This window comes from Lepeophtheirus salmonis, chromosome 1 (genome assembly GCF_016086655.4).
Source record: "Lepeophtheirus salmonis chromosome 1, UVic_Lsal_1.4, whole genome shotgun sequence".
Lineage (NCBI taxonomy): Eukaryota > Metazoa > Arthropoda > Copepoda > Siphonostomatoida > Caligidae > Lepeophtheirus > Lepeophtheirus salmonis.
In genome coordinates, this window is record NC_052131.2 from 10,748,519 (window position 1) to 10,809,466 (window position 60,948).

Consider the following 60,948-nt stretch of genomic DNA (forward strand, 5'->3'; position numbering starts at 1 on the left):
AGTATTTAATAAGGCCAATAATTTGGTTGATTTATGGATTTGAGTTTTCTAATAAAATATGTTGTTGATAAACACTCAAAAAAAAATCTAATAACAACGAACATTACCTATTCCCTTGGCTGTAGGAGCGAGCGCTCTTTGCCTCATGATACTTCCTACCATTCGTTTGGTATGCAATTTCTTTATGGAGGAACCTATTTCCAAAAAGTGTATAAAAATGGGTCCAATTGTCTGTGTATTATCAATTACAGCAGTTTCTCCACGAAAGAAAGGCTGAATTATAAAAACCCAAACGACAACAATATGAAGCTTTTGATACAGGTAATTTCTCAAAAAATATTAGATTAGTTAATGATATTATTCATTGCTGAAGGTTACTTTCTTTGGCTTATTATCTTTTGCGTTAGCAAAAGAGAGTCCAAATGAAAACAAAAGGACAGCCAAGTCCCTTGTCAATGTTTTCCCCTTCAATAATCGAGGATCCCGCGAAAATCAAAATCAAAATCATGCTCAACATCACGATCACCATGATGGACATCACGATGAAGTAGCAAACGCCGCTTCTTCCAGAGATTCCCGTCAAAATTTTCTTCCTCCAGGAAACGATGTTCCCTTGGACATTGGTAGTATAGCCGCTGCTGGAGAGAGATGTATTGACAAAGTTGTGACTGTGGAGGAAACAGAGTATGACGAACATATTGAATGTCATCACAGCTATTCAGAAAGATGTCATACAACCTATACCACGGACTTTGAGGCGCAACAAGAGGAGGAATGCGAGGAAAACTTTAAAAAGAGTTGTTTTATCGAATATAAAAAGGTGAGTCAGGACGTTTTGTAGGATCATGCAATTCTAATTAATTTTTACACTTATGCATATTTAAGACTGCCCATGAGGAAGAGGTCCAATTTTGTCACACACCATTCATTTGTGAAGGTGAGGGGCCAGAGGAATGTAAGACGGTTTTTGAAACTGAATGTTCTACTCGCTATCACGAGCATGACGTTCAAGATGATATCGTAGATTGTGAGACTATCCAAGAAGAAAAATGTGAGGACGTAACTCAAGGATATACCACGGAACAAAAGTGTACCAAGTGGCCCAGACAAGTATTTTTCCTTGATCATGGAAAACATTTTAAGTATTGAATCAACTCTATGTTTGAATAATTATAGGTCTGTCAAAGTAGACGAGAAAATGTGAAAAAGTATAGTCCTGAAACTGAATGCAAGAAGGTGCCTAGACAACTCTGTGGCCCATCTGGATGTGTTGCTCGTCCTGGACAAGAAGAATGTTTCCCTAAGCGTGAAGTTGTCGTTGTTGAGGTAAGAATTTATTTTCCTTGCTTAAATGTCTTATTAAATTATATAAATCTCTATTATATATTCTCAGGAGCCTGTTGAAACTTGTAATCTTGAGCCACAAAAGCTTGTAAACAAGTCACAAAATTAGTTCCCTCATTAAAACCAACAGAGGAATGTGTGGATGTTCCCAAGGAAGTATGTTCTAGATCAAGAAAGAATCCAAGAAAAGTACTGAAGCCTGTAGTCAAGAAATGGTGCTATGTCCCATCCGCTGCCAGTGGTTTGGCCCAATAATCTAAATGAAATTATTCACTGCCTTTAATTGTAATGTGTCTTATTTGTAATTTTTTTCTTCACATTTGTATTATATAGATTGTAAGTGGTTGACCATACATTATTATTGTCTTGTAAGATAAATATATTTGTCTATGTATTAAAAAAAAAAAGCTGGTTTTAATTGCAATTTAGATAAAGTTAAAGTATGTTACTTAAAAGTCCGTGGTATGAGCTCGTATGCTTCTTAAATATTTTTTAAATTTAAATTACATGATGGAAGCATGTTTGAAAAATAAACAATATTGATTTTAGGCTGTAAAATTTAAAAAAAATGTTAATTTCATAATGATTATAATCGATAAGTTATGATAATATTTTCAGCATAAAATTTAAATATAACTTCAAAATATTTCGAACAATTTAATATTTAAATTCATATACCCTCCTTAGGGAAGGACTTTACTCAGAGGAAAATGAAAAACATTTAATCTGATTCTTCATTAACTTGGATGGGCCTTTTTAACCTTAAATTTGATCAAGAAAGGATATAATAATCTATGTTGGTGGATACATTTCAGGATAATTAGTAAATGAGTTTTCCTAATTTACATACTACAGGTGTGTACGTCTAAAACTGAACACTCCTTTAAATTTACGTCATGCACATATTCGTGATTTTATTGATTTGAAGCCGGTTTATACTTCGAGGCAAGGGTCTTGACTAGTTATAAACAAAACTACAGCAAAATCTAAATAGCAATAGTAAAACAACAGCCGATAATATGGAGAGACGTCGAGTCACAACTTTGGAACTTTCTGCGCGGGGAAAAACTCGCACTGAAATTGACAGGTTCTGAACTGCAGCCGCCCCCGTTTACAGCGTGGTAGCCAAAGGAACTCCTGATGCAACCACAAGATCTAATTAAAGGCTTCGAAGGTCGGACGAAATGGTTAATGCTGTGAAAAAGTCTGTCGAGGACAAGAGAGGCAAGGTCACCGTCAGCAGAAGGACCATGGACCAGCTAGCTAAGAAAACCTTAAGGTCTACAGGAGAACCCCTCATCCAAACCCTCAAGCAGTAAAATTTAAAGGAATATTCATTTTTAGACGTGCACACCTGTACAATATCAAAATATTGGCTTATATCTACGATATCTTTATAAATAATCAAACACGTTACTGTTTTCGAGGAAGAGTTATCAGCATAAACGTACGAAGATATTTCATATTCTATTCATATATAGCCTTATAAAGTTATTGGGATTTCCCGGTGGTCCGGCGGGATGCTTTCCCTCACCACAAATGAAAAAGCCTGTCAATGACTCCTGCTAAGTCATTGTCCTCATCCCATTCATTTGAAACCTTACTTTCATCCTTTGACCATAACTCCAAAAACCTTTTAAAACGCAACGTTCATACGGCAACTCCTTTCGTCGTTTCCTTTACTGTTGATCCCATCATTGTCTCTGCATAAGTCTCATATCAATATATTTTATTAGGCAGAACGTCTTGATTGATAATTCCTCACAATATAAATTTGACATTTCAATTTTTTCAAATAGTATAGAATTAAAGCTTAACGAAAAACGAAAATTTATTGCTGAAGGTTATCAAATTATGATATTTGTGAGCTCCTTAATTTGAAGTATTGAATAAAGGTGATTATTTTATTTCAGATTTAGTGTTTCTGAAATCTTTATCTAAAATAATGGACACTGTGACTTGTCAATTTAATTGCTTGTTCGAACTTTGTATAGTTATTAAGAAACTTGTAATGATTTTGCTCAATCAATATTTCAAGAAAATTAGATGCCAATTCAAAATCCAACTACTGAGAAATATAGATACCTATTATAAACGATCAGAACAACGGGATAGAGTCCAATTAAACTAAGCGTATTGTCATTTATATTAGATTTATATAATATGAATTCAACTATAGGCCTACTATTTACATAGTCTGTTCTAATTTTAAACCTCAAAACAAAACCAAATTACGAAATTTGGTTTTAATATAGTGCTTATTATTTTTTATACTTTTCATAATACAATTTTTTTAAACTGAAATATATTGTTAAAATTTTTTGTTGGTTGTGTTGATAGTTATTGTATAATAAAGTTTTTTTAATAATTTAATTTTAATATTATTATACAAAACAATAAATAAATTAATACTTTCAAAGCTTTCCATTTTTGTTAGGAAATCGATGAAAAGAAGCTTCTTATGCTTTTTAAAATCTTTTCGAGCAACTTTTCCAATTTTACAAGATAGAACTATTCATGTACATGGCATCTATTTTTGTAGTAAATATTAATGTTATAAAGGTTTTTAAAATTTCTTTTCAGTTCTCTACGCCGTAGGGAAAGGTCACGAGTAACAACGCTCCACATTTATTTTTTATTTTTTTTCCAAAAAAATTTTCTTCTTTATATCTTAGGTTTTTTATAGTTCATTGGAGGAAATCTCCACTGGAATAAAAAATACGCCAACACAAGGCCATTGTCTCCAAAAATATCACCAGATGTCAATGACGAAAGCAACACGAGTGTTGACCCAAAACAATCAACATCAGGGCCATCGGCACAAGTTCAGACAACACCATCTGGAGGGATGCCCTTCCCAATGTTTCCTTTTGCCCTAAACACAGGGTGGAGCAAAAATAACTTGTTCCATAATTACTCGGGTCTAATGAACACTTTCGCAGTAAACAACGCCGCTCCACCGCCGCCTCTCAAGATGCCTCCAAAGACGGAACCGGAGTCTGATACTGGATCTAGGGCGGGTAAGAAAACTGTTATTTTCTCACCTTCCGATAAAATTATGGAACTTTTCCGAAAAGAGCTCTTCTCGACAGAGACCAGACTAAGCACTTCGGATTTTAAGGAATTCTTAGATGAAAAGCTCGAACTGAGCTTGGAGAACTATGAAAAGCTAGCAATCCCGGAGGTAAATCCGGATTTTATACAATATTTGACGGAAGGTAATCTGACGAGTAGAACCATTCTCCACAAAACTTGGAGGTCCGCTCTAAGACCCTTAATAGCTTTTTATGAGGAAACCACGAGGGCACTTAAGATGTCTTCGGATCTTATTAAAAACCCCATGATCCCTTGGCCTTAGATTTCCCGAAGGCTGAAATTGTTAGAGAATTCCCACCCTGAACTCGCCACCAGATTAGGCAAGGGGATAACCTCAATCTCTGACCTCGACAAAGGGGTGACAAACTCTAAAAAGAGGGGATGGGAACTTATTGGAGGATTGAGTCCCTAATAAGAAGCTGCAGTTCTATCTCAAAGAGATTCGTTCGATAAGACAGGGGAAATACTCAACTCTGCCCCGACAGTTAAGGGGGTAAAGGAGTTCACCAAGAGGAAAGTGACTCCTAAGAACAAAGGAACAAGGTTTAAACACTACCCTCCCCGACAGCCGACACCATCAACCTTTATGGGACAAGGTACCTACCTACCTATCTATTTAAAACAAATCCCTACGTCATGATTTAGAAGTAAATAAAAGACTATACATAACAAGAAACAGCCAGCATTGGTGAATAGGAGATGAATCGCGTTTCATTAAGACAGCACCAAACCAGACACCTCTGTAATGACACGCATGAAGCTCCGGGAGCTCGTATGGGAAGTTCTTATACATCAGCCCTTTAGTTTAGACCTGGTAACAAGTGACTACCACCTGTTCCGGTATATGACCCACGTGCTTGGGGTACAAATTTGGTCTCAATAGAGGGTTTTGAAAAGTGCTTGGTTGAGTCTTTTGCCAATAGGGACACAGGCTTCCACAAGAAGGGCATTATGAAGCTGAATTCTTGTTGGCAACAAGTTATCAAACCGAACAGGGGATATTTTGCTTAAATTGGATGATTGTGACAGTTCTTTTAAAGCATTGAAATAGAGTGAAAAATACAAAGTTACTTTTCCCCATCTTATTATAAATAATTAGGGAAGGATGAAAGGGAAAATAGACATTAAAAAAATCAAATCAAATAAAGCACCTCACTAGAAAAATATATACATCTGTCGATTTTTCTTATTCTTTTTCCTTAATTAGTGTTCTGAAAATTGATTTCTTGAATTTGAATTAGTTCTTGTTAAGTTGTAAATCATATCATAATTATTAATAACTTCTTATTTGAGAAGAATTGACTAAATACCAACTGATTTTTGGTCTTTTTTCGGTTTGTTTTTGGAGGGATGGTTTCAAGAGAATATAAATAATGGCTTGCAAAGACGTGGAAAGATCCAAAAATGATTTTTTATAAATAAAAGGAAGAACAACCTAAATATTTTTTCAAAAAATTTATTATACTTTATTTTTATCCGTTCATAATATTAACCCCCTCCCTACAATTGATTGCGACACACGATCTCCTTTTTGAAAAACAAAATAATATGGATCCTACATTATTAAATAGAAATATTGATCACACTTTTTCCTATCTCCAATTAATTCAGTCCCTAGTATTACGTTTTTTTAGTTTTACTGAATATATTAGTATGTTTACTATACTTAGTAATTAAGAGTATAATCTGAAATAATTTAATTAATATTAATGAAAATATGATTAATGGTGATAATTATATTCATGTTGATTCATAAAAATATTGCTGAGAGAAAGTATAAGAGAAAAAATAATTAACTTTTTCAAATTTAAAACAACAAAATATGACATCGTGTATATGATTTAATTGATTTCAAAAATCCTTCTATAAATGCACTTATCTACATACTGATAAAAAACCTCTGAATGGGCGTACAGGAGGTTCCCAATTATCAAGGTTTTTGGTAACAAGAAAAAATCCGCGTTGTATAGTGACGTTTTAGAAATAAAACAAGTTAAATGGGAGAAATTATTTTTCAAAGTGCACTTTTTACTATTTTTTTAGTAGAGTAATGGCAATAAAAACATTTTATTCGTCCTAAATTATTTAAAATAAATTATGCCAGACTTTCAATATTGTAAAATTTAAATCATCGTAACTTAACCAATACTTAGTCAGGAACCTTTTTAATTGAAAGTTTTTATGTTAAGTAATAACCAAAAAAATTTATACTAGGTAATTTTCGCCCCCTACATTTTACCGCATACATTTTGGCCGTGAGGGGAATCTCTTTTCTTGGATTCACCTCACTTGGCCTTAGTCTTATCCCATTGTGTAATATTATATTTGATGAATATTAGTTATTACGATATTATTATTGATTCTTTCATTCTTTGTAGATTCTGGCTCGACTTCACCCTCAACCTGGAAATAACCAAAGAATCTTATCTGGACAAACTACTTTAGACTTATATCCCAGATGGTCGATAAAATCATCATGCTGGACTATCTTTTAATCAGTTATCCGTTTTCTCCTTTTATATTTCCTTCATTTACTCTATCAATCTTCAGAAGCCTATTTTCCCCTCTTGGAAATCTGTATCTCTCAATCATGCTTAATCAAGAGGGTTATATTGGGAAATTTGTTGGGATCATTGTTTATTAGACATAAGCCCTGGAGGATACCATGACTACGATACAAAACGATATGAGTTTTTCCATTTCTTTGAGAGTCAGTCCTTGGTCACTTAAGAGGCATATTCCGAGGGTTGAGCTTCTTTAGGAAGATAATATAATAACTACTCTTTTAAAAATATATTACTAATCAATACCATAACACAGTATCGAATACAATACTGTGTGGATTTTAATAATGTGTAATTTATTTTAAAAATAGTGAATAAATAATATGACAATGATAGTCTGGGAATATATAAGAGATAAATGGCAGTCGGTGTAATCAGACCCCTTTAAGTAGAGCTATGTCACAGCTATCCGCTTTGACGATAGCTGACTTTGTTGACGTTTGAGTCACGACCAAAAACATTCAAAATTTAATACTATATTTTAGGTGAATAACTACAAAGACGATATATTTTGTTAAAATACTCCAAGTATGCCCTCTTGTTGTGAACTGCGGAATGCAAGGGTCGTTCTTGAGCTGAGGGGATGACACTTTTTTCATTTCCAAGGGACAAATTCTTTGGAAGGCAATGGGTCTTAAAAGTGAAATGAAATCTTTGGAAACCATATTATAATTATCGATTGTGCTCTAAACATTTTGAAGAAATAAGGAATTTCAACTCTCAAGCTATTCCAACATTGTTTAAATATCTAAAATCTAAAGTTCCAAGGCTCAATAAAAACTCCAACAACCCCATTTTCATTCGCGAGGAGAATGCTGAAATTTAATAATTAAGGAAATCTCAAGCAACTTTTTTATTTCGAATTTCAGGTAAAAAAAGATCTCCACAATTTCAGAATCATACATACTTTACCCCTTATTTGAAACCTTCTACTTCCGAAAGAAAATAGAGAAGTAGATGTAGTGGACATGAATCTAATTTCATCAACAATAGAAGATGAAACTTCTTATAATGATGTATATATATATTTTTTTTTTATTGCTATTGCTTACTTTATCCTTAGACAATAATAATTGTATGTATTACTGATATTTCTCCTGAGGTAAAACATCTAAAGGAAATAAATACCAACATACAAATCCAACTTGGAGACTAAGAAGCAGAAATTAAAGAAGAAGTTGAAGTAGAGAGATGTCAAAATTTGGGACGCAGAATCAATGTTTAAGTCTTTAAAATTGTTTATTTTCTGTAGAAAGGTTGCGTGATACAATTAAACGTGTTAAGGCTCCAGTTTAAATAAAAATATACATATCATTTTTTTAAATACTCCCACAAAAAAAATAGTACAATAAAAATAATATTACACCCTGAATACGGAAATGAAATACACATTTACTTGCATTGATATTATAAAATACTATTATAATATTAAATACAATAATTTTTGGACAATGAATTCAAGATACATTTGACAGTTAATTAATTCTTATATTTCCTCCCGGATCACTATTTAACGTATTTCCTATTTTCCCGCACATTGAAACTATGAAATTATACGTTTTCTATGCTATTAATTGAATCAATTTAAAAATCTACATATGATTTTAATACACACATAGCACTTAAAAACAAGTCCATTTTATATATTAGTCTTTTTCTATCTTTATTTATTGATGGCGAAGAGAGAAAAATTAGCAAATTTTAACTTATTAGAATAGGAAACATTAAAAGAGGTCAATTTCTCAATATTCGTAATCATCTCCTTTAATTACACATTATAGTCTTTCTATCCTTTTAAATAAGCTTTGAACTAATGATTGGCATCAACAAAATTAACTTTATTTTACCTCACAATATACACAAACTTTGACGATGAAACCTTCTTATGATTCTGATAAGGATAAAAACTAAGCTCTTGCTCTAAAAACAACCTTAATTTGAACTCTGACATATTGTTGAGTTGATAGGAGGAGTGAAACGCGTTTTTATCATATCCCAGACGCGCGTCCTGAGTTTGATGACGCCTCAGGGGCGAGGCGCCGTGACGCCCCTTCTTGCGTTGTAAACCGGTCTTTATGAAGAAGAAAAAAACAGAAATTACTTTGTATAAAATTTCAAAAAAATGAATCCGACTAAGATGAGGCATAGAAACGAGCTAAAGTACTCCTTGATTCATAAAATTATATGATTTTTTTTTCTCAATCAGTTATTATTATTTTTTTTTCTTGAGGAAAGAATGTCCAAGTATTGAGTGAGTTGCTACGTACGATTGTGTTCATAAAAAACAGAAGGTAACACTTAGGATTTGGTTGGGGGGGGATATCTTCGATATTATTGAAGCAAAACTTGTATCTTCGTCAACACTTAATAACTCCAGGCAATGCCGGGTCCAACTGGAAGTAAAATATACATTTGTGTTTTGACATTTATATAAATCTAATAAAACCCTTTTGTAGTTCGAACAATTCCAAAAAGGCCTGTTAGAGGCCCAAATATCATAAAATGAACCATTGACCAATTTTCAAACAACTTTTGGTACTGCTAACATTTTATTTGGGATATTTTATATTCTTAAAATGGACCACAAAGTTTAATTAATTAATGAAACCTTTAGAAAACCCCAACAAGTTTGGGAACTTCTTTATAGTTACCTATATATCAATCAGACTGTCCAGAGAGCTATCAAAAATTTGGCGGAAAGAGCCTTGTGAGGGCTGAGAGTTCACTTTTGACACCAACAATGAAATAAACCCATCCCTTCCGTTGGAAATCTCTTTTGAACTCTTTTTGGACACTTTGTGCCCCTGGTAGCCCTTATGGCAACTCCCATGACTTTTTCTTTTGGGGGCATGTCGAAAGAAGGACTGCAATGCCCGTTATCCAAATACCAGGGCGCTTAAAGCTACTTTTAGCCAGCACTGGTACCCCATAATAAAGGACTACATCTGCAGCAGGTGGCAGGCCTCTCACTGCCGCCTGGAAGCCATCATTACTCTAAGGGCGGCTACTTAATGATTAACACAGCTCAGCACCACTTATATTTATAGTAGTACTTTTGTTGAAATGCTATTATTAATTAACAAATTAACTCTTGCTGAAGTGTTAAATTCAAAATGTTTAGATTTTAATGGAACACTAGGTATTACTTAAAAGTCCACTTCATGAACCTGCATACTTTTAAAATATAGAGCTGTAGGATATTTGAAAAAATGAAAATACATTTTTAAAGTGAAAATTGAAAAGTATGATATTTATCAAAGTATGTATTGTGTATTGTTAAACAAAGATCATATTATGATTTTCAACAAAACATGTATAAAAAAATAACAATATTGAACTTAAAGATGTAAAACTTTAAAAAATATTTTAATTTGTGATTATCACCGATAAATGATGAGTATATTTTAATCATAAAATCAGAACATATCGACATTTGCTAGCTATTCCTTACAAAAAAAAGATTGGCACTGGGGCTTTGTCTCTGTGCATCTTAACTGATAAGGGTGGATTATACAATATGAGGAAATAATTACAAATATTGCAAATATACATTTGTTTTAGCTTTCAGGGATCACAATGCTTAACATCAGAATCACTAACGACCACTTGAATATAGAACATCAAGTTTTCTTTTCTATAAATATATCTCCATGGACAGATGGTATTGCATTCAAAAGTTCCACTCCTCTTACACCCTTGTTTCAAACACTTTCAGGAACTGTCAGGTTCACATACTTAAGTTCAATTCTATTTTCCATCTTGCTTAGAATATTCAATATCTTTAAAGTTTTTGCTGGCTATGTAAAAGAGAGTATTATTTTTCAACACAATACTTTCAACAACATTCTTATTATACAGAGGATATATAATATATAGAATATTTTCACTCAAGTTTTTTTTTTTTTTGTCATTGAGTCAGAATACATTTGATTAAGTTGATCTAAAATTTTGTTAATTGTAAGATATTTCCTACGCAAACAATATCTACTTATAACTCAGTATACTTACCTTACTGGTGAGAGGTTAAATTTTTAACCCGCGAATTTTGAAAGTATATAAAAATCTAAAAAATAAATGCAACATCAAGAATTCGAAACGGGTCATTCCAAGTGAAATCAATAATAATAATAAAAAACTTTTTTCACAGCACCATCTTTTAGTTTTTTCAAATTTGGTACATATTGTAATATTAGTTAAGAACTCAAAAAATCAAAAATTCAGGCTTAGGATTTAGGGTCTCCTAAAGTTTTGGACTTGACGCCGCTACACTATATATAAATCGCGGTATTTTCAATATATTGATCTATTTAAAAAAACACCAACACCAACATTAAATAGATATTTGTTTAATCCTTTATTGTATCAGCCCACAAAAAGAGTTTTGATCCATAAGGTCACGAGGTCAATATTTTGACCAAAAAATGAAGCTTGTCCTTTTTCATTTTCACTCAAATTTTTATATGTTAATTTTTAATATATCATAAACTTATACGATACGTTTTTAGAGATGCATTCGATTCCACTTAATTACAACATGCTAAATATCAAGCATATATATATTGCCAAAACTCGAATATAATAAATAATATATGTATATATTCAGAAAATAGCTCTAACTACGCACATATTTTCATCTGGAGTATTTAAGTGGAACCGAATCTGAGTTTTTGAATTATATTAAAATATGTGTCAAATTTGAAAACAAAAAATCAAGTATGGTGCTTTTTTGAGTGAATGATTTGCTTGTAATGCCCTAAACACATTTCCTATTAAAATTTAATACGTATGTAGACTTAATATTTTACGAAATGTTTGTCTTTTCCTGAAACCTATAATTTTGAATTGAAGAACACTTTCTCTTCGAATGATACTCTTGGGTAATGCTCAAATCAGCAAGTTATTTATACTTATAGATTTCTTTTTTTATTAATATTAAGTAAAGTACTCCAGACGGCAAATAAACACAAATTAATAAATAAATATTTTATGTTGATTGATAAATTTACACATATATTAATTAAAATTAATTAAACTATCGCCTTTAATGGGTTAAAACAGGATCTTTTCCTAATATGTCAAAAATAATATCTAATTCAAGTAATAACTACAATATACTTTTTCAACATCCCATTATTCAAATAAACTTATGAGAGAACACCATTTCATCGATTATTGAAATTTATTCGCATTATTATATATAATATCTTAATCCGATACGAATTTTTACGACAAAAAGGTCGTGAAAAGTAAGCTGTTTTTTACTTTATTTATTATAGGGAAAATATTGTATCCTTACGCATAAATTACCAAACATGAAAGGATAGAAGGACGTAGCTCAATGAATAACGCGCATGGTAGAAACTATTCTCTTGCATTCAATGTGCAAAGTTTCGCCCTCAGTCATTTCTATAGAACAAATTATACATTATGTATATGAACCTCTAAGAAGATTGCTACGTCAGATTTGTAATTTTTAACCTCTGTTCTCTATAACTAGTATTGTGTAAGTCATTTTGTATTCAGTCAAGTATGGGATAGTCTTTTTTTTGCACTCTTCAATCCTTAATAAGGAATGACACACACTACCTATCACGTCATTTATCTTAGCAAGTAGTTCAAATTTACGTGGTTTTAAGTTAATCTCTCTCTCTCAAGGAAGATAGATGCGGGTTTATCCTGGGCACTCTCTCCCTAAGTGACCACGTGGTTTATGAATGCCCCCTAAATTAATTTAAGTTTTAACTCGATGTATGACTTTCATAATCTGTCAAAAGTCAATGAAACATGAGTATTTTGGTATTTCACTCCAGTCAACTCTGTATTCTTACTATATAAAATGATTTGGTAAATCTTACCCTGTCGAAATACAACAACTAATTGAAAAGTTATAAAAATAAAAGTTCATAATTCATGCATAATCAAACAAAAAATGATGTTTTCTTATCATTTTTTGGCAATGATATAGTTTGTGAAACCGTCTATTTTACATATTAGACATGATAATCACGAACATGTCACATGTCACATCTTCTTTTTTTTTGTTTTTGAGAAATTTACATTTACTAATATGTATATTATATATATTCTGTTTTTAGGTTTGAGCCAACATTGAATAAAGAAAATAAATCACATTTCCACCTGAAATATACTTTTTCCTTCGCAAAGTTTAATGTTAATTTCAGAAATGTGTCTATATATTTATTGTGAAACGATTCAACCAAAGAAAATGAATACATAGATAAAAACATTATCTATTTTTTTTCTTTGGTGATATACAATATACTTATCTTCTCCAAAATATGTTGCTGATTTCAAATACTATATGCATGATCAATGAATACATAGACAAATAAAAATTTAAGTTCATATTTCCATTTTTGTAATGGTTTGAAGGTGCTTTTTCGGTTTCCTTTATTCTTACATACTGGCAGGTCATATTGTATACAATTATACATATAATAGATTTTCCATAACAACTAGGAGCAATTTTGTGAAATTAACAAGTAAATGGAATAGATAATATAGGTATAGTAAATTAGTGATTTATCAGTCTCAAAACTTTGTTGTTCTGTCCTCTGTTTTAAAGATGCGTTCGAATTGGACGCATAGGCTGTCCCATATGCAAATATTTTCTAAATAGCGTCATCATAGAGTTCAACCAGTTGCGTAATTATCAATCTATCTTCACCATGATTATAAGAAAAATAAATATTTTAATTAATACTAAATCAATAATATCTTAACAACTAAGAAAAGGAATGCTCTGGCAACCTCTCATCCCTAAACGACTCAAAAAGATTCAAAATACAAATATATATATCCTCTAATTATAAACTTGAACCTGAGGATACTAAAAAATTGTCGTAAAGATCCTAACATATTCCAAAAAATATTGAAAAAAGTGGCAATTCCATCCCAGTTTCGAAATCTTCCACTTTATTACTCTAAATCAATTCCAACACTTAGATTTCAAACTTATCTTTCTTCATCTTGTGTCATTAAATAGTAAATTTTGATATAATGAAAATTTTAATGAAATGAATATGCTACAATCTTACACTTATGAGTGTAACTGTAGTATTTAGTATCAAAGTCGATTTTAAATTTTCGATTCAAATTTGGTAAAAGATTTAACAATTTAGAGTACTTTTCAGCTTATCATTTAAGATTTTTTTTAAATTTTAGATACAAAAATAATGAACCACCTATTTGCATATTACTATCAGCAATTGTATTAAAAAATACGACGTAATACTGAATAGACAAGCTTACTTAAATTCTTTATTGTGTTTTTAAATTTTATATTGAATGATACAAATTTATTTGAAGATATTGATCATATAAAAATATCTTTAAATATCAAGGGAACAAATTTAAAGTAAATTTGTTTACATATAAAAGTGATGAAGAAGGGCAGATTCTTTTCATTAAAATTGATTGGGGTGGTCTTAACCGTCCGTTTGACATGATATTTTTAATTTGCACTTATGCATTTGAAATATTTTGGGGAAATTTAAAAAAATAAGTCAATTTTTAAAAACCTCAGTTCTTCAAAATATTTAAAAAAATATTAATAATTTTTTTATGAAAATATTAGCAGATGTCCCTTATACTTTTGATATTATGGAATCAGAATTTGATGATGATCATCACTTTCACTTATACATGCCTATTATTATAATTATAATATTTAGTTGCATGGGCAAAATTTTTGTTTCAGAGGTGAATAAAATAAGAAGAATGCAACAGCAAAATTAAATCGAAGGAATCAAATAGAAATAAAAAAATTAAATGGGGAATAAATAGGAAATAAAAAATTAAGTTCAAAGGGCAGAATATCTTGAATTTTCTTAAATGTTAATTTATTTGTCTAGAAATACTACGAAAATAGTAAGATATATTAATAAATAAATAAAATATTATAGTAAACATTTACAATTTAGTAATCTAGACTCAATAAGTTTTGAAATTTGAATGACATTCATATTGTCCAATGGCATAAATGACTCACAAGTATTAAGGAACTCGAGAGTAAGGCTTGAAGAGTCTAGGATGTAAAGTAAATAATAGTCCGTACGGAGTGTACAACACGAATTCATTAACATAAATGAAATTAAAATCAGATGAGTGTGATGGAGATGATAAATTTGTTTGTCAAGGACACTAAAGAACTCAAACCAATAAAATATTCCTTATGTTAGAAGACGAAGTGGAATTGACTGTAGGAGGAATCACTCTGATATTTAATTAAGGAACTGGGGATGGAGAATGGACTCCGAAGGATGTTATTGATAACATCTATTGAGCACTGAGATTTTCCACGAAGTTAGAAGTCATTGTCACAGACCTTGATGCAAAAAGTAATCTCTACATGAATGTACTTTCCATAACTGGAGGTGAAATCCGCCGAGTAAGGTATGATATCCTCTTCATAAAAGGACAATATCCAAATGAAAACTCATGCATTCAAAGGAAAAATTGGTAGAAGCAAGTTCATATACCAAGAGATTCATCTAATTAATCAATAAATTAGAGGAACAAATCGCCAAGATATTAATTTACACTTAACACAATGCCCATCTGCAAATGCAATATACATGCTTCTATCTTTTCTTCTCCTTTTTTTATTTATTCCTTTTACTTGTATCTCTTTATGGAGTTACCCACGCCAGCCTTCCCTTCCTTATTGTTTTAGTATTCATTGACTAAATCAAGAATTATGGCAAAATATTATCTAGATTTTACCAAAATAATTTAATTGGTAAAAACAATGCTTTGAAGAGAGTAATTTAAAATTCAAAACTTTTTCAACGACCGATACGACGGGATTCAATTTTTTTTAAATAATAATAAAATTAATTTAACTATATACAACCTTATATTAAATATCTAAATAATTTTTGTTATAAAAAAAGAGATTTTGTGATATCGTTATGATTGTGTTATAGTTGTATTTGGGTCTAATTATAGAATTTGTTTCGAGACGTATCTAATCACACTAATTAGATACGTACTTATATACGTATATATTTTTGTCCATAACGCCTGGGAAGGTAGTAAATTCAGTTTTTATACAACTTTATGCTATTTTCTTGACATTTCTTAAGAATTTGTTTTGAAAGAAAACAAACTTTGTCAATAAATGTACTGTCACTTGGTGTGTAAAAATCAATGCACCATAGACTGAACAAACTATATTTCGTGAATTAAAATTAAATCCTTTGTGTTATTCAGCTTTGTTGCGACTCATTGCTCAAAAAAGCGACATAATTTTTTTCAACTATTTGTTTAAGGATATATACCTCAGTCTTAAGGCTACACTTTGCAAAGTTCAGACAACAGCCGAACTATATACGACCAAGTTTTTTTTTAGAAAGATATTTGTTACAAAAATGATAAAAATATATTATAAAGACGAGAATAAACTGAATTTACTGAAGCTCCAATGTCACAGTGGTGCTCAGATTACAACAAATTTACCCAATATTTAAAGCAGTATTCAAAGAGGGTCATATATTAATAAACATTCCTATCTATAATTTAATTTGTGATTTCTTAATAAGTTGTAACTTGTATAAGCATATTGTACAAATTACAATTTCTATATCTCATAACCCCTTATTTAATTACAAAATCGGTCATTTTAATTACCAACTATTAATTAATGACATAAATTCATTTTTATCTATTAAAATTACTTATTTAATATGTATTTACATGTAGAAATATAACTTTGGGCATTTGAACTTCATAATGTGGCACGGAATACTTAAAAATAAGATACAAATTTAAACAATTTGTTTATTGATCATTCATAGAGTGATCAATTATTTCATTATCCTTATCATTTGTATTTATAACTTATTCATCCTTTTTGTTGGTTGCAACTAGTACGATTAGCTTTTACAAACCACAACTGGAACAAAATTACAGCTTTTAACTTCATAGAAAACAGATGAGTAGAAGTCTTTTTTTTTAATTTTTGAATTTTGTATTAACTTTGATTAAATTTTACCAATCTATGTTAAGATTTCCATATGGTACTAATTTCTCTGCTTCATAAAAAGGAAAAATATCAAATCAATTATTAATTTGCCATATTACATAATTCATTACTTTTCTTCTAGTGTTGAGAAATCCAATAATGAGGATGACATAATACTTTTTTCCGACAATAACAAGATTTTGGACCCAAATTTAATTTGTTTGTGAACTGGTTTCATAAATCAAGTTTTATAAACAAGTAAGTGTTTGTGTGGGCTTCTATAAATTATGAAATAGGATAGTTCAAACATAGCCTTTATAAATTATTTATCCTTGGGAATACAACTATCTCTCTTGTGGATGATAACATAATCGGTTTATTGGTTATTTTACAACAATACGATGTTAAATTAAACATTGTATAACCAGATATTCAAGAACAAAATCTAAAGCTTATAAAGTTAGATCAAAATACTTTCCACAATTAGAAATGGATGGCAAAGTGATGGAATATGCCAGACATATGAAGTACCTAGGTGTGACTTTGGATCAAGGACTGACCTGGATAGAGCATTTGAAAAAAAAGAAGCCTCCAAGTGTTCTCGGATATGGAACATCATATGAAAAAAATGGGGACTGACCTCAGGCAAGGTTCTCTGGTTTTTTAGTTTACTCATGCCCATTTGAATTACATAGTTTTTTAAAACTTTTATTATAATAGTTATACTAGAAACTATTTCATTAAACCTTTAAGTAAATATAGACTGTGATGACGTCATTGTCGGATATCTAAGATTACACTATTTAACGAAGATTGTTAAATAATATTACTTATGGTTGATCTTACTAAATATTGACAATCTTTGTGAATAAATACAATTTATTAAAATTTGTACAATGTGTGAAGCGTATGGCTAATTTAATTGCAATTCACTTACACCTTTCGTGTTATAATAAAATATATACTAAGAACCAAATAATTTGCAATATTAAATAAAGGGATACTTTTATTTTCGATAATATGACATATTCATTTCAAAACATTACGCAAAGGTTAAACAAGGTCATGGAATTTTTCCCAAGTGGAAGTACGCACAACATATTATAATTATGTACTGTAATTTCATAAGTTATATAAAGAGGTATTTCTAAGTCAATTAATGGTTGAATAATAATACGATAATTGGTATTAAAACAAATAAAATTCCTTTCATAAGATATCTCATGTACAGTGGAACCTCTTCATTTGATCGACCCAACATAATTCACCGGTCTAGGGTTTGCTCAGAGTTTTATCGGTTCCGAATGGGTACAAAACTTCATTTGCCAAATTATAATTTTTTTAAATTTACCAAGTTTTGATTACCCTTTTTTAATAAAAAATACATCAAAAACATCAAATTAATTTAACCAAACCCATAAGTATTGATATTCAGTCTTGGATTGAGTGTTCAAGTTCTAACAGTTTAAGAACCTGTACTGGCAGACCTAAAATTCAAAATTTTACAAATAACTTTTTCTTTATTATATAAAAAAATAAAACCTTTTTGAGTTGAAACTAATTGTTCTCCCAGAACTTTAAAAAACAAAAAAGAATAATAGAATTTTGAACAAATTCTTAATTTCTAAAATGTCACAAGAAGGAATTGACAAGAAAATGTTAGGCTCTGTAGTCACAGGGCTGACCGTGTGAGGATACAATTTCACGATTTCCTTATTTAAATTATTATACCCCAGTTGTAACTTGTAGAAGCAAATTTTACAATTGCATCCTCGTACGCTTAAAAATGCGGGTATCTTGACTTCTATGTTAATAACACTTTAAATTGATAATTTATTATTTGATGTGTTATACCATCAATAGAATGATTATATAATTATTAAAACTCGTGTGGTTGGCCATTTTATTTTTATTGCCTTAAACCTTATATCAAATTAAATTGAGGTTGGGTCAAAGATTGGTATTTCCATAAAAAATATACGTAACAATAATAATTATTATTTACTCACAAAATATTGTAATGATATCTAAAAACCAACATAGTTTTCATTAATTTATATAACTATAATAAACTCATGTATATACTATAATTGATAGTATTAAGACGATTAATCCGAATCGGGAATGTGGTGTTTTTTTTAAATCGGGATCAGGAAAATAATTTTTAATTTATGATTCCGATTCTTATTTATTACTTTTCTAAGTTATAAAAACAATAGAATTTAATGAATTTGCTTTTTACTAGAAAATGGATATTTCAGATTTCAAAAAAAATTATATTTCAAATTACAAAAAATATATATATTTCAAATTTAATTTAATTTTTGAAATTTTTCTCCTAAAAATTTAGAAATTCTAATTTTTTTTTTCAAAAATATTTTATTATTAATTCAATTTTAGAAATTTTTTTAAAGAATCGGAATCGATACGGGAATTTTTATTGGAATCGTATCGGAATTGGCATCGGTATTTTTTCAGGAATTGTCCCATCACTAATAATTGATGTTGTATATTTTATTAATCCTTTCTTTTGTGAAACTACTTAAAGGTCATATAAGATTTTTTTCTTGCCAAATGTGCTACTCCAATGATAGACAAAGCAGCTCTCTTAACCTGCAATTAATAACTTGTTGCCTAGGAACATTTGTCTTCTTATGAAAATGTTCAATCTTTGACAAATTTTTCTTATTGATTTAAATTCAGAAAAGGCAGTTTCAATAATGGTATAGTTTAATTGTTCTACTTAAAGGTAAAACAATTTACCTTTGCAATATTGTTATTGTTTTACATTACAACAATAGTTAATGATCGATTTTGATCAAACTTCTCACGATGATTCTATAGGATTACAGTGGCCATTAAATTTTGAGAAGTGAAGGTCAAGGTAACACAAAACGTAAAAAATGCATAATCAACCATAACTTTTGAACAAATTGAGATACATAACTCAATTTGATTTTAGTGGGAGATTTTTGCTCTATCGAGCGCCCATTCTAGTTAAAATTTGGGACTATCCTTTATTTCGGTGGCATCCTCAAAGTTTGATAGGTTGCATTCAAATTTCATTTATGAAAAATATTCTGATTGGTAAAATCTATCAATAGATTCAAACAGTAGTAGACATATATTGGTATGTTATGTCAAATTTCGGCTGGTCTGAATCAAACAAGCTTTGAGTAATTGAGTCTATAGAAAAAAGTGTTGCAACTGTCCTTGGTCTCCTCATCTCATTTCTGTACTTTTAAGCAATAAAAGAGGGCCACATGGGTTACATCCCACATACATTATATTAAGGGCATTGACTAATTATTAGATGTTTAATGAGTACTTTCTCCACATTTCGGCCTTTTCCTCACTCTCATCTGAGAATAAACGATATCCGATTACTGCCAAACGTACATTTATTCTTTGATTCTATTCTTTTATCCGCTATTTTCAACTTTTAAATTGTTCCAAGACTCCAAACCTGATTTAACAGGTCCTTGGCACAAAGCGGTCACTTTTTCAGTTACTATAATTGACTTTTTGATTATAATATGGGAAATTTATGTGTAAGAAATGTGCATATTATAATCTTCAAACCTCAACTAATTAAAAATGAGGCAGGAGATAAAAATGTAACAAATATTTAATTCATTGGATCTTTTTTACTCTTACAAACAGGAAACGCTTTAAATCATAAAACTTCTTCACTTTGAAAACAAAAATCAATTGTTGGGGTGTGAGAATTATCATATGAAGAGTTATCATTTGTAAACTCCAAAATTATGTACGTCCGATGGATGTGGAACTCACCTAAGATCATGTCATCAATATATATATATTCAAGAGGTGTCAATTTCATTTATACAATTAGAGCTGTTTAAAAACTGAGATTCCTGGAGTGTAATGAAATTAATCTCTTGATGATTTAAACAGTAAAATACTAACCATGAGAAAAAAACATGGATGCTGTTGACGTTTGAATCTAAAATACTGGAGTTAGTAGTTGATGTGTTTTTATTAATGAATCACGGTATTGTATTAACTTATGACTATCTGAATAAATATGATTTTGTTACAGGGTACAAACTAACCAGATTTTGGAGTGATCGATCTCGCAGTGAGTCCCTTTTTTTTCTTTTGACAACTCTACAATAATATATTCTAGTTCTGTCGAGTTTTTGTGAGATATTTTTGTTGATATACGAGAGCTCTTGGATGGGGAAATTGCTTCGTTCTAAACCTATAGATTTCCTTATTAAATCCAGTTTATGGAAATACGAGAGCAGGGATTATCATATTCCATGAATGTTTTAAGTATACTAAACATAAATCATCTAATAACTTATAAAAATGGACTTCCCGTAACTTCTCGCGTTGCTTCCTTGCTTGTCTTTTCCGTTAAAATGGTGTTAAAATTTCTCTCCAAAAGAAGAATTATTGTATTTATTGGGTGTATGTATTAAAAAAATGCATAATTTAATAAAAGTATATTTAAATTTTAACTAAAATATTTTAATGCACTAATGTAATTTTAAATACAGAATACTCTTTGTAGCAATAATTAATAAGGTCCATCTAAATTCATGTTACAGAATATAACAGACTTCTCACAATCAATTTATGAACATAAACAGAGCAGTAGCTGTCCCTTTCCACTCTTAGTAAAAACATTAAATAATTTTTTAAAACATGATGATACTTCTTTGTTGTATTTCACTTGTTTTATTGACTGATCTATTTTATATTATATATCTTATACACATGCGCTAGCTTTGTTGGGCTTTATCTAACCCTGTTTGTCGATATCCATTATCCTAAACGATATTTTTATCTCATATTTTTTATACAAAATAGTATCAAAAAATACTAATATATCGATATCTATATTGGTACTGAAACCAGTACAAAAATATTGGAATCGTAATAATACTATTTTATCCTATATATCTACTGTTTTTCCCCCAAAAATACCAACAAAAAGGTAGAAACAAGCTTTAAATCTGTGGATTGTAAACCAATTTCTTCCCCTCAATTGCTATATTCTTCAATTAATAATATAAGTCTGAGTTTAACCAATCAACATTCTGAATACAAATAAGAGGCAAGAGTAGTAGAAAAGTTGAAAAATGACAAAAAAGTACAGAGCTCATTTTTATGTGGAATAACTTTGGGGTTTACATTCTTAATAATATATTTACAGATACATGTATTTACTCGTAAAATAAATATAAGCCACACAAAAATTAGTTTTTTTAAAGAAATTGCCATGGAGTTGTGTAACAATAAATGAAAATATTTAATGTCTCAAATAATTAAGTCAGGTAGATACAAAAGATGCAAGAAGAAAATGAGTAGAATAATGACGCATTAAGTAATTAAATATGTTTCATGTGACGTCGGCATTATTTATCTCGCCCATCTTTGGACTCTAAATAATCAAATTTTATGAGAATAAAAACCCTACTTTAATTAATACTAATGAAAATGTTTAGTTTAACAAATAAAAATACTTAAACCTTAGCGTCTATTTAAAATATATACCTCCATTGCCTAGTTTATTATATATTAATCAAATCTTAAATTCGATTAAATATATGGAGAGCTGACTTCCATTGTTTCTCGAACTTGAAAAATACACAATATAAGTAAGACTTTTTTTTTTTTGTAAATTACTCAAACTAGTTCAAAATACTTTTTGAAATGCTCAACATAGTTTGAGCTTGAACCACAGAAACTCGAAATATTTATATATGTAAGTCTCAAGCAGTCAAGTATCAAGTTATATATTTTCAAAATCAAGAAATATTTAATTATTCCTGCGAAATATAAATCTATAAGTAACTATTCAAAATAGAGGATATTGCTGGCGCCAAATTTACAAATGAAAAAAAAATCATGAAATTATTCACAGCAAGAGATGGAAATGTTTCCATTACTTACAAATTATACAAGTTATAACTAGTATTATGGCCTGCCATACTCTTACAGTTTATAAATGACAGTTTTAACTGCATAGACCAAGGGCAATTGAATATTTTAATGTTATAAACGTTATATTTTATTTAAGAATCAATATTTATAATTGTCCTGTATTAATTGATCAAATGATCCTATAAATTGGTGGAACCTTGAAGCAATATTAGTATTTTATACCTTATTTAAGTAAGTCATTAAGTATTTATCAATAGTTGCAACTTCAGTTCTTAGTGAGGTTGCTTTCTCATCTGCTGGGAAATAATTTCTAAGAAGAGAAAAAGGATTAATTACGATGTATTAGATATGCTAATTACCTTTCGTGGTAACCTCAATTAATATAGTTGTTAAGTGTAGAAAATTCAATAATTATCAGAACTGATGCATAAACTTTTTCAAATAACTTCCTTTGTAATTTTTGTTATTTCTTGATAGCAAATTTGAGCCCAATTTTATAAACTCAAAGTAAAATATGAGTACCTTACCTGAACTCGAATCGACTTCAATAATCAAAATCTTAAACTCAACTCAACTCGAGAATTTTAACTCGAATCCAACTTTATATATATAGTTCTTACTTCAAAATAAATTCTTATTTACGTAGTTTAGACGATAAATTAACTAAACTGCATTGATCACATATTTTTTCCATATTATCCTATTTAAAAAAATCTAATTGATCCAAAACTAAATTAATTGTAAAAATCTAATCATTTTATTGGGGGTTTAAGTTGTTATTACTCTGATTCAATTTAAATATCACTGTTTATCATTGGCATCATGTAGTATAAAATTCAAATGTTCGACTTCTTCTTTATAGCCATTTGATGGAGTTTAATCAAGATTAATTGAAAATTTGTACCTTTTATGAAGTAAAAAGGTCTAGTATGAGCCCTGTTGCCGTTAGTTATGATTATGAAATTTGTGATGTCAGTGAAAAATCTCTATATTTTTCCTTAAAAACCATTAACTGTCATATAAATTAACAAATCTATATTACAATTAAATTCATTCTAAATAGAGACATCTTAAATTTTTTACAAATAATTGTCAAAGGTTTTATACATATATATAATATATTACTAATTAATCCAATTACACATTGTATCATCTTTGTTATAATTACTGAAAAATATATCTATATATCATAAATTTAATAATTAGAATGTTGGATCTCATTTTATGGTTGTAATATTTACAATCTGCTTGTGCAAGTTATAACTTCTACAAAATTGCAACTTGTAAAAAATATGTATATATACATAGCTTAGGGGTCAACTATTACATGACGTCCAGAGAAGGAGGGGAGGGGGAGGGGTCTATAAATTGACAAAATCTAAGATGTTTCAAGATGGAAGGGTTAAAATGAGAGAAGGTAGATCAAGAAAAGGTACTAGGTGCACCCCATTTGCTACTGGATCCAAATTAGTAAATATGCATATTATTGGAGGAATCAGCAGTTTGGGTGGATATACAATAAAATAAGGATACGCTCACTTAAGAAAGAAGATGATCTTCAATGGATGGTAACATCGCCATTCAAAAACATGGTGAACCTGTTGCACTTGTAATCAGTAATTTTCCTTGCCATTTGAAATTGAAAGATATTTTCACAGGGGAATTCACTTCATATAAAATAATTATAAATTGGGTCCCTTTAGTCCTATGCTCAATCCAATTGAAAATATCTGGTGAATTATAAAGAGTCCCGTGAAAAAACAGCTTGCCAAGAACCTATCAAATATTTTAAACTCCAAACCCAAAAATCTAACCATTCAAGATCATAGACTAAGAGAATTAGAGCTGCTTGTCCCAAAAGCAAGACAACAAATTACTCCAGAAACCTGTGCAAGATGTATTGCTAGTATACAGAGTAAAAATTTTGAGGATATCACTTTTTAAAAGAATGTATATAACCATTTATTGTTATTATGTGTATATTTAAAAATATATTATAATCATTTTTTATATTCAATACTAATAAATTAAATTCAAAAATAAATATACATTTAAAGTCCTTACTATTTGGCCATGACTTTGATTTTAAACTCTGGAATATGTATGTGTAGTTTATAAAAAGTTCTTGAAATTCTAAAAAGTAAAAGGAGAAAACTTCATTTATTATTGTCTAACTATTTTTGCTTAATAAGAAATTTCTATCATAATTTTAATGGATAAAAAAATACACGTAAGCCTGAAATTTATTTCATTCTGGTTAAATAATAATATTATAAAAATTGTTAAGTTTTTAAAATTTTCTATGAATTTTATTAATATAAAGCTGCACAATTTGTTGTTTAAGTCATCATCATATTAAATATTTGATAAAAAGTTGAATTCGGTCACTCAATTTGTGTGGATCTTATTTCTTCCTTTATTTTGTGATAAGTCATTAAGAGTAGATCTTTACACATGACCTCCTCCTCTTTCTCTATGGTCTACTCTTACTTTCAATTTGATTTAATTTCCTCTTTCTATCCCAACTTCTTGTATAAAAAATCAGAAGTGACTGAAGGAAAATGGCTGAATAATTTATTATTAATGTTCAAAAATAATCCTATATAACGGGCTCCCAATTAATTATTATAAAAATATAACTAAATATAATTTAAAGAATTTAAGTTTGAATATTCTCATTTTGAATTTGACCAGTCTCATTTTGAATTAGACCATTCCCATTTTGAATTGGATTCTTCTTTTTTGAATTGGACTATTCCTATTTTGAATTTGACTATTATTATTTTGAATTTGACTATTCCTATTTTGAATTTGACTATTCCGTTTGTAATTAGACTGTTAATTTGCTGCGCAAGTATTTTGAATAGAACTATTCTCATTTTGAAATGGTATAGTTTAAACCTCCGACCTAAGCAGGAACGGAAACTGTGCAGCAGGCTTATTATTGAGAACATCCGAAAAAAAGCTTCATTTTCCTTAAAATTCTCCGAAAGATTAAGTTCTTTTACGACCAACTTATAGAGGCCTGTGGGAATTATGGACTTATTTGAAGGGGGGAGGGGAGTAGGGAATTCCAAGACTTCTTCTAAGACTAGTTCGATTCCGTTGAAGTTTTTTATATGGTGTCATCACCAGCCAATCATACTTGGATATCTATTTTGAAACAAAGCCTCCAAGATCCCCACAGTCATGTTTACTACGTGGTTTAATTTCAGACATTTGTAAAAAAAACATGAGTATTCCTCCTCCAAGCCGTAGAAGGAGGAACTTTTCATCTTTTTCTCTTTCATAGATTTATAGGCGAATAAGGAAATGGTCGCCATCCTGTAGCGAAGATAAGGAACATTTCTCCATTTTCGTTGACAAAAGCAATTAAATAATTTGCCATTTTACTAGAAAAAAATATATCAAAAATAAAAAATACGAAATATTCAGTACAAATTCGATTTTTGAGAGCCCCGAATCCATCAACATACAGCCCTGTTACTACTAACCCAAGTGGAGTACATTCCTTCTCCAATCCTCCGATGAAAACGTGGTTGTCAATGCAGTAATATTTCATGTAAAAAACTTCAATTGTAAAATTACTATTGATAAAAATATCCATATCCATCTTCCATAATTTTCTGATTAAGTGAAATTAGATTTAATAAATATGATAGTAATAGATCAATAAAATAGGCTTTAGTTGGTCAATAAAAAAAACGGAAGGATAAATGTAAAGAGTATTTCTTCCTTACACAATATTCAATTTTGAAGGATTTTGATGTAAGATATATTAAAATAAACCCTGCTCTTCAAGTAGTGATTCTAAAATAAATATTTGTTTAAGATCTTAGAATATACTGTATAATTAATTTTGGAAGAGTAAATATATGTATAGTACCTAACATTAATTCATTTTCTTACTTCTAAAACAAATCACTGTGAATGATGTATCTCTACGTTTAGGTATTTTTCATAATCAGGCATGTATTTATAGGTTGGAAAACAATGAAGTACTACTATAAAAGAGCTTGAAATTATCATATCTACGTAAAGTCACATGAATTAGTTTTTAACACTTTGTAAAGATGTAAATAATATATATTATATTGTAAGTGAACAAAAACAATTGTGAACAAAAGTCAAGAAAAAGGAGAGAAGTCCAATATATTTTTTTTTCATCATATACATGAAGGAAGTTAACACCTTTAGTATTTAGATTAGACTGATATATATATATTATAAAGTTCTTACAGAGATAAAACATTTGAACATAAATGGGTTGTACAAATCCCACATACATACCATCCAAAATTTCACAAACATATTATGCTCAATTATAGGCATTGTATTCAAATTTTTGGAATAAGTTGAGATATCCTTCATTTGATTTAGGATACTTAACTTGGCCCAAAATATAACTTTGCGATTTAGAAATATGACAAAATCTAATTATTTCAATGTGGCAATGAGTTTTTGCTAATTTAAGTACAATTTTTGTCGCCTCCAAAGAGTTAATAAGAATATATTTTTGTTAGAACTGGATGATTGTTTGTCGAAGTATACAAATATAATCCTGGAGGCTTAATTTTGAGAAAAAATGATTAAGCTTACTTTTGTGCTGACGGGCCACATATCTTAATACATTAGCGATTTATAGATTTTACTCATAAAAGACACACATTTCATGAGAAGCTTCAAAGAAATATAAAGTAAAGAAATTGGATACAAAGTTAAAGGTCAATTTTGTTACATAATATAATTGTTAATATTTGACATGCATGTACTAAGACAATACCTCCAATTTTAAGGGAAATGATTAGTAAGTTCCTTGGACACCGAGTAGATAACTTTTTGGATAATGAGGGATTTATTGAATTATTGTGAGTTAGTTGTGTTCAAATAATATCAATATATCTTACTCCAGAAGATAGTATTTCAAGAACAGATAGGTTATTAAGACTAGACTAGCCTTGCTCCTTCAAACTTTATTCGTTCTTTTCAGACATATTTTTGTTCAAGCGCTCATTCGTTAATTTATTTCTGGTCATTCCTTCATTTCTTTTAGAACAAAATTTTTTTCGTCGCTACTATTTGTGAGGTACTACAAAAGATAATTTTTCCTTCCCTTCCCAAAATGTTCTATTAATTTATGGAGGTGGCATTGTTAGGTATAGAGTACTTCATTATGTCCTTCACACTCTCTTGTAGAATTTTTTTTTCTTGTAGCCAACTAAATTTTGCCAAAATTGGTCATGTGGTAAACGTATTGCCATTTGGTTTACAATCATTTTATGTTACATGATTGATGCTTAAAATATATTTCCATATTTTTGTTACTGTTGAATAAGGGTAATTTCATATCAATTGACCAAAAAAAAATCGGTGTTAATTCGTTCCGGAATTGTTAAAAAACGATACAGTCGATTTTTGAATTAATTTTCACCCTAAAAAGAATTGAAAACGAAATAACCCGTTTTCACCCTTTGTATTTTTTCCTTAACGGTGTCTTTATTTGCAATAAAATTCAGAGAAATATACTCATAGTTATATTATATAATTTAAACAAAAAACACTTCTTCTGCTCTTTGACTATGCCTTCCTTCAGGGGCCTGCTTTAATGGTGTTATATTATGAAAAGGTATTATTATCAAAGTCAATTTTACCCCTAATTTTCTAAAACAACGAAACAACAGAATATGAATAAGTTTCTTAAACTATTCAACCCCCCTCTACTCCGGAAATGGCTGTTTCTTATAAATGATAGCATAATCAAATTTAACAGTAATTGTCTTAATTTTTTTCCAACATATACATTTATACTGTTAATGATAAATTCAAGTAGTAATCTGTACTTCTTTACAATTTATATTGTAAAGACTATCCTCACGGAAATGACAACACATTACAAAACAATTGACTTACCTATTGTATCACCGATATTTTAGTCCTGATTTCAACAATAAATCAGGGAACTAATTAATATGTAATTGAACAAAATTTGGTGTTGGGTTTTACTGTTGCACCGTGGTTATGTACCTTTATTTTTGTATTGTATCATTTCACTCACAATATGAGCATGATAAAAAAGGACTATGCTTCTTTTGTAAGGTCATTAAAGAAAGTCGATTTTTTCTAAATTTATTTAGCAGTAGAGTAAATTGTTAGACGTCTATTAAATATAATATTCCCTACTATTAGTGACATACTCAAATTTTTGAAAAGATAAATTAATAATTAAAATGAATGACACAATGAATTCTGTAATTGACATTAATTTGATCTGATCAACAGATTGTTCATATCTGACCAAAAGAAGTTTATAAATATATTTATTGATTCCTTAAACACAACAATTGGAGAGTCACTAAATACAATTTCATAATTTATTGAGGGTGATAACATACAAAGAGGAAGATATCATGAAATGACAACTCTTGTGTGATACTATCTATCTCCTGGATATTGAGAGTTCAATATAGATCAACTGAAAATAATAAATCATTCTGAAATATTCCCCAAGCTTTATGTTCTATCAAATTATTAATATTCCGTGATTTACTTCGAATAATGGTTTATTTTAAATGAGAAGTAATGCCAAAATACGTCAGAATTCTAGATATTTAAGTATAAGAAAAAATTGGGCTAAAATTAATTTTTTTATTTTTCCTTGATTATAAGTTAATTACTTCGTAGTTAGTTATTTTTTCGCTAGTTACTTCCTAATCTTTGTTTATATTTTGCAAAAACATTAGAAAAATTATATTATTCAAAATACTATTTGTATTACATGTTTTATTTATCTGATCTGTTTAGGTATAACTAATTTTCTGTGTGTTGATTATAAATTTATTAACATAAAACTAGTTATGTATTCCATTGTGATTTTAGTACACTTTTCAGGGTATGTATTTCTCTTCCACGAAAGAAGCGGATGCCTCTGGAAACAAAGAAAAAGTACAAAACCTTTAAAAAAATTAACCGAAATATGAAGGACGATCTGATCTTTGCTGGGATTGCTGCAGATTATTAAGAAAGGATACCGTTGACTTTTCCAACACAAGAAAATCAAACGATCCAGAATCGCAAAACTTATATAATTGCAATTGAATAATATAATGCAGATTATCGTGCCAAAAATCAAGACTTTTTCTTCAAGATATTGATAAAAACAGTTTTTGAGGAATAAAAGTAACTTTTTGAGCAGGATTATTTTATAAAATGCAGTCAATTTTTTCATTGTTTTAGCTGTTAGTTTAATCTTTGAATTATAGATTATTTTAATATTTATCAAAAATATTATTCGTTTAAAATTCGGAACACAGGTCGCTTTTAATTACAATTGTTGGTAGACAAACTATGGACTAGTTTACACTTTATAAACAATAGAAGATATATTTTGGGTATGTTGTTGTAAATTTGGTTGTTTAAGTGAACTTATCTCTAGGTAATTGAGTCACAAAAAAAGTTTTACAATTGTCCCTGGCTACTCCTAATATTATATTACTAGATTTAATATACTTCAAAAATACATCTTAAATTTTCTTGGTCGTTTTCGACACAAATTTTCCTTTCAGGTAGTAAAAATGTAAAATATAGTAAATTTCTTCCTTTGAGACCTTTATTCTCGACGCACGATTATTCACGGCCGAAGAATCCAAGCGCATTACTATCCAACAAGCGTTTGTAGTATACAACAAGTATAAACAAGATATACTTAGTTAAAAAAAGGACGAGAAATATGATATTAACTTTCCCCATTCTATTATATAGCAATTGAAAAAAAAATAATTACCAATCATGATCCTTTTTTTTTACTTTTTTTTTGTATGTTTAAAAACATTTTGTAAGAACTGTGTTCAATCTAACTTATGAACAATTTATCTTTTGAAAGATGGAATGTTGTTATTTTCTTTCATTTTCATCTATATAGTTATTTCACATTAAAATTTGCCTCTGAATTGTAACTATACACTAAAACCGTGATAAAAAATGGCCCTAAAAACTAAAACTATTGCAGCTAAAGTTTTTAATGGTCATTTTATGTGTTCTATGGCATAAATAACAATAATAAACATGGGGCTTAGCTGGTGGGCCTCCCAACCTGGTCAACCCTAGAAAATGTCGACAGGAAAATATTACATTTCAAAATATGAAAAAAGTTTCTTGATTTAACTCCAGATATTTTCCGCCCAAGATATTTATCCCACCACCCTATATAAACTGACAGTAAGGAACCCTCATTTAACTCCATCTACAGGGATCAGAAATAAAACGTGGACTGAATGACTGATTTTAGACAAATGTCAATAATTTAATTTTTTGATATTTAATTTCGAAATTTTTTTTACAAAACTTTAAGACACGATCTCTGTGAACATGTTCACTCAATATAGCCACCCTCAGTAGCAATCACAGCCTCCACCCAGTGGCAGAAAAGCCTTGCTGGAGTTGATGATGAATTTCTCGGACAAGTTGTTCCACTCCTTCACAATGGCGGCCTTCAGGGAGGCCACGTTCGAGGGAGATGCCCGGCTAGTCTCCCTCTCCAAAGTGTCCCATACAGCAAAGTCCAACGGGTTCAAATCTGCAAAGATGATGGCCACATGTCCTTGGGCCAAAAATCAGCCATGTAGTCGGCGCAGAACTTCTGGTATTTGGTCGATGTGTGTGACAGTACACCATCTTGGTGCCACACATAGTTGTCCTCCCTAATTTTTAGTCTGATTTTGTTCAAATCAAAACAATGCGCAAGAAAAACAACACATGTGTTTGAAAATTGCTCGAAATGTAGCTTAAACATTAATTAGCGCAAAATAATAATAATTATTATGACGCAGAAAATTTCCCTGTTGCACTCTGTACCTAAACTACAGTAATGACCATTAAACCCCCTCATAAAGAAGGAATAAATCCCCATACCCATAAGTTACCTTCAAAAGCAACTCCCAACACCTCAACTTATATTCAGGAAGTTGAGGCTCCTTTCAGGTATTGCCTTTTCCTAAAACGAGATGAAATCGGAAACTGCTTCCACTGTTGGTAATCCAAAACAGTCATTCTGTATGTTTGCAAGAAAAGTCTGAAGAAAGAAAATGTATGTTTTTTTAAGTTATTCATGATACATTAAGTAAACCATGGTTTGTATTTAAATTATCATGAATTGCAAATTACCAACAGACAAGATTTTTGAGCGTATAGTGATAATTGGGAATCTCTCTTATTTTTCAGCTCTATAAACTATTTTAAGGGTTCTTGTAGATGGGATAAGTTTTTGGACAATTTTTGATCCCCTCCCCCATGCTTAACTTTTTGGAAATATTTAAAACTACCATTTACCAAACATCAAATGCCGATATATCCCTTAAGATGAAGTATGTATAAGATTCTTTATGTACAAACTTCAAACCCCCTACTGCTAATTAAGACTAATCCCCCACCTCCTCAAACGAAGAACCCAATGGTAGAAAAGAGAATTGTTCTAAAGTGATCTCAAAAAATACTCATAAGACATGAGAAAAATAAATAAAAAAATACTTATTTTCCGCAATGTTGTGTGACTTGTATTTAAAAAAATGGTTCATGCTCCGTAGAATTTTGATAGCGCCACGTATGAGAGACACATAAGTACCTACATGTTATTTTATAATAAATAATATAAACATCCAGAGAATTGTATTATATTGCCACATGATGACACCACTCTCTTTCGCTTTGCTTACAAACGAATATAAGTAAACAACGCGCATGCCTCATCGCATGTGTTCTAAAATACTTGTAGGAATTTAATTGTTGAAATCACTATAGTTAAAAGGATAATTAATTTGATGACCTTAATTATTGTTACAAACAACTTTTTTTTAACTAAACTATACAATTATTCAAATGTGTACGTAAGGAAACATTTACAGAGTGACATTCACATGACTGACAAACTCTTCCAAGATGGCCGGAAGATGCCAATGACGAGCCTCTCTCTGGACGCCAAAGCAAGTCAACAAAAAACGAAACGTTGAAAACGTTAAGGCAGTGAAAATAATTACTGCCAGAGAAGTTGCTGAAGATATTGACATATCGGTTGGCTCTTGCTATAATTTTTTTTTCGAACGTTTCGTTTTTCGACGAGTGACAGCGGATTTTCCCCCAAAACTGCTTAATTTTGACCAAAAGAATCGTCGCATGAGCATAGCTCATGAGCGGTTGACAGACTTCAGTGATGATCCTGATTTTCTCAAACAATAACATTATTTACCATCTTAGTATCTAATCAATCATTTATTTAAGAATAAAAACCCTTTTTCCATTAAGAATAAAGAAAATGGTGAACTAAACTTTCTGTATTAGGATGTCAAAATGGAGTTTGCAAATAAAAAGACTTAAACCTTTAGTGTCTATCAAAAACCTATTTTTCTAAATTACAATATATCAATAATATTGCGACTGTAATATGTATTCAAAATATGTTATTACATCATTATATATAGTGTAGATAATAAATTAATTATTAAATTTTGAGGGATATCATACTTTTCTCCAATTATTTTACTTTTCTCTACCATATTTGATTCAAAATAAATATAGGTACAAATCAAGCCGTTTCATAGAAATTTTCAATAACTTATAATTTGAAAATCACTGTTTTTCTTTGGTATCACTAGTATTCAATAGAAGTGTTCAGTTTTTTAATAGTTATTTGATGATGTTTCATCAAGATTAATTAAGAATTTGTTCGTTTTACTTATTTATAAATTTCAACTATGTGCTCTCAAGATGAGCATCACTTGCCCGTTTTTTGAAGTTTGCAAACCTAAAAAGTAAATTTTATTTTCATAAGCTGCTATCATTATTATTAAATTCCTGAGGAGTGAACTTCCTTATCTGCTACATGATACACCATAATAGATGTATACAACCCCGGATTAAACATTATGTGTGTACATAAAAGACGGAGAGTAACCCTGAAGATTTTTTTAAGGAGTCTTAATTGTAAGTTCTTCTTTGACTCAGAGTAGAATTGAGGATCGACAAGGGAGAAATTCTTGCCTTATGTCCTTGTTTTTCCCCTCCCCTTGTCACAGCCGATGAGGGAGTAACGTCCCCTCACTAAATGAAACATCGTGATAGCTAAACTGCTCTCCTCGAAAATATTGTTTAAATTTCAGGTTTCCAATGTTGACTTTGGTTTAGTTTTTTAAAATAACGAAAATGCTACCGATTAGAATGACTGGATATTAGGGGTATCACAAAATTGAGCTATCACGCATTTTGACCCCCCAAACGTTGTGAATGGTAAATAAAAATTCGTTTTACAAAAACAAAATCCCAAAGAAAAAAACTTAAATGTTTCTCTATGAAGTAAAAAAAAAAAGTTATAAAATACACTTTTTTTTCTTATTTATGAAAAAAACTTTTTGTGCTTACAAAAATGATATTGCACGATTTGTAATTTTTTGCTAAAGTTAGATCCCTAACTTCTACAGCGAGATAAACTTTGCAGCCCCTGGATTTAGTGCAAAAATAGACGAAAAAGATAAAAAATATTTATGAAAATCAGAAAATTCTGCCAATATCTTATATTTTTTATTCTATATAAGTTAGTATATAATAATGTAAATAATTATCCTTAATCTTAGCTGAATGGTATTTTTAAAGATATCAAACTGGGTATTGAAACTTAGTTTTAAATTACCTTTGTTTATCTTTTGATTTATAAGTTGACAAAATGTATCCGTGTCTTTGGTTATAACCGTAAACCTTACAGGATGCCTCTGAAACTAGTTTTACTGCCCTTTCTATAGATTGGGAATGCCTGAATATTTCTGTAATTTCAAAGGCTCATTCTTTGCTTCATAAGTTATTTATCTGATTGGAGGAAATGAAGTTACTATCTTAGACAAAATAATTTTATTCATGAAATGATTTGATTCATAGTTTATTTTATTAGGAATTACGAATTGCCTATGGGGTTTATATGAAATTTTTGCATTTAAGATTTTGTTGAATACAAATTTACGAACTTCTGCATCTTCTTCTACCAATGCTTCTAACAATATATTTTTATAATGTGGGATATCAATTTTTGTACAATAGGGCCCATATCTTGATCAATAGCTCCAGATAGTGAAATTACAAGCTGAAAATGCTTCGGACTATCATAGCAATTCGGTTGACATTTAATTGCAAACCATATTGGAGCGTAATAGTTTAAAATAAATGCTACCAATTTTAAGAGTTTTTGCTAGGCTTTTTATTCGATATATAATATCACAAAATGCCCTTAGGTTTGGTAATCCATCTAACCTCGTGCAAGGTTCCTGGTGATTTAAGAGGTTAGTGGGAACCAGGAAGAATTTTTCAGACTGAATTGCCAAGACAATGTCGTAAAGGTAGCGTTGGTCATTACTTAAATCCGGCATAATATCTTAATTACTTCTTTTAACTTTTCCTACAGTATCCCTGAAATTGACGGCTGGCATTTTTTGTAAATCTTCATTTATTGGTTTTCCAATTGAGCCCCTATACTTGGTCCTTGCTGACCACCATCAATTTGTTTGAATGCCTCCTTCAGTGTAAATTCATTCATGTGAAGTTGACACACCAGCCATTGAAGAGGTCTTAGGAGGGAAATTTCGAGCCTCCTTACAATACCAGACCAAATTCCTACATTTGGGTTGCAACCATCAGCAAAATTTGACATTCTCTCCTGCTGGTAGTATCCAAATTATTTCTTGTAGTAACACAATCAATAGTTCCTAACATCCCCACCCTATTTTCTGATCAATATATCCCTGCCACTCTTGAAGGGGGATCTTTCTTTGACATTTGCATTTATCTTTTGGAATTTTATTATCATAGCATTGGTATAAAGCGATATCAAACATTTCCTCACATGCATTACCGAACTTTTTGACCAAAGAATTATCAATTTTCAACCCATTTTTAGAAATCCTGTCAACTTTTTCATCTATTTTTTGAATTTTATCAGCAACAAAGTATTTGTTCATTGCAAGAATGCTGAATTACTGCCATATTGACAAACCTAAATCAGCAGTTGTTAAATAAGCCTCTCTTTTAAACCATTTACCTGGATGAGTTTGATTTAAGTCTTGATTTACAATTAAAAGGAATTGATAGAATCCTTTATAGATGGGAGAATTGCTGGATTTAGATCACTGGGCTGACCCAAAAGGAAATGCAGAGTCAAACTTCTTGTAGCCATTGCTGTTTCTGTTTGAATACTACTTTGTATTGCATTTATAATTAAGTACTCTTGAACAATGGTTTGAATTGAAGTTGTTGTATTAAAGAAACATGTTAATAAGTCTATTTTTCAAAATAAAAAAAATTTTGATTGTACAATGTAAATTTACTTTATAAACATTTAGCATTTATGGTATCCACATTATTATATACTAACTTATATAGAATTAAAAAAAATAAGATATTGACATTTATCCTTTTCATAATCAATTTTTATCTTTATCGTGGATTTTGCACTAAATCCAGGGGCACTCAACGTTTATCTCGCTGTAGAAGTAAGGGATATAACTTTAGCAAAAAACTACATATCGTGCAATATAATTTTTTAAGGACATAAAGCTTTTTTATAAATACTAGAAAAAAAAAAGATTATTTCATATATTTTTTTAGTTTACTTCATAGAGAAACCTTTCTGGACAAAAAGGGGGGGGATAATTTTTTTGGGGGATTTTTTTAGTCAAACTAGTTTTTATTTACAATTTACAACTTGTAAAGGGTCAGAATGTGTGATAGCTCAATTTTATGCTCCCATGACTGGATTTGAACTAATGAGTTTTTCTTTTCTTAATAAGTTTTTAATCCATAACTACTATTATTATTCCTTTATACCAACTTTAATAACTTGACATATATTTGATTATTTCTTGATGCTCTTGGATTTCGAGTAAAAAGAATTATTTACTTTTATTTGGGATTATTGTGCTAAGTATGATTAAAAGAACAACAATTTTTAATTCTTAAAAAGACCCACACACACTTGTTCGTGATTATGTAATGTAGGATTTATTTTTCTACTTGGTCATAACATATAATTTATGAACAGTCGATTACTTAACATCAGATAACAATACTTCAAGATTTCTCCATTTTTTGAAATTTTTAATGGAGACGTTGTAAAGACTTCATCATACTCCAATCCATTTTGATTTTTTACGCATCATTTAATGTTTGACAAAACTGGGAGAAGCTTAGGATATATAATACTTTTGGCCCAAGGAAATGGTCAGTACATACCTATTTCTCTAAGTTACTTAATAATGGGATCTCCAAAGATAGGTATTAAAATAATTTTATGATTTGTGAACTACCATAAATACACGTATATATAAAAAAACATTTTTGTATAAACAATGATAATAAACCTTATTTAATTGCTTATGTATATGTTTGTTGAGGCTGAATATTGTAAATGTTTCATGACTGATGTGGGAATTTCTTTCTTTTCATGTCTTTAGAACTCAAGTACAGAACATGCTTCTTAATTTTTACTCTCTCAAAATATCATTTTAAATAATTCCTCAAATAATTTGTCTGTCAATATAACAAAGTTGTTTACATTTTTTTAATGCTTTATTCGATTGTTATATAACGATATGAGAAGAAACTAAAAATTTACACACTATACAATCCAAAGTTATGATAATCTCAGTGACCGATTTAAATAAATCGGTGCAACATAGTATCTAAAAAATATCAGTTGTTAGCAAACATTTATTAGCTTTTAATTAAACTAAGAATGGCATGGTGGGTGCAAAAAACATCGACCGTCAAAACGTCGACCGTAGAATATAAAATAAGGGGCTCCTCCATATGGTGTTGTGAAATACCCTATTCAGACATTTCTGCCCTGAAACTTAACCCACAACCACGACCACTCCTATATAAACTACCAGTAGGTGTCCCTCTCAAGCCCCTTATACAACCCGAATATTTGGGCTGTTTTCGAGTACCGCCGAATCCCAAAACGGAATGAAACCTACCGTCACTATTTAAGCAACCCCTAAGATCCCCTTACAATCCATATTAACTCCCGCCCCAAATGTTTGGCTTTTCTCAGGTAAGGTCTGGCCCCAAAATGGGAACAACCCAACGCCACTATTTAAACAAACACTAAAAGCATCTCACAATCTTTTATTTATGCCCAAAATGTTTCCCCACTAACATGAAAATTAATATTAATGTATTTGTAATTTGTCGATCGTTCTACTACCTCTTAATAGTGTATTGAACGTAACTTGGTTGAACTTAAATCATTTTTTGCTAAGCTTTGAACAATTTTCTACAATTAAATAAGAAATAGCCCAACAGTGGTGAGGAATGGGGAAATTATCCAATTATCCAATTCTATAATCTATGCCCACAATACATTGCCCACTATTTAAGATTCAAACTTTATCTGCCAATATACTTATTGTCAGGGTTGGCAATTTTTTGACACATCAGTATTTTCATTTGAGAATTCTTCAAAAATTAAACAAAAGAGAGATATAATACGGAATTGAAAAAACTTTATAAATAATAAATTAAAATCCATTATCACCAACTCTGGTTGAACTTATGACATCACTGCTTTTAATCTAAATTTAGTTGGACTAAAATTTAAATTCTAATCCACCTAGCAAGGGGTCGCTTTTGATATACCACAGATGATGTGACTGTATCATTTTCTTCATTTGTTGTTCTCTTCACAAAATTCACCTTTGCTAATTGAATTAAATGGGTGAATTCAAAGTAGTTTGTTATGTGTAGAGTAAAGTATTCAAGTATACTTTACACCTCTACAAGACAAAAAAATAAAAGAGTCGCGTATCCACTATTTTAAACAAATATATATTTATAGATTTATACGCGCGTACAATCACATATATTTTACTTAATTTTTTTCATAATCCAAGAACCCATCTATCATATTCTTAACTGTTAAAAGTTAACTATCTGACAAGGGTATTTTGGTACACCTAAATATATATAAAATACTCTGTAATTTAATAATGATAAAATTAATTATTTCCCTTTCTGGGTCAGTATAAATATACAAGAAACACATAACTTAAGAAATTTTTTATGTTTCCCATATATCACCTGGGCTAAATAGTCCCACATTTTGCCTATCTCGCTGCATTCAAATAAAAAACTTTTTTCCATTCCTGGAGGTACTGCAATACCAGGTGGACTTGTAGTGGAAACGACACAAGCGTCATAATTCCATCCCTAATCAGAAATAAGTTTAATATCGAAGAGGACACATATTTCTTGTATCAGATATTTAGGTGGTAAGAACAGATACTACACTTTGATCTTAGCAAAAAGCCCAAGAAGCCATACCACAGGTATTCCACAGATGACGTGGCTTTTTCCTTCTTCATTTTCTTTCCTTCTCTTCACATAATTCCCCTCGTTAATTAGATTAAAAAGGTGAATTCATATAGGTTGCTTAGTTAGTTATTTGTAGAGTAATATTCCAGTATATCTAACACCCCTAGCAGACAAAAAAAAAAGACCATTTAATAAAAACTAATTGGCAATGACCTTGTACAAGTTACACAAAGAGCCAAATACCAACATGTACACAATATAATATGTATAATATAATTCTGTTAATTCATTCATTAAAAAATGACGACCACGTGATTAGATTTTGTCCAAATGAAGTAGGCTACAGAAAAACAGTATACAGGTTGTCCATGATAAATTGGAACTACTTTAAACTTAATCCAGATCCATAATGTGGATATTCAGGGTAAAATCATACTAATATAAAAGGTTGCGTGAAAAATACACTATAACTTCTACCACAATTGTTTTGACAACCTCCGGAAGTCCATCAAGGCTTCGCCGGGGGCTTCCTTGTCCAGTTTGGCCAAAAACCGTGGAGTGAGCAAGCAGCTGGTCTCCAAGGCTGTGAATGAGAACCTCGGGTACAGGTCATACCGAATGGCCAAACAACACATCCTCACGGCATCCATGAAGGCCACCAGGCTCACCAACGGTAAGCGTCTCCTCAATGATCTGAAGAGCCATGGATGAAGAATCATCTTTTTCTCCGACGAGAAGAACTGGACAGTTGACAGAAGCTACAAAGTCCAGAATGACAGGTGGCTTGCCAAGGAGAGAGAAGAGGTCCCTGCAGTCTTCACCACAAAGTTCCCGGCCTCTGTGATGACCCTGGGTGTCTTCTGCAGCACCAGTGAGGCGATGCCTCCTTTCTTCTTCAATCCCAAGGAAAGAGTTAACGCGATAAGGAACTGCGAAGTCATGGAGGAGTTTGTCATCCCCTGGATGAAGGATACGGCCGCTGGGAGGGAGTTCATATTCCAACAAGACTCAGCGCCCGCACACATCGCCATGAGGACCACTAACCTCTTCAACTCCCACGACATCACTTTCTGGGATCGCAACACCTGGCCCTCCAACTCACCCGATCTCAATCTGTGTGATTACTACTGGTAGGGGAAGTTGGAGAGGGAGGTGTGCAAGGTCAGCCACAAGAGCATCGCAGCCCTGAAGGGATCCATTACGAGGGATTGGAATGCCGTCGATTCCGCGGAAGTCATCAGGGCATGCAAATCCTTTAGGGGCAGGATGGAGAAGATGGTGGCTGCTAAGGGAGGACATGTTGAATAAATTAATTGTTTAATATCATGTTTAACTTTTTTATATTTACAAATAGACTCCAAATTCAATTTTTATCAAGCAGGTTGAATTTTAAGATAGTTCCAATTTATCGTGGTCACCCTTTACTTTAAGATACCACAGATTACGTCATTTGGCGTCTGCAAATTTTTCTTCACTTTGCAGAATTGACCTTGTGAAAGAGTTAACTCATGGAGGTTGCGTTATTAGTTATAAAGAAAATGTATTAACACCTCAGTGCCCCTAGCAGATTATTGTCTTACCCAACTAAAATATATAATGTGGTCTTCATTTCGCCACTTGGTTTTAAGTTCAGATCTTATGTAAAATTTGTCTCTAACAACAATATACAAGGAATTAATGAATGAACACGGTTCAAAGATATTTTCTGTTAATCGTTCAATTTTTTCCTGTTCAAGCACTCCGTCGTTCAAAAATGAAGAGTGAAATTTTTTGTTCTATACAGAAACTCGATTTAATTTAGGAGCATTTAGCTTCAACGAGTATCGTGAGGCATCACAGGTGTGATTAATTTAGATGGTGGCACTTGAAAGACTCCAAGTTTAGATAGACTGTACCTTGCACATTTTCTTAAAAAACGTTCCGGACAGAATATTCCCGATGATTAATATCAGGGCTTCTCAAAGGCAAACCTTCCTAACCCTGGACTATTGGTCTCTTTATTTATTCAGGCAGGTCCTTTTTTAATAGATTTTGTGTAATTTTATTGGTGTTTCACATTTACATATAATCAGTATGTTAATAAATATAAATAAATACACTTTCATTAACAATCATTTGTCCATATATTATGTGTAATATGTTTTCGTTCCAAATTTTGTAGTTTATCTTTTGGCAAAGACTTTTCATATTTGCAACTTCGAAAACTCAAAGTTAAGTTGTTTTAATGTTTTTATAAGAGTCAATATTTTGAAATGTTAGCCTCTCATCACTCATATAATCTTGTCTTCTTTGACCTAAGTAATAATGATATTAGGGATGGTTCTCAACCAAAACGTGTGCTCTTTTTTTCATGCTTTGGTCTGTCGACTTTTATTTTTTTTGTAGTTGTTGCACATCATATGGGTTTCATATAAATACTCTGCTAAAATTGTAGAAATTTATAGTACTTTCATGCAGTTTCTCAAATAAGGAAGGCATTAAGTATTAAAAAAATTACTCTTACCAAAATGAAGGTTTTTACAAAGGTATAACATTTTTTAAATATTTAATATACAAATTCCTTCACAAAATATATTTTCTATTCCACTTCAAGATTTCCATACTCTTTTGTATTTTAAACTCAATCACTGCCGATGACAAAGTCTCCTCGAAGGATCGAGATCCTAAATCCCTCCTCTCTGTATTCCCATTCAATCAAGGAGGAGCGCAAGGTCGATCTACTGGACAGAATCATCACCATCATGAAGAACATCACGATGAAGGAGCAAATACTGCTACGTTCCGAGATTCCAGACAAAATGTTCTTCCTCCAGGAAATGATGTACCCTTGGACATTGGTAGTATAGCTGCTGCCGGAGAGAGATGTATTGACAAAGTTGTGACTGTGGAGGAGACAGAGTATGACGAACATATCGAATGTCATCACAGCTATTCAGAAAGATGCCATACAACTTATATCACGGACTTTGAGGCTCAACAAGAGGAGGAATGCGAGGAAAACTTTAAAAAGAGTTGTTTTATCGAATATAAAAAGGTAAGTCAGGACGTTTTGTAGGATCATGCAATTCTAATTAATTTTTACACTTATGCATATTCAAGACTGCCCATGAGGAAGAGGTCCAATTTTGTCACACACCATTCATTTGTGAAGGTGAGGGGCCAGAGGAATGTAAGACGGTTTTTGAAACTGAATGTTCCACTCGCTACCACGAACATGACGTTCAAGATGATATCGTAGATTGTGAGACTATCCAAGAAGAAAAATGTGAGGACGTAACTCAAGGATATACCACGGAACAAAAGTGTACCAAGTGGCCCCGACAAGTATTTTTCCTTGATCATGGAATACATTTTAAGTATTGAATCAACTCAATGTTTGAATAATTATAGGTCTGTCAAAGTAGACGAGAAAATGTGAAAAAGTATAGTCCTGAAACTGAATGCAAGAAGGTACCTAGACAACTCTGTGGCCCATCTGGATGTGTTGCTCGTCCTGGACAAGAAGAATGTTTCCCTAAGCGTGAAGTTGTCGTTGTTGAGGTAAGAATGTATTTGCCTTGCTTAAATGTCTTATTAAATTATATAAACCCTTATTATATTTACCTAGGAGCCTGTTGAGTCTTGTAATCTCGAGCCCCAAAAGGCTTGCAAACATGTCACAAAACTAGTTCCCTCATTGAAACCAACAGAGGAATGTGTGGATGTTCCCAAGGAAGTATGTTCCAGATCAAGAAAGAATCCAAGAAAAGTACAAAAGCCTGTAGTGAAGAAGTGGTGCTACGTCCCATCCGCTGCCAGTGGGTTGGCTCAATAACTTCAAAGAAGAAATTCCTTAACCCTATGCAATTCTATAAATACTGCCTTAAATTTTTTTTATTGTAGTCTATATTTTTTTACACTAAAATTTAACTAGATACTTTTATAGAAAAATATTTTCTGAATTAAACATTTGTATAATTTTAATTATATATATAAAAAAACACATTTTTTTTAATCAATGATGATCACAGATAAATGGCTTCTTTCAAGGTACATCAAAATGTTAGAAAGAGTTTGAGTTTGTTGTTTTAAATTATTTAAACAATAAAAAAAAGCTAAATAAGACATTTGTGGTGCGTCAAAATAAAACCAACCTTGAACAAATAACAAATAGGAGAAAATGCCAATTCCTTTTTTTACTTTATACCTACATACTTACAGTCTAATATTTTATTAGATTATAGGATTTATATTCAAATTTGTGGAATGATTTAAGATACTTAATAATTTTAGTGATTGTTTGAATTCTCTATTTCATTTAAAATACTTATTTTGGCCCCGATTTAACTTTTCAAATAAATCTATCAATTTCTCATTCTGTTATTTTACGATAAATTTCGACTACTTTAAGTACAATTTGCGCCTCTCCAGAGGGTTCATAAGAATACAACATGAAAGGCGATTGTTGAACCATGGCCAGAAGTTGTTGCATATTTCTATAATACGAATTGAAAATTTAAATTTACAGAATTTGAATGTCACAATAATGATTTACCTAATTAACTCCATTTCTGAAGAAAAATGTCTTTTTAAGAAGATTAGTTATCTAATAATTAACATCGAGGATCTTTTTCTTATATCAGTATATTTTCTAATATTTAGTAAACGTATATTTTAATTAATCACAAAACATATATTAATATTTGAGATAATGGGAGATTTAAAACTTAAGTTTACTAACTCTCAATATAGTATGTTGTATTTTAGCTATTTAATATAGATGAAATCGATTTACATAAGTATTACTAGGGGTGTGAAAATTGTTTAAATCCTCTGAGCATACATTTCAAAAAAGTATATGCTAGTAACGTGCAAGATATTATTGCTCTAACTTATTAGTGCTTGAAAATTCAAACGTATTAGTAAGTAAGGAGCACTTCAGTTTTTAAAGTGATCTCCAGTAATGAAAATATTTGTATTTTGGGCATGTTAAAAAAAGAAACCGAGAATCAACATAAAAACCTGACAATTGAAGAATTTTTGTAAGAAGTGCAGCTCAGCCTTTATGATGTTTCATTAGGTCAGCTAAAATCTGTTATGACGGGCGAGGGGAACGGGGAAAGAATGACTCCAAGTCGATTCTCAATTCTACTCTGAGTTCAACAAGAACTTACAAATATAACTCGGCAACAAATCCTCATGGTTACTCTCCACCTTTTACCAAAACACAAGGATGTTCAATCAGGTTTTAAATAAGAATGAATGTAGTAGAAAAGGAAGTTTGACAACTCCTCTGTAAAAAAATCCTTCAAATCCATCGTTGGTAATTTTTCCTATGTGTTTCTACAAGATAAAGCACCTATCCACTTTGCAAAGAAACCCCAAGGGTGGCTCCATGCCTATATACACTTCTGGGCCAATGACTTCTGGCCGCCACAGAGCCCAGATTTCCATATACAGAAAGGATATTTCTTTATCTAGTAATTACCTTGGTGCGAATTTACATCGAACTCAAGAAAATAACTTCTCCCGAACACGTTGTCGTGAGCTACGGCAATTCCATTTTCTACCCCCTAGACTATTCCATGTATGTGCATGTGGAGTCCAAGGCATGCATGAGACACTATAACAGCACCTGTGCTCTTGAAGAGCTCCATCAACCAGGTCTGGGCCTCCATAAGCGCCGAGTATATCCAGAGAGTCTGCAGAAGCTTCCACAAGAGCCTAGAGCTCACCATCAATTCTGAGGGTGGATACATTGACTAAAACATGTTCGTTGGAATTCAATTTATTGTTAATAAACTTGTTTGTTCCATGGATTTGAATACTTTGTGTGTTAAAATGGGTAAATAATAAAGGTTGATATGGTATTTATTCAAACAATTATTATCAACAGCCTCGTTGATTGACCTTAACATCCTTGAGAATAAAGTTTTCCTTCCACACTTTGAAAACCATTTTCTTGCACTCTCCGTATAAGGTAGCTACAGCCCTCTTTGTAATTAATATCATTTCCTGGGTCCAAATTTTTTTAGTGACGCCTCTTGTTTTAAGTACCTGTTACCAAACTGAACCTTATAAAAAAGAACCGAAATTAAGACCAATAAAGCTGAACCGTGACTGAGCTGAAACCGTTGATAAGAAAGAACTGAGACTGGGACCGATAGAGCCATTGAATCTGATCAGTGCATAACCTTGGGTAAAGGCTATTTTTGTTCAGAGCTACAAAGAAATTATATGTTTACAGTGCAGCCCTAGCACCAAGACATCAAGAATTTGATAAAATCAATGAAGACTATTGGGTAAAATACCTGGGTTCTTAAGAGAATATCAATTTGTTGACGAGGTTATTTATACAAATGACGCAGTACACTATTCAAGTGAGTCTCTTAATCTATAACAAGTCTCTACTCAGTGTACTGAAATTTATTCACATAAGTTGCCGTTAAAACTTGATATTTTTATAATTTTGTTATAAAATATAGATGCTACCAAACTTCGAATTATTAAAAAATTAATTGTGATTAAGATGATGTCTTATGATTTAAAAACAAAAGCAACAAAAGTTAAATTACGAGCAACTTTGCTGGAGAAAAATATTTTCATTGTAAAGGATAGTTGTGTGGTCATCAGATAAAACATTTAACTTTAAGAGACTTGAGTTTCCTGTTAGTTAAGTTTTTTATGAGTACTAATAATTAATGTATATACTTATGATTCCTTCTGATCCTGACTGGGTCGACTGTCCAAATATTTTTATTAGAGACGATATATATTTCACAGTCTTAAGGTCAATTAAAAAGCAGTGTGGGAAACCAATATGAGGTTGGATAGGCCCGAATCATAAAATATATCCATATCTGACATTGACAAGGACTACTTAATAGCCTAGAGGCATCATCAGGCTAAAACATAGCTTACGTAGAGTAAGTATTTCAACCTGGATGTGCTAAAAAATATTATTTTTAACATTTTCTACATGTCAATCACAAAAATATTAAAGAAAATATAGTTAACATCCAACATTTTATCTGTTAAAGTTAGGAATCATATTTTAGGCAAAGGACGTACCGTATATATAAAGTAAATTTTTAACACGTCGTTACCTTTATTGAACCTTTTCTCTAAAAAAAAATCATAAAAAAGGCCCGAAATCATCTGGTAGTTTGCCAAATAAGTCAAGCACACCAATTTTTATTTATTACTCCCACAATATTGTATTATTCTTAACAATTTCTAAATTAAAGTAAATATATATTTCATAATAATAAAATCCTACATACAATTTTATTCGATACTGTACATATTATACCTATTATTGTTTATTAATTGTTTTATTAAAAGTGTAGCTATAGATTATTTGTATTTCTATTTGAAATAATAAGATGTTCCATCGGCCATATATATACAGTATGTTCAAAAATTGATGGCGGTATAAAAAATATCCGTTTTATAGTAAAAAAAATATTTTTGGTCGGAATAAAATGAAATTTGGCTGATATAATCATTAGGCAATATTGAATTTTTCATCATTGAATCATCGAAAATTATTGCATCATTCATCAGTATGAAAGGGCTCAGAAAACACCACAGGATGTTAGTTGAAATTCAATATCCGAAATGGTGAGAGATCACTCTTTGGAGACCAGGGCCAAGGCTGTTGGCATGATAGAGGGTAGATCAAGCCAGAAAGACGTTGCTCAAAGGTTACAGACTCCTCTCAGGAGCATTGAGAATTGATGTAAGAAAAGGAAGGTTGGACAAACCCTTGCAAATCTGAAGGGTCGAGGAAGGAAGAAAAAAATTAGCAAAGTTCCCAAACCGGTGATTTAAAAATCCTTGACCAAAAAGAGGCAATTCACATGGAAACTTGCAGCAAGATTGACTTCAAAGGGCTATTCAATATCAATTAATCTGTCCACAACTGCCTGAAGCACTCTTTGAATGCATTGCCATACAAAACTCGTCTGCACCCCAAACTTTCAGAAAACCAAACGAAGGCCCGGCTTCAATTCTGTCGTGAGCGGAAAACTGGACTGCAGATGACTGGAAATGTATCCTCTTTAGTGATGAAAGCCCATTTCAGCTATTTGATGCCCCAAATTCCAAACAGATCGGGTTTTGGGCAAGAGATATGAGAAATGTGGAACCCTCTCCAACTGTGAAATTTCCTCTGAAAATTCGGGGTTGGGCCATTATCAGCCACCAGGCAGTGTCAGATCTTCAACTGATTCCACGAAACTAAACTGTGACTGTCGAGTACTACGTAACGGAGATCCTCAGCAAGTCTCTGATGTCAGCTTTGTCTCGTACTGAAGAAACTGAACCTTTTTTAAGAGAAAAATGTTGTCTGACACATCAAGAGTCATTTTCCAGCAGGATGGTGCCCCAGTTCACCCCTCCAAAAACGCACAAAAGTGGTGTTCAGACAATTTGGATTCTTGCGAACAGTCCTGATTTGTCTCCCATTGAAAATTTGTGAGCCTTGGTCCAGGAGAGCTCAATGAAAATGCGCCAGCAACTTCAGAGGAAGAATTAAAAAACTGACAAAAGCTTGGGAAAAAATTTCTCTAAATACTTTGAATAATCTGTATGAAGGGATGTCAAAACGCATAAAAAATGTATTAAGCTTAAAGGTCTTCATATGGGGAAGCAAATAAAGTTTTTCGCCAAAAAAACCCACACTTGTTTAGGTTATTTCATGATTTAAAAAAAAACACCATCAATTTTTGGACATACTGTATATATATATATACATATACAACAAGGGATCAACAAAAAATGGTATTCCTGTCATTTTGGAAATGGAGTATCATAGCTTATTACTTCGTTTATTTATCAAAAATAATAAATTATGCAATAGCCATGACGTAGGAAGTCAGAGGAGGAAATCGACAGCTGACATTGGGGTATTTTTGTGTTAGCAAAGTAATGCTGCGCGAAGGCATGAATTGATTTTTAATTGATTAACAATACCCATTAAAACCAAACATCCTTATTCAAAACGTGCAATATTTTGCATGTTTTTTATTGATTTTTTTGGATATTGTTTCATATTGAAATAATAAAATATTAAAGTTTGTTTAAGTTCTTTAAAAAATATTAATAAATTTTTTTTATTATTTCATCATTTTATAGAAAAATTATCGGATCAAAATGGAGAAGCTTTAACAACTTGGACTGGTTTTATAATTTCCTATTTTGTAATAGTAAATATATATTGAACCATCCTTCATTTTTTTAAAACATAGTTTTAAAGTAACATTGTGTACTTAGTAAAATAAGTAAAAATGATTTTTTTTCATAAAGCCTCGAAAGATACATGTCCTCATATGAGGACATCCGTCAGATACGTTCCTAAAAAATAATTTTCCTTTTTGAAAGATATAATGCATCAATTATTCCGTTGACATTAATTTCTTTGTGTTGGAGCTTCCAGTGAATAAAAATTTCAAAAACTTTGTCAGTGTCTTTTAGGTCAGTGAAACAGTTTGTTGATTTTCAATTGTTGGTATGTGTTATCCTGTTTGAAAACACGAGTTCACATCATAAAGGACTGACTCACCGTGAAATTGAAGCATTGTTAGAACAAGAACAATTATTGATTCAAGATGAAGAAAATACTTTGGACATTCCTATCATTCCCCCAAATGTGGACGAACTGACGAATGACGACAATCTACTAGACCCAAGTAACAGACGTTGCTGCAACTCTTTCTACAGACTCGCAAGACGATTATATAAATATTTCGATAAGTATAAATCCATATTGTTTCGGGGTAAAAAGACCCCTGTTTACACAAAGCTCCATCAAAAGCAAGGCAATGAAAAATTGAAACTCGATCATCTTACAGAAAAAATATTGGGTTTAACACCAAAGGAGATGTTTGAAAATATTTTTACTGGTAAAATTTTGAATCATATCATCACTGAAAGCAATCGTTATGCGATTCAGGATAAGAACCCATCTTCATTTTTCTTACATACTAAGGAATTGATTTTTTTTAGTCATCACAGTTATCAGATTAGGTCATCTTCGGAAGATTAAGGTCGAGATCTGATCAAAAAAACCATACCCAGGGATCAATACCTAAAAATTAAACAAACTCTTCATTTTCGTAACAATGAAGACGCTACCGATAGCAAATATGATAGTGGATTCAAAATTCGACCTCTAATATCTATGCTTCAGAAGAAATTTGCAAAATTTGGAATTTTCGAGACACATATAGCTATAGATGAGATCTTTACTGAATCAGAAATTAACTGAAACAATTTATACGACAGAAACCAATAAGGTTCGGATATAAATTATGGGCACTTCACAGACCATCTCGCTTTCTTTACAATTTTGAACACCACTGTGGAAACGAGGTACACATTGTATTAAATGTTTTAAGGTGTATGCCATGAAATAATGTATGTATATATTGTGACCCCACTTTAACCAGACGTCCCCATATGAGGATAGGCCATATCATCAGAATTAATAAGAATAAATCCACTTTTAAACTTTTTTTTGCTTCAATTCAACCTTTTGAAATCCCTGTATAAATTTCATGAAATGAACTGGAACATATAGGCGGCGTAAACAGGTAATAGGAAAATATTTGTTTTCTAAACTTTTTAATCAAACTGTCACTAAACCTTTCAAACAAGATTGTCAGGGAAAAAAGGTTGATTGTTAAGTTGTTCCGATATATTTTTTACTATTTTTAGAAATGTAATTGGTATATAAAACAAAACCATTGGTTGTTAAAATTGATATGGCGCAAGATTTTGAGGCTAAATAAATCAATGAATAAGAAATACTCAAATACTTTATGAATACTATTGTCAAGATGTTTCCCAGTGGGTTCTGTATTTCTTTGTCAGTGAACTAGATAATATGAATATATTATAATAAAGAAACAACTTTGATAAAAGTTGGATTATCAATTTTCATCCAAAACACTAATAAATAATTAGATAAACGAGTTTAACAATTTATATTAATCAATTTAATACTATTTTTCTATCAAATCCCAGCAAAAATACCTCACTTATATTAGTTAATGATTTCTAAATAATTAGTAGATACATTAATAACTTTTTCAATGTTGGTAAAGTTATTCCATAAAGAAATTCAAATTTTAAACATACTTTAGTAATTATAGAAGAAAATAATAATAAAATCCTGTACGATACGAAACCTTACAAGATAGAGTTATGTTAAGTTAAAGGCATCAATATTAACAAAAATTATACAGATTTTGTAAGAAAAAAAAATGCCAACTTCATTGGATGGGTACACATAGGCATATTCTCTACCCAGGTCCTACGATGCTGATGGAGAGACTTCATAAAATACCCAAATTTCCATAAACGAAGGAACAAAGGTTTCTTTTCGTTCGTACGAACAGTTAAACTTTTGAGTCACCAGGTTCTCAAATGTTTTCAATGCCAAAGGAACACTTTTACCATTACAATGTGTTAAATATTTCCCTTCAGCTGGTTTGAGAAGTCTTATACTTTTAGAAAGAGCTGAGCATATTAAATCCCATTTAAATTTGTCATCTATTCCAATCTCATTCATATTAGAAGAGGATGGAACTGGAGTATCAGTTAAATCCCCGAAAATGAAATCATATGTCTTCCTTTCCTTCTGTAAAGAGATATTATCGTGACTATTTTTTTTTAACTAAGTAGAAGAGATCTCTCATACAATGCGTTCTTCCATGTACTGAAAAGCATCGCCAATGATGACTTCATAATTTGAGCCCTGCATATCATTAAAATATTCCCCACATACAGAAGGCATATGTTCTTTGACCGCTTTGATGACCAATTCATCAATATCAATCATTGTAACAAAGGCAGGTTTATAGTTGTCCAATATTTCTTTGAGGAGCCCCCCATCCCCTCCACCCAAAATTAATATATCTTTACCATCAAAATCATTCCCAAACATCAAAGATTGAGTGTAAAAGCTTGTATCATTCTCTGCAAGATTGACAAGATCATCCAACAATAACATTCGACCATGATCAATTGTATCTACAATCATGATATCCTGATATATTGAGCTTTGTGAAAAAAGAACCCTTTCATAATTGTATTGTACGATGCGATTATCTAAAAATAAATCAAAATTCACAAGTTAATAAATACATAACTTAGAAACACTTACCAGACGTGGTTAAGTAGTCTGAAAATTCAAGTCCCCGTTCAATTACAGGGAAGGATTTTGCTTTGTCGCAAAATCCCTGAGGAAAACATTCTGTTAGACGTTTCTCCAATTCAATAACATCGCATGTTAAAAGCTCTGTGAATCTCTTTCTAAAGAATGAAATGAAAAATGTAATACATACATATTTGTAAATTAAAAGTACTCAATATTCTTACGATGAATATTCGATGTTCATAGTTAATATCGAAGAAATTTCTTTTTCTTGTGTGTTGTCCCATGATTTTATACTGATAATAAAAGGAGAATTGGAATCCTTGTCAGAATATATCCAAATCTGTGAAAACTAAATTGACAAAACATAAAAATTAAAAAAAATACTGTATGTGTACTTTAACGATTAGTTATTGAACTTACATTATTTAAGATGTTATGGGAGACACGAAATAGCGATATTTTGAAATACTCCTCAAATGTAGAAATGATTTTATTATCCAAAACATCTTGATCTAAATTTTTCTTCAAACGAAAGTCTAATAAAATGGTCTTCACAGTCATAGTTCCTCTCTCCTATTAAAAGCTGACGTCATGTAAAAGTAATTTTTGTATGAGCTCGATATCTTGCTTTTCCAACAATTTATTTTTATATATAAAGAAAAGGAGAAACGGAAGTTATGAGATACTAAGTGTCACTTAACCTCTTTTATAATTGTAAGTTAAATACAAGTAAAGAAACATGTTTTTAATATATATATTGCCCGGGTCGTGAAAGTTCAAAAAAGTTACAACATATTAGGTATGTTATAAAAAATTTCAAATTCAATATTTTCCATTTAAACCTGTTTTATTCTAATAGAGAATGGTAAAATAGTTTTTTTCGTACTGTTTATGTTATAACCTGCACCAAAATCTGCGATTTAATAAAATATGATAGTTTAATAAAACAACACACCTTTCTTAAACATCAAGAGAATTGAATGACATTTTAGGAATTACAGAGTATAGTATTGTGCAACTGATTATACTTTTAAATACCTGCAATTGAATTGTATAATATGAAATTTGAGTATATGAATATCTTCCTACGCTCTCCATACAATATATGATAATTATTGGAAAAAAAAGGAGAGGTTAAAAACTAAGACAAAATACTTTTTAGTATCGGATTAGAATTGATGTACCCATTTAAGTAATGAAATTCCTGCATTTCTATAAGAATCACCAAAACTTGGGAAGGGATAGGTTTACCCGTGTATTTTCTCCATATACTTTTCGAACGTAGATGATTAGCAATGGATAAGGTTATATTACATGTAATAAGCATCTTTGTGAGATCAAAGTTAAAGTCTGACTTGATGTATTCATCGTTAACTTGATTTTATAGATGAATCTTGTTATGAATGAGGATATTGAGTGGCGTGTAATTCTAGACAGGGGACTAAGGCACATTTATATTCCGACAAACCATGTAATAAGTATTTTCTTCCCTGCCTCCATTTTCAAATGAGTTATTTTTGCATTTTATTCAGTTCAATAGTCTAATATTATTATATTAATATTCTAAACTTCCGCGCACGCCTTCCGCAAGTTTTTTCTCTCCGTAAATTGGCATTTTTATAACATACCTATAATCTATTTATATATATGAGCTCTGTTTATAAAATAGTTGCTATGTAAGCCCTCACAAGGATTTCAATATTTTTTATCACATATCATGTGATACAAATATTTTATACTTCTTTCATCCGACCAGTTACCACTTTTCATGTTTTCAAGAAGTTTTAAAGATACTTTATTGAGATGTTAACATGTTTCCTTAACCATTGTCAAGGTTAATAGAAATACAAGGTTAGACCATGAATCATGGTCTAACCTTGTATTTCTATGGATCTATGGTCCATGATGTAATCGAGCTGGCTAGAATTTTCAATTTGATGTATCATACCGACTGCTGGAAGAGAAACAGATTTTTAGAAAACACACAACCACTAACACACTATCTTAAACAATATTACAAAGCGTGGTGGAAGTCAAACATCAGTCGAACACGCGTTAGTGTATAACCTTGAACCATTGTCAATAAAATTTTACATACATTCATTACTGTAATAATATCTTAAAATCATAATTTTTTATTGTATAATTTACATAATAAAAAATTATGGCTTATAAAGTTGAATTGACCCATTATTATGTAAAGTTTATAATTTTTCTTTCTTCTTTTGTTTTTTATATTCTTCGGTTTTCTATTGACCAGTATTGTCTATATAGTTAGTCGAGCACCTTCTATGTTATCAAATGTTCTAACATTCAAAAAGACAATTGTACCCATCATCTTATTATAATCTGATGCAATTTTTTATGAAAGTATATTTTACATCGTAAAGTAAAGTCAATTTTTTTTATTTTACTTTCAGATAATTGGTTCGTGAGATATATGTAGAATAATGTTTGTTTGTAATTTTTGTGAGACATGGCAAATTTTAAACTTTATCCACAAAATCTGCATTTTCACCTGAACAAATCAAAAGCCTTTAGGAAGAAGATGTATATATTGTTTTTGTTTTTTTCTCAATTTAGTCCACTTCTTCATTGAGAATCCTTTTGAAGTTATTAATAGAGATATTATTTTTGTAGAGTGTGAGGAAAAGGCCAGAAAAAGACTTATAATATTACTGTATTAAAACACTTGTTAATATCAGCTACATGTTATATGATTTTGTTTGCCATAGAGATAAAATACATAGAATGATGATGTTGGAAGAAGAAGTACATTTCGTAAAAAAATAGTTGGCCAAAACATTCGAATCGTAATAGTTAAGTATTTTAAAAACAAATAGGACGGCTCAAATATTATTATTTTTCAAATGTTTATTTTATTAAATATAATCATTAACATGATTACATGAATTTAGAGATGTACATAGATTAATAAAGCACACATGAATGTTCAATCAGGGTTTGAATATAATTCATATTATTTAGGGAAGGATGTTCACTACTCAAGATTTAAAAATTAATGACAACTGCGAACAAAAAGAAAACTCATTTTTTAGATTACCAATTCCAAAAAAACGGACCTGATAAAAAATCACAGATTTTACGCAAAGAATGTATATTATATTCTGCATATAGCATATAATCATAGCCTATGATTCATAGGCTTATAGAATGTTTTTATCTGACGTCATTGTTAATGCCGGTCATTAATTATGGTGCAATTTGTGACGTCAGTAAAAAGACACTTTATACTTGCATGCAGACGTTTGAAATTGAGTGTGTGCCACGGATTTTATATAAAATACATAAAGACATAAACTATATTTCCAAAATTCTTCATCCGAATACCAAAAATAACTAACAGTTTCTTATAAAATACAAATCTTTATATCTGTTCTCAAGATCCTATCTAACTAACTTTAACCTAATTGAAATTAATTATAGTTGATATTGATTTTATTTTTTAATTCCAACTTTTAAAATGAATCCTAACTCAGTATGATAATTAATAAGTGATCTATGTAAAAAAAAGATATAAAGATTTTAAGATACTAATAAATGTTATCAAACTCATTCAGATATACTATTTAAAAACAATTTTCTTATTAAGAAGGATAATGAAATCATTATAAGGGAACGTGTCTGTTTAAAGAGAATTCTCAGATTAACCTTCGTAATATTTGAAAGGTTTTGATGTTTTTCGATTATGTTCCGTTTATTTTTGTACCTTCAGTTTTTTCTTCCTTTGTTACATTTGCCTTTAATTAAAGTTTTTGAAAAAACAGTTTATTTTGTAAGTTGGTATTCTATTCCCTATTATGAAAATGGCATATCTAGTTGACAACAACAAAAAAAAGAGTTTATTGTAGCAAAATATTTTTAATAACGCCTTTTTCATTGTTTGATTTTTTTTAAATTTTGATTATGCGATCATTTCAATAGGGTACAAGTTATCTAAAAAATATAGGTATTATCTACATTGTGGTGTGACTAACTGTAGCTTTTGCTAAAATAAGTATTGATTCTTTGAGGGCGCTAATGTCGTATAAGATTATGTCAAAGAGAAAAATGTCTTTCTCTATGGATTACGTCTACAGTTGTGTGCGCCGCTATATGCTTGAGTTATGATCACCAGACATGAAGATTATATGTCCTTTAAAGCGAGAGCACCTTTTTGCATTTGGCAATCCTTATTACAAAAAACTAGAAGTAGAAGCTGTCATCATTATTAATTCATTTTTGAGGAGGCAATATCTTAATTCATAATCATATTATTATAAGTAACCAGTGACTACAAACCACGTATTTTTATTTCAATAATTTTAAGAAACGTGTAAAGTTGTATCGTGATGAAGTTTAAGGTACAATGCACAGGGGAACAATTAGAGGGGCAAAATTACCACCAATGAAATTAAGCTAAGAATACAATTTATCTTTTACCGCAAAATCCAAAATTGATCTCAGTTTTTCTCTGGGTTGTCAGGTTTCAGAAATATTTGAGATTATAGTATTTCGAGGCTATTATTGTTCAGAGATATTTTTCATCATCAAGACAATCGCCAAATTGAAGTTAGATGAATAAAAATGATGTAAGAAGGTCTTTTATTATTAAAAATTATAAAATCGACATATTTCCATTTTAAGGCTGAAAAATAATGTAAAATGACACTCTTCTTGAGACCATTATAATCTATAACTTATTCATCATTCATAGTGATAAGGAGTAACATAGCTCATATTATAGAAAAATATTCCATAATGGCTTAAACATGGTATGCGTCATGATTACGGATGATTTTCGTTCGGCTCACTTGGAATCACCTCTTAAAGTTGTACTCAAAGAACCCTCTCTACATATCAAAGTTTGACATACTTCTCTCTTTGGACTGGTTTTGTGGAGGAATATTTATTCTACTTGCTCCTCTCCCAAAACTTAAACACCATATGATCAACTCCGTTCCGCCCGATTCCGCTATATCAATGAAAAACTTTAAACGCAATCGGTCTCCGTGCCCAAAAAGATGTTTCGACAAGATCCTGAGGCCTTTCAAATTGATCATGAAGGCTACGACAATCAAATTGACAAATGGCCGATTGATCCACTTGACTGCATTTTCTCCTCAATTATGAGAAAATCAGAGTCCACTGTTGTGGTAGACATGGTTTATGGGGAAGCTATATTGGTACGACTACTACCCTCACAGTATCGGGTTCCTTCCTTCGATTTTATTGCTCTGAACACACACGTTACGCCTTGTGATATGTCTAAAACACCCTTAGTCTCTTCTTCGGTCGATATTGTTGTATTTTGTTTTTCCTTGATGGGAACAAATCTTAAAGATTATTTGAAAGAAGCGAATCGGATTCTTAAACTCAATGGGACATTGAAAATCGCAGAAGTGGAAAGTCGTTTTCGAGATACAACAACAGGAAAATTCAAAGCTGTTGTTGAAAAAATCGGCTTCAAGATTAAATGGAAGGACTTATCTAAGAAAGTTTTCTACCTCATGGACTTTAAGAAAGTGTATTCTACTTTTTTCGTCGTCTGCATGTCTTCTTCAATGTTTTATTTATGTTTAACAAACACTTATTTGCTTACTTTTGCATCTTTGTCCATATGGATGCTCCTTCAGACCTTTATCGAGAGGTGCTACTTATAAACCGCAATATTCTTTTTATACCCTTTTTCACAAGCAAATTTCTTTGTTTGTTGTGTTTTTTCAGGGTATGATGACTACTTTATTTATGTGTACCCTTACTCCTAATGAGCAAGTAATTTGGCCAAACTGTTGTTGACCTTCTTTAACTCGTTGCCCTTCTTAGCAGTTTCTCAAAATTTTCGTCCTTTTTAACTCATCAAGTGTTGTTGTTGTTTTTTTTTATTATTAATGGGCTGGTCGTATACATAAAAAAAATAATTCTTTATTTACGAAAATCAATTATTTCTTTTGTTTTTTGTTTCAATCATTGAATCTTTTTGTTTTTCGGTTTTCTTGACCATTTTTCCCTACCCCTTTTTTCTGTGATTTGTCAGCTCAGTAACATTTTCTGGGCCTCCCAACATTTAACCCTTGAATCCAAATTTATTTAAATAAGTTAGGTCAAAGACCTCTCTTCTTATGTATTCAAATTTTTTCTGAAAAAAACAATTTTGTTTATTCATTTATGTATGTACGTGAAGAGTTGCACTGTTGTGCACACAAATTTTTTTGTTGTGGGCTTGGTTGATGAAATGGATAAAGACCATAAGTCATGAATGACATAACTACCCAAATAGCTATGGGTTTGTCACCCTAGTCAACTTGGCACGCTTAAGGCTAGCGACTAGTACTGAGCTGGTACTAGTGAGATATTTTTTTATATACCCCCCCCGCCTAGTTTTTGTTCACGGTCGGGCTATCTATAGTATCTCATCTTAAATTTAAAATCTGCAAAGTTCTAATTTTACCTTAAATTCTTAAATAAATGCATATATATATATATATAAATATGCATTGTATATGAAAAATCTTTTCAAAATGATATTTTCTGTTGTTATTAGTGTATCTAAGATATCTTTGTATACATATTATCAATTTTTCTTACCAATTAACTCAAAATAAAAAGATTATTAGAAAGTTAAAAGTTACATTTATAAGTAAGTGATAAAATATAAATACTGAATTAGTAAATGTCAAGTCATACATCCTCTTCCAGACATTAGAATTCTATAAAATACTTTATGTGATATATGTAATTTTAATTAAGTAAAATATTAGTTGTTAACCGAACATCAATATTATACGTGAGCTACAATTATAAAATTTAAATATATTAAAAATAACATGCAAAAATATTAGAGTAAATAGAGTGACAAATTATAATAAAAAAGTGTTTTTCATTTGCTTAGATTCATCTTCATGAATTAAAAACGAAAATTTATGTTTGAATTAGGAAAAACAAACAAAAAAACCCGATATATTTTATCCTCAACAAGAGATACTGCAATTCTACTCCTGTCTACAGTAGTGTAACATGATGAAAATTTGACCGGAGAAGAAAACCGAAAAAAACTAAGCTTCATACTAGAGTAAAGTCGACTCTTTCCTTCGGTGAGAATCTATCCATAGAACAATAAATATATTCAACGTTTGAAACTATGACAGGATCCATTTACTTTCAGTTTAAGATCAAATGCTCTAGATGTGACATATATAATTAATAATTTGTTAATTAGGTACTACAACAATGTGAAGTCATAGCCATAAAACTAAAATATGCAACAATTTTTTTATTTTTTGGTTAAAAATAATTTATTTATATTCTACAATACAAACAGTGTAAATAATGAATACCCATAAAGACAAAAGTAGATCATTTTAATAAAAAGCCAAAGGACAATTACGTTTTAAAAAAAAACCATAAATGAACATTATAGTTCCTATTTAATGTCCTGAAGTAAAATAACCTGATATAATATTAAAAAAAAAAATTCTAAACATCAGCCATGGTTAATAAAAAACGAAAACGTCTTCTTATCATTGACTTGATGAGAGTAAAATATTGTACGGACCTTGAAGGGACAAATTTGCTGATATTTCCTGGCCCATACCCACGACGAAGATGATGACAGAGGGATTTTGATAGAAAGTGCTGAAAATTACCATATATTTATCTTAAACAGACTTCACTTCCTACGATAAATTTTGGCAAAAGCACATTTCTAAAAACCATGGTTTAGAAGGTGTAACATATTTAAGAGACCTCAAAAGAGGAAGATGGAATCTCCTACTCCAAAAGATGGCTGAAGTTAGGATAAATTAAAATTTTATTATGGAAAGCAGTCTTTTCTAATAAAAACGGATTCTCAAACTTATTAACAAAATGCATTTTCGTGAATTATATCAATTGTTGAATCTGAATGATAAGTAGGCCTTCCTTTCCATAAAATTCTCTGAATAGACACTAAAAGTGGCAAAAAACTTCCAAATCCCAATTAGTTAAGGTTGTTCCCATTTGGATCCATTCATAATATTTAGAGGACGTGAAATTCCCCTCCAGTCTCTCAACGGGTATACACCTAATTCCTCCAAAACCTTTTTGTAACATTTTGGAATTATAGTAGATAAAAGGCAGAGCCCACAGCCTAATTTATACTTTGGACGGTTTAAAACAAGAATATAATTTTTATGGAAGATACCCTTAAACCATGCATCTTCTTGCATCATTGCAGATTCTGCTAGAGAAGGAATGGAGGTAGTTCTGTATAATACAAGATGAACCATTCTCAAAAAATATAAATCAATGCGTTTTTGTAGAGATAAATGACGCCATTTTTGGTTCTGTTTGTTGACCATCTTATTTAATCTTACCCAATTACCTCATGATGCCCCATTTGTTGTCCATTCGATACCTAAGATGCGCACATTAATACAACTCCAAAGCTTTGATTTTTGTAGAACTATCCGGCTTCCAAGATCCAAGTGGAAGGATGGCAGTTTTCGTTAGATTCATTTCTAATCCTGAATTAACCTTAAATTGGTTAAAAAAAGTCAGAAGAACTTTGATCCTATACCGAAGTTAAACTAACAAATTGGCTTGAATAATTACAGTTACATCAACAGCATATAGGTCAATTAGATGCAGAGTACCACAAAAAGAGACACCAAAACCAAAATACTTTTTCGAAATGGTCCTTGTTATTTCATCGATGGCAGATATAAATAGCAAGGGGAAACTGGCAATCCTTGTCTACAGCTCTTTCTTAATAGAATGGGTTCACTCATTCTACCATCCAACGAAATTATAGAAGATCTGTTAGCGAGTATAAAGCTCTGATAAGATTAATAAAACGTTTGGAGAGTAACCTTTTAACAGATCTCATAATGTGGCAGTGACGTGCAGAGGCAAATGCTTTGCAAAAATTAATTGCAATCAATGCACCAAACTTGACACATTCAATTACTGTAGCTATATATCGTGAAATATCCATAATTTTTCAATTTCTCAGGAAACCTTTTTGTTCATCTTTAATGTTTTGGTTTAAATAGGTTCAATTTGCTTAGCTAAAACACGAGACAATAAGACTGTAAGATTCATTTAAAACTGATATAGGCCTCCAGTGATTGAAATCATTGTCATCACCCTTTTTAGGAATAAGAGCTATTCTTCCTTTTGTAAGAGACTTCTCCATGGATTTTCCTACTTTTAAAAGGTATGGCGCAATTTCTTAAGGAGCAGAGAGAACATTTGCCCATAAAGGCCAATTATTTGTTCTCCAAGAATTAGGAACAAAGGAATATACTTCTAACTTGTTCATTCACCTCAAGAAATAATCTTAGTCTTATTCAGAACTCCGTATTCTACGAGGGAAGACAGGATGAAAATTCATCCGAAAAAAACTATAAGGCTTCATAAGAGAGTAGAGTGGATTCTTTCATTGGGAAAGGGGATTCTAGGATATAAACAATGATAAGTAGATAATTTTTATAGCCAAAATATACCTAATTAGTAATCAATAATTATTTTATTTGAATTTGTACGATGCGCAGTATTATGTTATGCTATTTATATTATTA

General features: G+C 30.8%; 3 protein-coding genes, 2 long non-coding RNA genes and 1 other non-coding gene across 6 annotated transcripts; 4 read left to right on the plus strand and 2 right to left on the minus strand.

The window, feature by feature from the left end:
* Nucleotides 1-200: 200 nt before the first annotated feature.
* Nucleotides 201-2,000, plus strand: LOC121116723 (uncharacterized). The gene is made up of 5 exons (XM_040711022.2): nt 201-321; nt 374-820; nt 886-1,110; nt 1,177-1,326; nt 1,394-2,000. The coding sequence occupies exons 1-5, from the start codon at nt 304-306 to the stop codon at nt 1,451-1,453; spliced, it is 900 nt and encodes a 299-aa protein (XP_040566956.1). The 5' UTR covers nt 201-303; the 3' UTR covers nt 1,454-2,000.
* Nucleotides 2,001-39,060: 37,060 nt separating this feature from the next.
* Nucleotides 39,061-39,253, minus strand: LOC121132120 (U2 spliceosomal RNA). Its single transcript, XR_005869230.1, has one exon. It is a non-coding gene; the product is annotated as a U2 spliceosomal RNA (small nuclear RNA).
* Nucleotides 39,254-41,642: 2,389 nt separating this feature from the next.
* LOC121116735 (uncharacterized) lies at nt 41,643-43,209 on the plus strand. The gene is made up of 5 exons (XM_040711029.2): nt 41,643-41,771; nt 41,840-42,280; nt 42,346-42,570; nt 42,637-42,786; nt 42,854-43,209. The coding sequence occupies exons 1-5, from the start codon at nt 41,754-41,756 to the stop codon at nt 43,058-43,060; spliced, it is 1,041 nt and encodes a 346-aa protein (XP_040566963.1). The 5' UTR covers nt 41,643-41,753; the 3' UTR covers nt 43,061-43,209.
* Nucleotides 43,210-48,690: 5,481 nt separating this feature from the next.
* Nucleotides 48,691-54,345, plus strand: LOC139905204 (uncharacterized). Its single transcript, XR_011779795.1, has 2 exons — nt 48,691-49,599; nt 53,809-54,345. It is a non-coding gene; the product is annotated as an uncharacterized lncRNA (long non-coding RNA).
* On the minus strand, nt 50,199-52,034 carry LOC121116743 (spermine synthase). Its single transcript, XM_040711037.2, has 5 exons — nt 51,809-52,034; nt 51,610-51,737; nt 51,395-51,543; nt 50,930-51,339; nt 50,199-50,869 (listed from the first exon to the last, which is right to left on the minus strand). The coding sequence occupies exons 1-5, from the start codon at nt 51,947-51,949 to the stop codon at nt 50,543-50,545; spliced, it is 1,155 nt and encodes a 384-aa protein (XP_040566971.1). The 5' UTR covers nt 51,950-52,034; the 3' UTR covers nt 50,199-50,542.
* A 1,264-nt stretch (nt 54,346-55,609) lies between the features above and the next one.
* Nucleotides 55,610-58,261, plus strand: LOC121122694 (uncharacterized). Its single transcript, XR_011779797.1, has 2 exons — nt 55,610-55,980; nt 56,106-58,261. It is a non-coding gene; the product is annotated as an uncharacterized lncRNA (long non-coding RNA).
* The last annotated feature ends 2,687 nt before the right edge of the window (nt 58,262-60,948 follow it).

What these genes read in the sequence shown, in the direction of transcription:
- LOC121116723 (XM_040711022.2), top strand. An exon ending in GTTTTATCGAATATAAAAAG is followed by an intron (nt 821 to 885) that starts GTGAGTCAGGAC and finishes TGCATATTTAAG; the next exon opens with ACTGCCCATGAGGAAGAGGT. An exon ending in GTACCAAGTGGCCCAGACAA is followed by an intron (nt 1,111 to 1,176) that starts GTATTTTTCCTT and finishes GAATAATTATAG; the next exon opens with GTCTGTCAAAGTAGACGAGA.
- LOC121116735 (XM_040711029.2), top strand. An exon ending in GTTTTATCGAATATAAAAAG is followed by an intron (nt 42,281 to 42,345) that starts GTAAGTCAGGAC and finishes TGCATATTCAAG; the next exon opens with ACTGCCCATGAGGAAGAGGT. An exon ending in GTGAAGTTGTCGTTGTTGAG is followed by an intron (nt 42,787 to 42,853) that starts GTAAGAATGTAT and finishes ATATTTACCTAG; the next exon opens with GAGCCTGTTGAGTCTTGTAA.
- LOC121116743 (XM_040711037.2), bottom strand. Translation starts at nt 51,949, where the DNA reads ATGACTGTGAAGACCATTTTATTAGACTTTCGTTTGAAGAAAAATTTA. An exon ending in CCCATAACATCTTAAATAAT is followed by an intron (nt 51,738 to 51,808) that starts GTAAGTTCAATA and finishes TTGTCAATTTAG; the next exon opens with TTTTCACAGATTTGGATATA. An exon ending in AGACTACTTAACCACGTCTG is followed by an intron (nt 51,340 to 51,394) that starts GTAAGTGTTTCT and finishes ATTTATTTTTAG; the next exon opens with ATAATCGCATCGTACAATAC.